The sequence below is a fragment of the Meriones unguiculatus genome, chromosome 14 (assembly GCF_030254825.1).
Source record: "Meriones unguiculatus strain TT.TT164.6M chromosome 14, Bangor_MerUng_6.1, whole genome shotgun sequence".
Taxonomy (NCBI): Eukaryota; Metazoa; Chordata; class Mammalia; order Rodentia; family Muridae; genus Meriones; species Meriones unguiculatus.
The window spans coordinates 36,816,589-36,888,677 of record NC_083361.1 but is presented as its reverse complement, the minus strand read 5'-3'; the positions used below and the strand labels follow the sequence as shown (position 1 = coordinate 36,888,677).

At 40.7% G+C, this 72,089-nt stretch overlaps 2 protein-coding genes, 1 non-coding gene and 1 pseudogene across 3 annotated transcripts in view; 2 read left to right on the top strand and 2 right to left on the bottom strand.

The window, feature by feature from the left end:
- LOC110543980 (actin-like protein 9) overlaps positions 1-1,019 on the bottom strand; it is a 1,236-nt gene extending 217 nt beyond the window's left edge. Inside the window, exon 1 of the mRNA XM_021630140.1 lies at positions 1-1,019. This exon is cut by the window's left edge and continues 217 nt beyond it. Coding sequence (XP_021485815.1) covers positions 1-1,019 — 1,019 coding nt within the window.
- A 23,531-nt stretch (positions 1,020-24,550) lies between these two features.
- On the top strand, positions 24,551-59,444 carry LOC110555995 (vomeronasal type-2 receptor 116-like). Its single transcript, XM_021649512.1, has 6 exons — positions 24,551-24,765; positions 46,515-46,806; positions 47,156-47,959; positions 48,602-48,829; positions 49,877-50,000; positions 58,519-59,444. The coding sequence occupies exons 1-6, from the start codon at positions 24,551-24,553 to the stop codon at positions 59,442-59,444; spliced, it is 2,589 nt and encodes an 862-aa protein (XP_021505187.1).
- Positions 41,049-41,918, top strand: LOC110555996 (membrane-associated progesterone receptor component 2-like; annotated as a pseudogene).
- A 2,451-nt stretch (positions 59,445-61,895) lies between the features above and the next one.
- Positions 61,896-62,027, bottom strand: LOC132647560 (small nucleolar RNA SNORA17). The gene has a single exon (XR_009585919.1). It is a non-coding gene; the product is annotated as a small nucleolar RNA SNORA17 (small nucleolar RNA).
- Positions 62,028-72,089: the final 10,062 nt, after the last annotated feature.

Here is a 72,089-nt window from a genome sequence, read left to right as displayed (position 1 = left end):
GAGGAGCCTCCGCACAGCAGCACATTTTGCTCCATGTCTGCCCGCAGCTCCTGGGGCACAGCGCAGAGGCTCTGTTCCACCATGCTGGGGAGGCCCAAGGATGGAGCTCCCAAGGTCTCTGGGGGATGGAATAGTAGCTCAGGGCACTGGAAGAGCTCCTTCCCCACTGTGATCATCTTTCCATCCGGCAGCTTCAGGCACCGCCGGAATTTGTCATCCGGGCGCCCTTGCTCCTTACTGAAATCTGAGACCACATAGCAGTAATGGTGCTTGATGCTCTCCATGGTGTCCATGTCTTCCTTCTTGAGTGGGAAGTTAGATCCAAAGATTTTCTCTGCCAAGAAGGTAGTCAAGTAGTGGCCAGCTAGGTCCAGGCGCTGGATGCCATTGGGTAGGTTGTAGCCTTGGAAGACTGGCACTGTGTAGCTGACCCCATGTCCAGTGTCTACCACCAGCCCATTAACGCACCCGTTGGCATAGACTGACAGCACGGACTGGGATGCCACATATATGGCAGGGGAGTGCAGAGACTCAAAAGCTACTTCCACCAGCTTCTCACGGTTGCTGGCAGGGTTGAAGGGTGGGTCGGTGAAAAGCAGAGGATGGTCCTGGGTGGCCACTCGGAGGTCATTCTCCAGGATGTGGCGCCAGAAGAGATCAGCTGCTTCCCAGTCCACCACAATACCATTACGAACTGGCTGCGTCAGGGTTAAGTCTGGGCAAGCATGGGCTGCCTCACCAACAAACGTTTCCACTTTGGATTGCCCCGTGGTGGTTTGTTTCTTGTGGTGGCAGCCTACGAGGCTGGTCACAATGTAGGTGGGTCGAGACTGTCCAGCAAAGCCCATCTTACACGTGCCAGTACCCATGTCGATAACCACGGCACACATCTTTGTTGGTACCCTGCTACCAACCATGTTACAGGGTTCTTGTAGCAGATTCTTGTTTACCAGGGTTGAGCGAGAGTTCAGATCAAGTGACTTGTGAGGCTCCCAGCGCTTGGGACCATTTATATCCATCTTCACAAGTGGTTTCAGTGAGGCTAACTGATAAAGATGACAACTTTCCTCAGGGGTGTAGGAAGAAGAGGCCCAGCCTGGAACAGGATGAACAGAATGTGAGAGAGGTACACCATGAGATCTATGAGATCACACTACCTGCCATGCCTTCACAATGCAAGAGCTGGGTGTGGCCACAAGAGGTGGTACTCCCTCAGGGCTCAAGTTGTCAAGTTGATAAATGTCACAAAGCCAAATATGAAGAGGTAGGTCTGGCCTTTCTCCTCCCCTTCCCCATGACTGATAGCTACCGCTCAGTATAGTTAGCCATGTGCCCACTAATAATAGGAATCAGAAGGTGACAAGCCAAATTGGGTTTCTGGTTTTTTTTTCTTTGCATATGCATGTGAGGACATAGTTGCATTCATATGTGTATGAAGGTTCACTTGTATATGAATGTATGTTTTTTGGGGGGTTGGGTCCATATGTACATGTCTACCAGTATGAGTACAAGTCCAACATCATTCTTTCTTATTGTTCATTCTTTCTTAGTTACTTTTTATTGCCATGACAAGACACCCTGACAAAGGCAAGTAGAAGAGAAAGTATTTAGTTTGGGGACCCAGGGTTCCAGAAGGTTAGTCATATCAGGGAGCATGGCAGTGGACAAGCAAGCATGGTGATGGAACTGTAGTCGGGAGCTTACATCTGACCTATGGGCTCAAGGCAGAGAGAGCTGACTGGGAATGGTGCGGGCTTTTCGAACCTCAAAGCCTGCCCCCTCTGAGGCACACCTTCTCCAGTTAGGCCACACCTCCTAAATCATCTAAGACAGTTTCCCTTACTGGGAACCAAACATTCAAATATAAGAGCCTATGGGGGACCGTTCTCACTTAAACCAGCACAGGGTCTCTAAATCAAACCAGAGCTTGCAGACACAGGCAATCTTGCAATTCAGTTTGTTCTGGGACCCTCTTTCTCTGAATTACAGGCAGGCTGCTATGCCTACATGGTTTGTTGTTGGATCCTATTCAAGATCTCCTTGAGGTTTATAACCATGGAGTCATCTCCTTGGCCCTGGCTTTCTGATTTTTGAAAGAAAGGTGAGGCCAGCCTGGAAGGAAGGGAGAGAGAGATGAGAATAAGTAGGTTTAACTGTTTAGAATACCTGGTCCTTTCTGTTACTACTCTTGCCACAATCTTTCTCTGCATTCTTCATTTTTTATTTACTAATTTTTTTATTTATTACAATTTACTTATTTTATATCCCAGCTGTAGCTCTCTCCCTCATCCCATCGCAGTCCCACTCTTCCTCCCTCTTCTCTTCCCATTCCCCTCCTCCCCTTCCATCTGACCCTAGCCTATCAGGTCTCATCAGGACTGGCTGCATTGTCTTCCTCTGTGGCCTGGTAAGGCTGTTACCCCATCAGGGGGAGATGATCAAAGAGCCAGCCACTGAGTTCATGTCAGAGAGCGCTCCTGTTCTCCTTACTAAGGAACTCACTTGGACACTGAGCTGCCATGGGCTACATCTGTGCAGAGGTTCTAGGATATCTTCACGCATGGTTTTTGGTTGGAGAATCAGTCTCAGCAAGACCCCTGGGCCCAGATTATTTTGGTTGTGTTGATCTCCTTGTAGAGCTCCTGTCCCCTCCAGGCCTTGCTATCTCTCCCTTCTTTCATAAGATTCCCTGAACTCTGCCCAAAGTTTGGCTATGAGTCTCAGCATCTGCTCTTATACCGTGCTGGGTAGAGTCTTTCAGAAGCCCCCTGTGGTAGGCTCCTGTCCTGTTCCCTGTTTTCTCCCTCTTCCAATGTCTATCCCATTTGCCTTTCTGAATGAAGCTTGAGCATCTTCCCCAGGTTCCTCCTTTTTGCTTAGCTTATTTAGGTGTACAGATTTTAAGATCAACAAAAAAATAAGTGGAAGTTCATGAAACTGAAAAGGTTCTGTGAAGCAAAGGACACTGTCATCAGAAAATGATAGCCTACAGACTGGGAAAGGATCTTCACCAACCCTATATCTGACAGAGATCTAATACCTAGACTATATAAAGAATTCAAGATGGAATACTACTCAACAATTAAAACCAAGGAAATCATGAAATTTGCAGGCAAATGGTGGGAACTAGAAAAGATCACTCTGAGTGAGGTATCCCAGAAGCAGAAAGACACACATGGTATATACTTGCTTATAAGGGAATGTAATATAGGGCAAACATACTAAAATCTGTACACCTAAAGAAGCTAAGCAAGAAGGAGGACCCTGCATCTATTTCATTGTCTTTGTGCATTTGTGAAGCTTTACTCATTATGAGAAGTAAAGGAAGATATTACTGAAACCCCAATCCTTGAACCTCATAATTCGGGATGTATAAACTATGGATTTCAGGCACCTGTCCTGTTAGTTGTTTTCTCCTACATCTAATGTTCTCTGAAAGATTCTACCTAGCAGTGTGTCAAAACAGATACTAAGACTCATAACCAAACTTTCAGCAGAGTGCAGGGAATCATATGAAAGAAGGAGGAGTTAATATGACCTGGAAAGGACAGGAGCTCCACAAGGGCCAAATATATCTGGGCACAGGGGTCTTTTATGAGACTGTTTCTCCAACCAAGGACCATGTATCAATATAACCTAGAACCTCTGCTTGGATGTAACCCATGGTAGCTCAGTATCCAAGTCAGTATCCTAATAAGGGGAACAGAGACTATTTCTGACATGAACTCAATAGCAGGCTCTTTGACCTTACGCCTCACCCCTCCCGAGGGAAGAGCAGCCCTGCTAGGCCACAGAGGAGGACTTTGCAGCCAGTCCTGAAGATACCTGATAAACCAGGGTCAGATGAAAGGGGAGGAGGTCCTCCCCTATCAGTGGACTTGGAAAGGGGCAGGAAGGAGATGAGAAGAGAGAGTGTGGGGTTGGGAGGGAATGAGGGAGCGGGATACAGCTGGGCTACAAAGTTAATAAACTGTAACTAATATTTAAAAAAATAAACAAAATTATGGATTTCAGATGATAAGGGCATTTTCTAGAATAACAGAAGCCCAGTAAATACATATATGAATCTCAGGTGATAGATATGGGTCTGTTTGCATTTTTCTACATGTGGACTTCCAGTTAGACCAGCACCATTTGTTGAAGATGCTAGCAGCTTTATTCATAATAGCCAGAATCTGGAAACAACCTAGATGTCCCTCAATGGAGAAATGGATACAGAAGTTGTTTGCAGGCAAATGGATGGAACTAGAAAAGATCATCCTGAGTGATGTAACCCAGAAACAGAAAGACACACATGGTATATACTCACTTATAAGCAGATATTAGGCATATAATATAAGATAAGCATACTAAAATCTACAGACCTAAAGAAGCTAAACACTAGGGAGGATGCTTAAATCTCATTCAGAATGTCAAAGGGGATAGACACCAGAAGCAGTGGAAGAGAGGAAACAGGATAGCAGCCTACTATAGAGGGTCCTCTGAAAGGCTCTGCCCAACAGGGGATCAAAGCAGATGCTGAGACTCACTGCCAATTTTTGGGCAAAGCCCAGCGAGTCTTATGGATGAAGAGGGGGGTAAAGATAGAGGGACGTGGAGGGGACAAGAGCCCCACAAGGAGACCAACAAAGCTAAAGGATCTGAGCCCAGAGGATTCCACAGAGACTGATGCACCATCTGAGAACCATGCATGTAGAGGACCTAGGCCCCAGGCTCAGATGTAGCCAATTGGCAGCTCAGTCTCTATGTGGATCTCTGAGTGAAGGAAGAAGGGCCTGCCTCTATCATGAACTCAGTTGCCTGCTCTTTGCTCACTGGTGCCTGGTGTTGCAGCCTTACAAGGCCTAGGAGGAAAAGGATCCAGGCAGTCCTGATGAGACTTAACAAACAATGGGCAGGTGACAATAGTGGAGAACTCCCACTCTCAGTGGACTAGGGGAAGAGGATAGAGGAAAGAGGGTTGGTGGGACTGGGGAGAGTTAAGGGAGGTGGCTTCAATCAGGATATATAATTGTTAAAAAAAATAAAATTAAAAAAAGAACTCAAGAAGTTAAATGCCAACAAATCAAGTAATCCAATTTAAAAATGAGGTACAGAGTTAAACAGAGCATTCTCAATAGAGTATTATGGAATGGCAGAGAAACACTTTAAAAAATGCTCAACTTCCTTAGTCAACAGAGAAATGCAAATCAAAATGACCCTGAGATTTCATCTTACACCCATCAGAATGGCTGTGACATTACTTAAAAACTCAAGTAACAACACACACTGGAGAGGACATGGAGAAAGAGGAACCTTCCTCCACTGCTTGTGGGAATGCAAACTTGTACAACCACTTTGGAAATCAATTTGGTGCTTTCTCAGGCGATTAGGAATAGTGCTTCCTCAAGATCCAGCTATAGCATTCCTAGGCATATATCCAAAATATGTTCAAGTACACAATAAGGACATTTGCTCAACCATGTTTGTAGCAGCCTTATTTGTAATAGCCAGAAGCTGGAAACAACCAGATGCCCCTCAGTTGAAGAATGGATGCAGAAATTGTGGTACATCTACACAATGTACATTTATACAATGGAATACTACTCAGCGATTAAAAACAAGGAAATCATAAAATTTGCAGGCAAATGGATGGAACTAGAAAAAATCATCCTGAGTGAGGTAACCCAGAAGCAGAAAGATAGACATGGTATATACTCACTTTTTTTTTTTTCAATATAAGGTTTCTCTATATAGCCTTGGCTATCACAGAACTCACTCTGTAGACCAGGCTGGCCTTGAACTCACAGAGATCGACCTGCCTCTGCCTTCCAGAGTACTGGGAGTAAAGGTATGCGGCACCAACAACTAACTCCATTCCTTTCTTTAAAAAAAAATTTGGGTGTTTTGTATATATATATGGGTGTTTTGTGTATATGTATATATGGGTGTTTTGTCTTTATATATGTTTGAGTACCACATGCATGTCTGGTGCACCTGCAGGGCAGAGAGGGCTTTGGATCCATGGAGCTGGAGTTACAGGAAAGTGTTTACCACTATGTGGGTGCTTGGAATCAAACCCACGTCCTTTAGAAAAGTGGCAAGTGCTCTTAACCACCTGGCTGTCTCTCCAGCTCCCAAACCCACCCCATTCCTTTACTGTAGAACAAAGAAATGCCTGTTCAAATGTCAGTTTCCTGACTTCCTCTGGAAGCTTTCTGAATTTCTAGTTTGTAGCTTCATTATGTGGGAATTATATGGAGGAGGATAGTCTGCCTTCTCTGTGTGTACTCTGCTTTCTCCTGATTCCAGTGAGACACTCTTGGGATACATAGGCCGATGCTTCCATCAGCAAACACTAAGAGACACGCAGAGTACATTTGGGAACAAAGACTTCAGTGATGGCTCAAAGGACTAGTGTGGTAGGTGGGTCATAAGGCAGTCGCCTAGCATGTGTGAGGCCTGAGGTTGACCCCAGCACTGTATAACAAACCATTAGTAACAATAAAAACAAAACTGATCAGCAGGAAGCAGCGTGTTGGGCCAGTCTTTAAAACCAAGGCTGCACTGTGCTGGTCTCAGGTGTCCTCTCAAATTCGATGAATGAAAGCACCTCTTTTTCTCTTAGTAGGTGCGATACAGGGTAGGCTAACACCAGCAGAGATGGTTCTAGTCAACTTTTTTAAAAACATATTCATTTTTATTTTGTGTATAGATGTTTTGTCTGCATGTCTGTCTGTGGTCCATCTGCACGCAGTGCTCACAGAAGCAAGAAAAAGGAAATATATTCCCTGGACTGGAGTTAAGGTGTTTACCACCAAATGGTGGGATCTGGAAAGGATCATCCTGAGTGAGTTGTCCCAGAAGCAAAAAGACACACATGGTATATACTCACTCATATAGACATACAACATAGGACAAACCCACTAAAACCTGTGCATCTAAACAAACTAAGCAAGAGAGAGGACCCTAACAAAAATGTCCAATCCCCATCTGAAAAGGCAAAGAGGATGGACATCAGAAGAAGAAGAAAACAGGAAACAACCTAGGAACCTACCACAGAGGGCCTCTGAAAGCCTCTGCCCTTCAGACTATCAAAGCAGATGCTGAGCCTGATGGGCAACTGTTGGGCAGAGTGAATGGAATTTTAGGTAAGAACTGGGAAATAGTAAGAGCTGGAGAGGACAGGATATCCACAAGGAGAGCAACAGAACAAGAAAATTTGAACACAGGGAACTTCCCAGAGACTCATGCTCCAACCAAGGACTATTCTTGGAGATAACCCAGAACCCCTGCACAGATGTAGCCCAGGGCAGTTCAGAGTCCAATTGGGTTACATAGTAATGTGAAGAGGGACTGCCTCTGACATAATCTGATTGGCCTGCTCTTTGATCACCTCCCCCTGGGGGGGAGCAGCCTTACCAGGCCATAGTAGAGGACAATGCAGCCACTTTTGATGTGAACTGATGGACTAAGATCAGAAAGGAGAGGAGAACCTCCCCTATCAGGGGACTTGGAGAGTGTCATACATGCAGAGGGAGGAGGGAGGGTGGGATTGGGAGGGGAGGAGGGAGGGGCTTATAGGGGGATGCAGAATGAATAAAGTGTAATTGAGGAAAAATTTTAAAAAAAGGGAAAAAATAATTTAAGAACCTTAAATGACTTTCAAAAGTGGAGGAAAACATGGAGTTAGTCAATTTACATGGAGCACATCTCGCCCCTGGGGGCAATGGTCTCCTGAACCTACTCAGACCTCGGACACAACCACTGCTAGTTCTAGAACTGATGCAGGATGTTCCAACGAGGGGGTTAAGGCTTCTCATAATATTTCCTATAAGCCCACACCTGTTTGTTTATATACCCCATTTTTATTCATTATTAGCCAGATAGAGCCAAGTAATTGTGGTGATGATACTTGCTTTTTTGCCCAATGCAGGAATGCTAGTGAATTTAGGTATGCCCTGGTTACTCGCATGCCTCGCTGGGTGCCTGTGCCCGTTGATGCCCCTCACGCTATGACTCTCTTCAGACAGAAAAGGGATCTTGGAACTACAGCCGCCATTGTTACTGCCATCTCATTGGCGGCTGTTGGAGCTACCACCGGGGCATTAGCCATGAGTCATACTGGGCAGACTGCTCAGACCCTGAATAATCATTTAGCCAATGTAGCTCATGCCTTAGTTGTACAAAAAGGAATTAATGCTCAACTAAAAGGAGGCTTGATGGTATTCAATCAGAGGATTGACCTCGTGCAGGAGCAAATTGATACCCTATGGCGAATCGCTCAACTTGGCTGTCAATGGAAGTATGCTGGACTTTGTGTCACTAGCATACAACATGAGAATTTTTCCTGTGCTGCAAATCTGTCTAAACAATTGTCTAGCTATATTTTAGGTAATTGGACTGGAGAATTCGATACTACGATGGAGCAGCTGAGAGTGGCCATTATCACAGTAAATTCTACCAGAGTGGACGCAGGACTAGCCACAGGATTATCACCATGGATTGCTGCAGCCATGAATCATCTGAAGGAATGGGCGGGCATGGGAGCGTTAGCAGGCCTTTTGGTGTTGGTCTCCTTAGTTTGCCTGTGGTGTATATGCAAGATTAGAGTCTCACAACAGCGTAATACAGCCATGATCATTCAGGCCTTTACAGCCATTGAAGCAGGACAGTCTCCCCAAGCATGGTTGGCTACCATAAAAAGCTAAAATGTTATGCTCAGGATGTGAAGCTAAGCACTGCACTCAGGGTCAGCCGCTTTGGACCCAGAGAAGAGCAAGTCTGATTGCATGCGGGTTGATGCCCCAGGTCCCGCCTCTGAGAAAAAGGTATCAGACGGGTCTGATGCTCTTTGGGTGGATGACACCTAAATGAACATCAGTACAAAGTCCCAATTTATTTCTAATATCAGAGATCAGACCTCTACTCTTGCCTGATGTGTCTAAAACAAAAAGGGGGAACTGTAGAGAGCTGTGTAATGCCGCGCCTTAAAGAAGGAGCTGGTTTCTGCCTTCCACCTTCCCGATGGTGAGTGCTCTCTGTCATGAACAATTCCACATTTGGCTAAGGCTGAGGATCTGGCTTGCTTCCATGTATGTGGATCTATCTGCATTGCCCATGTGGCACGCTGGGGTTGGCTACCCAGAGGCTATTTAAGCTGTGGGCTGGCTTTCCCCAGGGTCCGATGATTGTTCAAGGTTCCTGAATAAACTGCATTAAAAAAAAAAAAAAAGTAATAAAACTTGTGCTTCTTTTCATTAAAAAAAAAAAAAAGGTGTTTACCACCTACCATGTGGATGCTGGAAAAAGAGCCTGGGTCCTCTGAAAGAATGGCCAGGACTTTAACCACTGAGCCATCTCTCCAGTCCTTGGGCATTATATTTTTCTGAGACTGGGTCTAAGTAGCCTGAAGTGGTCTTGGGTTTGATATATAAACTAGGGTGATCTTGATGATCACCTCTCATTTATGTCACCTTGTGTATATTAGCTTAACTCCAGCAAGGGAGAGATTAACTAGTTAATGTCTAACAAGCTAAATATCATTCCTAAGACAATATTGGGGAAAAGCCATCCTTTGCCCTTGTAGCTTCTAAAGAGACTAAATAAGAGATCTGAGGCCAGGCCTAGTGGATGGTTCAGTGAGTAAGGAGACCTGCTACTTCAATCTCCAAAACCCACATGGTGGAAGGAGAGAACAACTCAGATTTGGCCTCTAATTTCTACCCTTTTTCCATGTGCCTAAACATATACATAAGCATACACTAATAAAGTAAATATATTTTTTCTTATATTTGATATATAAAATATAGTTTACATATTATATTTTTATATAGGAATCCTCATCCTTATTTAAAAAATAAAAAATTCCTGGTTAATTATTTTTACATTTGCTATAAAATTTGTTATAGACTGAAGATTATGACTCAGAGAGATCCATCTGCCTCTGAGTTCCTGAGTGCTGGGATTAAAGCCCTGTGCCACCATCTCCTAGCTAAATTTTTGTTATATTGTGATGCTTTCATTATAAATATACAATTTTTATGAAAGATGTGATATGTGCAAACGTATGTTCTATTTATATGTTTGCCAGATCTCTATGATAAAAGTGCCCTTTTAAATAAACATTACAGGGAATATTTTCCCTCCCAATAGTAACTTTGATAATTTACAGAGTATGTAATAAGGAGGCTTGTATCGGGGCTGGAGAGATGGCACAGAGCTAAAGAACACTCGATTGCTCTTACAAGGCACCCAGGTCTCAGCCACCAGAGGCTCACACCTATCTGTAAATCCAGCTCTGGGGAATTCAGTGCTCTGCTCTCTGAGGCACTCCGAGCATGCAGTGAGTTCACAAACACTCATACATATAAAATAAAAACACTTTAAAGCCTATTTTATTGCCTTATGAAAAACAGATAACTTGGTATTTTACATTCACAGAGTGATTCAATTATTAAGGTACATTATTTTAAATATTAAAAACAATCTCTAAACTGATTTTTGCTATGCAAACTTAACAGTTTAGGATAAGCCTGTTCGCAGAGAGTCTTTTTCATAATTACTAGATCTTAAACTTATTAAAATATACATTGTAAATGAAATAATGGACTAATTTTTTTTAATTGTGGCTTAAACTGGTCCCAGAAACTTTATTTCTGGCAGCAATATCTTCATTTCTTTTTAAAGAATGCTACTAATTTTTGAAATTACAACTAAATCATTTCTCTCTTTCCCTTCCTTCCTCCAAACCTTCCACAGACCCCTTTTAGCTCTCTTTCAAATTCATGATCTCCATTTTCAATAAATATTGTTATGTAAGTATATGTATATGCACCAGCGATCAGTTCCAAGTCACCAATAATGCAACAGTGTCAAGAAAAGAACTAAAATCACTTCCCCTTGGAGTTATTTAAGCAAGAGAGAGTCCAGATTTTATTCCATACTTCATGCTTCCTGTGTCTTCTGTCCTCTGTCTGTTGCATGAGCCTCAATCTGTGCCTGCCTGAAGGCTGTCTTGTGAATCTGTCCCTGTGTGTCTGTCTCTGTGTGTGTCTGGCTGTGTCTATTTGTCCCTGACAGGATACAGGGAACATCTGGACTTGCCTTTAGTTAAATGACTCCAAGCGGAAATGCTATTATTTCATTCATTGGCTCAATATGGATACATTATTAATGCCGCAGTTAACTATTAGTATGTTTAATTCATTCACATATGCAGAATCTATTAGCTGGTGGCATCATTTTTCTTTGTATACTCAGGAAAGCACAACCTTTATGACAATGTGAACAAGTAGCTCTGTGATGTGAAAGGTGCCCACGCACTCAGAACCACGTGCTTTAAAGACAGGTCTCCAGCTCTGGGTTTGTATTTCTGAGCTCTCACCTCATTGCAGAGCTGGGATGCCTTTTAACCTCTCAAGATAAGGACAGCCCAGTTTGACCTCAGAGAAACCTGGTCCTCCTTATAGCTATGAAAAATCTTGCTTAGCTAGGGTGTGAAGTCCCTCAGCCTGTGGAGATGGGCGTGGTGTACACAGAGACATGTAGGGAACAATAAGGGGACCATCTATGAGCAAATGGCAAAACAGTATATATATATATATATATATATAGTATATATATATATAGTATATATGCTAGTTCTATTTTCAGTTTTTAAGAAAAATCTAAACTATTTTTTAAAGTGGGTGCTCTAGCTTTCACTCTGACAAGCAGTGTTTTTTCCTCACATTCATGCCAAAATTTGTCATTTATCCTGATGATGGTCATTCTGAGTGGTGTGAGATGAAATCTTAGAGATTTAGTCTGCATCTCCCCAGTAGCTGCTTGTGTAGGACATTTTGTCAGCGTATCTCGAGAAGCACCCAGTCTAACTGCACAGCCGAATCAGCAGACACGAGTGTAAAGCACATCTCTCACCTACTGCCTTTAATGACCTCTAGGCAACTACATTGGAAATTCTAAAAGAAATGGCTGAATTCCCTATTCTTACCAGATACCAAAGTTACACCAACATGAAATAAATGAATACTTAGCAGCAGCCACAGTAAAGCAAGAATAAATGCACATTCATTCAAAGAAAAGCCAAGAAGCAAAATAATTTATCAGAGAATTCTGTCAAAACTTCACAGAATAACTGATACTGAAACTACTTAAAGTCTTCTTCTTTGATGTAAAACTGAACCAAGGCTTCCAGACTCTCAGTGAAGCCAGCATTAGCTGATTCCATCCCAGATAAAGCCACAAAAATAAGAGTCAAGACTGTTGTCATTTTTATTTTTATTATTACTTTCCCTTACATATGATAAACCTCCCTTAGTGCATACTCTCATCCCTGACTCCCTACAATCCTGAAACATTCTTCCAATTCTTTCTGTCTCTATCTCTCTCTGTCTCTCAGCCTCTGTCTTTCTGTGTCTCTGTCTCTGTCTCTCTGTCTCTCTGTCTCTCTCTCGCTCTCGCTCTCTCTCTTCTCTCTCTCTCTCATTCATTTCTATTCATTTTGTTCTGTCCACAAAGATTAACCATAGCCTTCTGGGCAACTGTGGGTTTGGAGCTATGTTGGAGCCCGATGGACTCAGCAGAGGAGACACAACTAAAGTCAATTATTCTCCTTCTCCTGAAATCTATCCATAGCCACAGTTGAGAGGTTCAGGGTGGGTCCCTGTGAGCCTGTCCCCTTCTCAGACTGACTGTGGCTAGGGCTGGTCCTGAGTGAAGCCAAAGCAGCTAAGGGCAGTTGTTCTGGGTTACTGACTGCAAGAGTTGTATGGAGTCTGGTGAATGACATGTCATGCCCATTTCACCTCTCTCCTTTTTCTTTCCTTTCTGCCTCCTCCTACTATCTTCAGAGCCATAGATGGGTGGTTTGACTGACTTGTTTAAGGGCTGTGCCACATACATTGATATTTTCTGTGTGGGAAACAATCATGAGTCTCTGCATTTGCCACTGATTATTTTTTTTAAGTTTTCTATGTTTTATCTAAAAGCACTTTTTAAATGATTTCTGGAAGTCAAAGTTCCTTGAGCTAGCAAAATGGCAATGCCAGTATCTATTGATAATATCAAGACCTTTCAGGATTTATTCAGCTCTAGGCTGTTAATGGGTTGATTGAATGAAAACAAAAGAAATTTAAAAAAAAGGAAAGGAAAGGACACGACTGCTCCTAATGGAGCAGAAAGTTTATTGTAGACAAAATGGAGAGCGTAGGTAGAGCAGGGACAAGAATAACTGAGAGTCTAGTGGGCATAACCAGGCTGAGGTGGGCCTTGTGAGAGGGGAGAAGAGAAAGGGACAGAGGAGAGAGGGGAACCAAGAGCAGCAGCCAGAAGGTCAAAGGTATAAAAGGGATGGGTAACCAAAATGTCTGGCTTACATAAAGAGCCTCTGGGGAAGGGCAGCCCAGCCCCTGGTGCCGGGGACCAAGAGCCCCAGGCATCTAGTTCTGGTAACTGGAAAATTACTGACACCTGGGTATATAATCAACTTCAACCACCTGGAGGGGACTTCCCGAGAAGTTGCTAACCCACCCCCGCCCTGACTGATTTTATCGATCCCAGGAAGAGCCACGGAATGTGCCACTTATGCAAGAGATAATTTGCCCCCTTTTCCCGCTTGGGAGGGTAGTTGCTTCCTTATTTCAAAAATATAAAAGTATAGCTCCAGCGAGCAATAAACAGACCTCAACAACTCATTGCCTGGTCTCGTTGGTTGTCTCACGCCCGTTTTTCTTTCAGGCTTGGTTCTTCTCGGACCCCATGAAATACTAGGTCCCTCGGGTCAGGGCATGTGGGCTGTGGAGAATTGAGAGTAGAAGGCAGGATGTGCAAGCCATACCCTGTAACAAGTAGGGACTGAGGGGTGCTGGACGAACCAGGAGGCCAGATTCGCTTTGATATGCTAGATACCTCAGCTTTTTGTCTTGGTCTGAAATGTAACACTGACCACTGACTTTCTGAGAAATCTATTTCCTTTTAAAATCCTGAGTTCTTAAAATGTCCTCCCTGGTGTCAATATTGTTAATACTATGTATAGTATAGCATACTATAGTATAAAGTATAGTATAGTAATTCTGGTTATTTAAATGGTAATAGTGGAGGTCTCTGAGGGAAGGATAAAATTGGCTTTTTGGTGTCATTTCATTTGAATAGTGAAGGAAATGAGTATCCAACTTCCCAGTAAAGCTCTCCAGAGTGAGTTACTGTGTCAAAAACTTAGAACATTTCATGTAAGTGTAGAATCTGTAGCTATAGTTTCACTTTTTTACTTTTTTTGAGCATTACAATTTATTCACTTTGTATCCCAGCTGTAGCCCCTCTCTCATCTCTTCCAATCCCACTTTCCCTCCCTCTTTTCCTCCTATGCTCCTCCCCAAGTCCACTAATAAAGGAGGTCCTCCTCCCCTTCCATCTAACCCTAGCCTATCAGGTCTCATCAGGCCTGGCTGCATTGTCTTCCTCTGTTGCCTGGTACAGCTGTACTCTCCCCAGGGGGAGGTAATCAAAGCGTCAGCCACTGAGTTCATGTCAGAGACAGTCCCTGCTCCCCTTACTAGGGAACCCACTTGGATGCTGAGCTGCCATAGCTACATCTGAGTAAGGGGTCGAGGTTATCTCCATACATGGTCCTTGGTTGGAGTATCAGTCTTTGCAAAGACCTCTGGGCCCAGATTTTTGGTTCTGTTGCTCTTAGAGCTACTGTCCCCTCCAGGTCTTTCTATCTCCCCCTACAGGTCTTTCTATCTCTCCTTCTTACATAAGATTCTCTGCACTCTGCCCAAAGTTTGGCTATGAGTCTCAGCATCTGCTTCTATACCCTGCTAGGTAGAGTCTTTCAGAGGCCTTCTGTGGTAGGCTCTTCTGTTCCCTGTTTTCTCCTTCTTCCGATGTCTATCTCATTTGCTTTCTGAGTGAGGATTGAGGAACTTCCCTAGGGTCCTCCTTGTTGTTCAGCATCTTTAGGAGTATGGATTTTAGTATATTATATGGCTAATATCCACTTATGAATGAGTATATACCATGTGTGTTTTTCTTCTTCTAGGTCACCTCACTCAGGATGATCTTTTCTAGATCCCACCATTTGCCTGCAAATTTTATGATTTCCTTGTTTTTAATTGCTGAGTAGTATTCCATTGTGTAAATGTACCACAGTTTCTGTGTCCATTCTTCTGGTGAGGGACATCTGGGTTGTTTCCAGATTCTGGTTATTGTTCTGTTCTGTTCAGGAAGTTGTCTCCTGTGCCAATGAGTTAAGGCTCTTTCCCACTTTTTCTTCTAACAGGTTGAGTGTGTCTGGTTTTATGTTGAGGTCTTTGATCCACTTTGACTTTAGTTTTGTGCAGGGTGATAAACATGGATTTTTTTGCATTTTTCTACATGTAGACATCTGGTTAGACCAGCACCATTGTTGAAGATGCTGTAGGCCTTCTTTGTCAAAAATCAAGTATCCATAGGTATGTGGGTTTTTTCTGGGTCTTCTATTCAAATTCATTGATCCACTATTCTGTTTCTCTGCCAGTACCATGCAGTTTTTATCACTGTTGCTCTGTAGTGAAGCTTGAGATCAGGGATGGAGATACCTCCAGAAGCTCTTTTATTGTACAGGATTGTTTTAGAAATTCTGGGGTTTTTGTTTTACCCTATGAAATTGAGAATTGTTCTTTCAGGTTCTGTAAATGATTGTGTTGGTATTTTGATGAGAATTGCATTGAGTCTGTAGATTGCTTTTGGCAGGATGGCCATTTTCACTATGTTAATCCTACCAATCCGTGAGTATGGGAGATCTTTCCATCTTCTGATATCTTCTTCGTTGATATCAAGTTGCAGTAATACTGCTAATCTATTTTCCTATTAAGACTAGAAGGGCAATGCAGGAAGAGGAAAGAGTCCCACATTCAGGCAACAGAGTCAGAGACAGCCCTGTTCCCACTGTTAGGAGTCCCACAAGAAGACCAACCTACACAACTGTAACATATATGCAGAGGACCTATGAAGGGAGACATGCAGGCTCCCTGGTTGGCAGTTCAGTCTCTGTGACCCCCCCCCCCCCATGAGTCCAGATTAGTTGATTCTGTGGGGTTTTGTGGTGCCCATTACCCCTCTGGCTCCTACAATCCTCCCTCCCCCTCTTCCTTAGGATTCCCAAAGCTAAGCCTAAAGTTTGGCTGTGGGTCTCTGTATCTGTTTCCATCAGTTGCTGGTTAAAGCGCTCTGATCTCCGATGACATTTGGGCTAGGCACCAACCTATATGTATAACAGAATGTCATTAGGAATCATTTCATTGACCTTTTTTTTTTCCGTTTGTATTTGGTTCTATTCTAAGTCTCTAGGCTAGCCAACCTCTCACTCCCAGCCATCCAGAAAGTGTCAGGGGTGGGCTCCCTCTCATGACATGAATCCCAAGCTGGACTGGGCATTGGTTGGCCACTCCTACAATTTCTGTACCACCTTTACTCCAGCACATCTTGGAAGCAGGACAAATAGTAGGTAGAAAGGTTTTGTCTGGCTTGGTGTCCCAATCCCTACACTGGAAGTCTTGTCTGATTACTGGAGATGGCTGGTTGAGGCTCCATCTCCCCCATTGCTAGGGGTACTAGCTAGGGTCACCCTCAGAGCTTCCTGGGAATTTGCAATACTCTAGGTCTCTAGCTCATCCCAGAGATGCTCCCCAACCCCATTCCAGGATACCACTTGTCTCTTCCAATACTCTTTTTTTCCATCCTTCCTACCTGATCCCTTCTGTTCCCATTGACACCCCAATCCAGAACCAACCCCCCTGCACCCACAATGTGTATTCTATTTCCCCTTCACAGTGATATTCATGTGTTTCTCTCTTGAGCCTTCCTTGTTAGTTAGCTTCTCTGGGTCTAAGATTATAGCATGGTTATCTATTACTTTTAAGCTAATTTCCACTTATGAGTACATACCATGTTTGTCTTTCTGGTTCTAGTTTACCCCATTCAGAATGATCTTTTCTAGTTCTAACCATAAGACCTTTATTTTAATTTATCATTTTCTTTGACTGTGCCCTCTACTTTGTCTTAAATCTGGGTGTCCAGTTGGCTACCTGATCTGCCTAGAGTTGTTGCATATATTTGTTTGTTTGTCTTTCTGTCTGTTTGTTTGTTTGTTTGTTTGTTTGTTTTGGTGTTGCAAAACATGGTTTCTCTGTGTAGCCTTGACTATCCTAACCTCACTTTGTAGACCAGGCTGGCCTTGAACTCATAAAGGTCCCCCTTCTTCTGCCTCCCAGAGTGCTGGGATTACAGGCACACACCACCACACTTGGCAAGTTACTGCATTTTTTTTAAGATGAAGATGGGTAGACTTTATTACAGAGCCCAGTGAAGCACTCTCCAGGGATGAGAGAGAGCAATGACAAAAAAGGACCATTGCAAAGCCAAATAATCCTATGGAGGAGGAAAAGACCTTGGCTATGAAGTTTATTGGGTGTTGGTTTTATACTACTTCCAGTGCTCTGAGGAGTATATTTCTGTACAGGTGACTGACTGATCTGTTTGAATTGTCTTATAAGGGTTAAGGCTCCTGAACCAGTTTCAGATAGGTATCAATTAATAATCTTCAAATTGGTTCAAAATATCATGTCTTTATAGTTTTTTTTATGTTTTCTTCATTATTTAATCACTTTACAACCTGACTATAGACCCTTCCCTTCTCTTCTCCCAATTCCACCCTCACATCCTACTCCCCCATTCTCCTTCTCCATTTCCTCAGAGAAGGTACCAACCCCTCCCAGCATATCAAGTCATATCAGGACTAAGCACATCCTCTCTCACTGAGGTCAGACTAGTCAACCGTGCTCTAGGAAAGGGATCTGAAGGTAGGCAACAGAGTCAGAGACACCCACTGCTCCAGTTGTTAAGGGACCCACAGGAAAGAAAGCTGCAATTCTGCTACATATGTGTTAGGGTACCTAACTAAAGAACATATCAGCCATGTATGTTCTTTAGTTGGTGGTTCAGTCCTTGTGAGCCCCCATGGATCTAGGTTAGGTTCCTCTAATGGGTCTTCTTGTCGTGTCCTCGACCCCACTGGCTCCCTCAATCTTTTCCTCTACTCTTCAACAAGACTTCCTGAGTTCCACCCAATGTTTGACTGTGGGCCCCTGCATTCATTTTCATTATCTCGTAGAATTCATAAATTTACTACTGATTACACATCAGGCTATTATAACCACCTCAACCTATGCTACAACCAACCTCTAGGCTTCTGCCAAGACCTGACTGAAGTGCATCCACACTCAGGTCCCTTGGTGCTTTGTCCTATTCCATACCCAGACTTCCCCCATCCTCCTGCAGGGTCTGGCCTGGTTAGAACCTATTACCTCAATATCCACAACTTTTTTGAAAACCCCCAGATTCAGCCTGGCCCCACAACCACTGCACTAGCCTCTCTAACCTTCTGTGTATTTACTGCAAAAAGAGCTCTAAGCACAAACCAGAATCTTTCCTACTTATTCCCCCAAACCACAGAACTCTCTCATGTCATACCCAGCCTTTCCAATCAGACCTATCTAGCCTCATTCTTCTTGCTTGAAAAAGGAAGAACAGTCTGTATAACAGGCTAGTTCCTTCTATCCACCTGACAACATTCTTACCAAGCCATTTCCAACCCCTCAACCTAACCATCTCCTACTCCTTTTCTTTTTTCCAAACATGCATTAATCATAACAAGCTCAGAGCAAACAATGGGAGTCTGAAATTCCAGATAGCATCATAAAAATAGTAACAATAACAAAGTTCAAGCCATTATTTTATCTCTAAAACCTACACATATTGTAAAATTGTTTACTGGAGAGAATTAACTAGATGAACTCCAAAACATCCAACTTAAAAGAAGTATCATAAACATCATCAAAGAGTTGAAGGAGCTTAAAGAAGACACAAAGAAACAGCTCAGTGAACTTAAGGAGAAAGAAGTTATGGGGAATAAACACTGTAGTGGCATCAAAAAATAAAAATAAACATACAAAAAGAAAACCTCACCAGCAGAGGTGATGCACGTCTTTACTTCTAGCACGCGGGAGACAAAGGTGGGCAAGTTTCTGAGCTTCAGGACAAGCCTGGTTTATATAGCAAGTGTCAAGAAAGCCAAGGTCAGAGAAACCCTGCCTGAAAAAAACAAAAACAAAAAATGAAACAAAAACCAAGGCTAGTGGAAATGACAAAGGCAATCCAAGACTTGAGAATGCAATTCAATCAAAAGATAGAAACATGTAAGAGGACTCAAGATGAAATGAAGATTTGGCTGAAAAGCCCAACCATCCAACTAGAGATAGAAAGACATGGAGGACACAGGAACTCCACAAGGAAATTAACAGAGCCAAAAAATCTGGGCCCAGTCTCCTGCAGAGACTGATGAATAAACCAAAATGAAATCAGAATATTGACATGCATCAGAAAGATAATACACCATGACCAACCTGACTATAACCCCAAAATGCAAAGATGGTTCAACATATGGAAGTCAATAAATGTAATAAATCCTATAAACAAACCTAAGGACAAAAAAATCACATGCTCATTCCAACAGATAAAGAAAAATTCTTTGACAAAATCTAACATGCCTCATGTTAAAAGTCCTAGAGAATGTAGGTCTAGAGAAAACACAACTCAACACAATATAGGTTAAATATGAGAAACCTTCACCCCAAAGTCAGGAACAAGATGCACACTATCCTTATTTCAATACCGTGCTTAAAGCACTAGCTAGCTGGAGCAATGTGACAAGAAAAGAAAATTAAAGGGATACAAACAGAGAAAGAAAAAGTCAAATTATCTTTATTTGTGGATGATATAATACAATGAGATAGATACAAATTAGAGATCCCAGAAATTTTACAGAAGACTTCTAGAAATGATAAACTAATTCAGCAATTTGGGCAGATGGCGAATCAACTTGGACAATTTTGTTTTCAGCAATAAATATACAGTGAAGAAATTCATAAACACACTCCCCTTCACAATAGTCTCAAAACTATCTAGTAATAAACCTAACTAAATAACTGAGAGAATGCTACAATGAAACCTTTAGACCTCTGATGAAAAGAGAGTAAAAAATAGAAAGACACTCCATGCTCATGGATTGGTAGGACTAACATTGTGAAAATCACCATTTTTCCCAAGAGCTACTTTGTCAGTGTAATCCCAATTAAATCCCCATCTCATTCTTCAAAGAAACACTAAAAAAAAAAATCCTAACATTCATATGGAATTACAAAATATCACAGACAGCCTGAATAATTGAGAGCAAAGAGAATAATACTTTTGTGATTGCCGTTTCTGATCTTAAGATAAATTACAGAGCCATAGCAGTAAAAATATTATGACACTGGCACATTTGACAAAGATGCCAAAGGCATATTTGACAGAGATGCCAAAAACATACGCTGGAGAAAAGAAAACATCTTCAAATAATGGTGCTGAGAAAACTGCAAGACCATACACAGAGGAAGGAAATTTATCTATCACCTTACACAAAAACTAATTCCAAATTGATTACAGACTGAAGCGTGAAACACTGAAACTCTTAGAAGGAAGCATGGGCAATACTGCACCTGATATCTGCGTAAGAAAGGTCTTTCTGAATGGGCCCAAATTTACCCATGACTTATAGCAAACTGACACATAGAATTTTATAAAGCTAAAGTTTCTGCATAGCTAGACAATCAACCAGATGAAACCAAATGAAAAGAACACCCACAGAATGCCAGAGAATCTTTGCAGCTGTACATCTGACAGAAGATTCAAAATCCAGAATATGCATCTTTCTGCTTCTGGGAGAGCTCACTCAGGATGATCTTTTCCAGATCCCACCATTTACCTGCAAATTTCATGATTTCGTTGTTTTTTATTGCTGAATAATATTCCATTGTGTAGATATACCACAATTTCTATATCTATTCCTCCACTGAGGGGCATCTGGGCTGTTTCCAGCTTCTGGCTATTACAAATAAGGCTGCTACAAACATGCTTGAGCAAATATCCTTATTGTACACTTGAGACTCTTTTGGGGATATGCCTAGGAGTGGTATGGCTGGATCTTGAGGAAGCGCTATTCCTAGTTCTCTGAGGAAGCACCAGATTGCTTTCCAGAGTGGTTGTACAAGTTTACCTTCCCACCAGCGGTGGAGGAGGGTTCTCCTTTCTCCACAACCTCTCCAGCATGTCTTGTCACTTGAGTTTTTTATCTTAGCCATTCTGGTGGGTGTAAGGTGAAATCTTAGGGTCATTTTGTTTGCATTTCTCTGATGGCTAATGAGGTTGAGCATTTCTTTAAGTGTTTCTCTGCCATTCGATTATATTCCTCTATTGAGAATTCTGTTTAGCTCTGTACTCCATTTTTTAATTGGATTACTTGATTTTTTGCTGTTTAATTTCTTGAGTTCTTTATATATACTGGATATTGGTCCTCTGTCAGATACTCACTCATATAGACATATAATATAGGATAAACCTACTAAAATCTGTACACCTAAAGAAACTAATCAAGAGGAAGGATTCTTGCTAAAATGCTCAATTCCTATCCAAAAAGGCAAAGAGGCTGGACACCAGAAGAAGGAGAAAACAGGAAACAAGTCAGGAGCCTGACACAGAGGACCTCTGAAAGGCTCTGCCTTGCAGACTATCAATGCAAATGCTGAGACTTATGGGCAACCTTCAGGCAGAGTGCAGGAAATCTTAAGAAAGAAGTGGAAAACAGTAAGATCTGGAGAGGACAGGAACTCCACAAGGAGAGCAACAGAACCAAAAAATCTGAGTACAGGGGTCTTTCCTGAGACTGATACTCCAACCAAGGACCATGCATTGAGATAACCTAAGACCCCTGTACAGATGTAGCCCATGGCAGTTCAGTATCCAAGTGGGTTCCATTGTAATAGGAACAGGGACTGTCTCTGACATAAACTGACTGGCCTGATCTTTAATTACCTCCCCCTGAGGGGGAAGCAGCATTACCAGTCCACAGAAGAAGACAATGCAGCCATTCCTGATGAGACCTAATTGACCAGGATCAGAAGGAAGGAAAAAAATACCTCCCCTATCAGTGGACTTGGAGAGGGGCATGCATGCAGAGGGTGGAGGAAGGGAGGGTTTGGGACGGAAAGAGGGAGGGAACCACAGCCCCCTGTGGATACAAAGTGAATAAAGTGTAATTAATAAAGAATTTTTTAAAAACTCCAGAATATGTAAAGAACTCAAGAAATAATGGGTCAAAATAACAAATGACCAATTCAAAAAAGTAAGCCTGGGACCCATACCTTATGAAACAAAAAAAGAACTAGCTAAGAAAACTCCCCCAAATTATCATCATACTTAACTATAGGGAAATTCAAATTAAAAAATTTTTGATAATTCATTTCACCTCAGTCAGAGTGGTAAAGAAAAAATGGACAACAAAGGGTAGTGTCATCCTATTCAATCCCCATGGAGTCCTTAGGGAGTGGGGATAGGGTGGGAGGAGGGCCTTCTCCAGGCAGACTGTTAGGTAAAGTAGGGCAGAAATAATAGTGAAACTCACCTGTGTCATATCCCACTATTGATTCCCCACTATCAAAGAGAAGCCATTATTACACAGTGACTCACACCCTATGCTGTGCACCGTTTCCACTGTGAGTATCGTGATTAACATGCATCACACAGCAGAGTCACAGACTTAACTCATCCTGTGCTTTGGGGAACAGAGACCTTCTTTACTGACAACTGTACTCAGTGATTGAGGAGATTAGAAACTAGATATATTTCTAAGGTATTATGTTTCTTTTTTGAGATTTTTTTAATTTATTTTTAAATTAATTACAATTTATTCACTTTATGTCCCAGCTGTAGCCCTCTCCCTCATCCCCTTCCTCATCCCCTCCCAACCCAGCCCTCCCTCCCTCTTCTTCTCCCATGCCTCTTCCCCAGTACACTGATAGTGAAGGACTTCCTCCCCTTCCATCTGACCCTAGCCTATCAGATTTCATCAGGACTCTCTTTCATAGTCTTCCTCTATGGCCTGGTAAGGCTGCTCTCCCCTCAGGGGGAGGTGATCAAAAACCCAGCCACAGAGTTCATTTCAGAGACAGCCCCTGTTCCCCTTACTAGATAGCCCATTTGGAGACTGACCTGCCACGGACTACCTCTGTAACAAGAGGTCTAGGTTATCTCCATGAATGGTTCATGGTGGACTATTAGTCTCAGAAAAGACCCCTTGGCCCAGATTTTTTGGTTCTGTTGCTCTCCTTGTGGAGCTCCTGTCTTCTTCCAGTCTTTCTATCTCCCCCTTCTTTCACAAGATTCCTTGCACTCTGCCCAAAGTTTGGCTATGAGTCTCAGCATCTGCTTTTATACCCTGCTGGGTAGAGTCTTTCAGAAGCCCTCTGTGGTAGGCTCCTGTCTTTTTCCCTGTTTTCTCCTTCTTCTGGTGTCTATCCCGTTTAACTTTCTGCATGAGGATTGAGCATCTTACTCAAGGTCCTCCTTCTTGCTTAGCTTCTTTAGGTATACAGATTTTAGTATGTTTATCCTATATTATATGTCTAATATTCACTTATAAGTGAGTATGTACATGTGTGTCTTTCTGCTTCTGGGATACCTCACTCGGGATGATCTTTTCTAGTTCCTACCATTTGCCTGAAAATTTCATGATTTCCTTGTTTTTAATTGCTGAGTAGTATTCCACTGTGTAAACGTACCACAATTTCTGTATCCATTGGTATTACATTTCTTAATGACATTATTTTCTCAGATATGAATAATCAGTGAGTGAGCCATTGTTCTAAGATTATATTATGATAATATGTTGATTCAGTGATTCGTGGTGGATAAAATACTATTACAGAAAGTCAAAGTTCAGATACAAACAAGAAATTTGATTTCTGCACTGACATGAAGGTGATCATTTGGAAATCAATTCAGCAAAACCATTAGTTTTATCAGAAAGACACACAACTGTTTAGAATGGGGCATAAACATAACATGCAGTCATACACACATCTGTAGAAAAAAGAAGGTTCTATGACTCATGGAGACCAGGAAATCAAAACTAGGATTGATAGTCTCCAGGTCTACAGAGCATGGTGTCTGCTACTGTAACTTGGTCAGGCCTGGCACGGTTTTTTTTTTTTTTCCTTTTCCTTTTCATCTACCATGGCATCATCTGGTGTAACATGTTTGTATCATCATAAATGGCTTTCCCATAAGTAGTTTCTTGGTTCACATTTGTGGCCCAATTCACTAAGGAGTTTGTGTCTTGGGACTGTATCTCGGTAGTCTTGGATGAAATCATATTGCCTGTTGCTGGAAAAAATCCTAAAAATATTTTTTAATATTTTTTGTTATGACTGAAATGGGCCTCAGATTCAAAGCCTGTGGGAAGAAAGAGTTGGAGAATGTCACAGGGGAGTAAGTAAAGAGTCTTGTCAGAAAGAACTGGGGATGATTCAAAGGAAAACTTTAGTCACCAATAAAGTTAAAAACAAACATGCACACACATGAGCCATGCATATATGTGCTGGATGCTGCACAGTTCGCTTTATCATGCTCACGGACGGGCAGATACTTTGTTAATATGCTATTCTCTTGGATGTTTATCCCTTTTTTTTTTCAGGTTCCAATTCTTATGTGCTCCTACAGCAGCAATGAATGCTTAGTCAGAATAAATTACAGTTTATATGGTAAAGGAAATATAGTGATTGCTGGATTTTTCCCTGCTTTTGCTGTCTACCCACTCGACAAAACAACTGATTGGAGGATGATTACATTTACCCAAGATATTATGGTCGAGTAAGTCCTTTATCCATTTGTTCCTGTTCAAAATTTGACATTTATATGCCCTTGCAGAAGTACAGATCTAAAGGTCCTTATTCAAACTCTTTACCCCATTAAGACATTTTCTCTCCTCTATTGCTATATCTTTCTGTAGTTTTGTCTTCTTAGTAACTCATCTGGTACTTTCAAAGAATAAGAAGAATGTAGGGCTTGCTTTGTTTTCTTTTCCACAGTAGACACTGGAAATCTGCCCCCCGTCTCCCCTCATATTCCCTACCATGCCTGTAACTGCTCAAGGTTTGGGTGTTTTCAACATTAGAAAGTTGATAGAGTACTTGAGGGAATTCTAGAAGTCTAGCTGTACTCCTGTAAAAAGGGATGATGCCACTGAGGTTACTGATCTGTGGTTTCCTGGTGTGAGGCTGGAGTGACAAATAATGTCTGTGTTTTCTGATAATGATTTGGGAACAGGAATGTCAGGGTTAGAAATTAGGATCTACTCTCTGCTTTAGAAATATTTTCATCCATCTCAGATTGTTTTATCTGACTTTTAATATTTGAATTCTCAGATAACTTACCATGCTCATCTGTTGGTTCATTGTTATAAATGTGTTTCTGGGCCTACATTGATTGCTATAGAACCTCTGAAAGATGTTTCCAGGCATTCTCAATGATGTAAGATTAAAACATATTGTCAGAAAAGTCAGCTTGAGTTTCTCAGGTCCTGCTAAAGAGAAGCAATCATGCATGTCAGTGTTTAAAGGCAGTCAGATGTATTTTTGCCAGACACACATGCCCGTAGTTGTAGGTAACCATACAAAAAGTACCTAAAAATGAGAAGAGCAGCTTACACAAAAGTCTGAACTAAAAAGGGGACACAGCAGTATGTATTCAGGAATTAGGCTGGAGACAATGTGTGGAAAATCACATAATAGAAACAGAGGGTGGGCACCTTTTATTTTCTTCTCTTACTTTGTAAGGTCCGGAATATATAGTCAGCCTTTAGGAAAGGGACTTGTTTAGAGATGGGAGAAAGAAAACACTTTGTTATGTTTATCATATCTTATAGGTCTATATAAGTGAGTATATCCCATGTTTGTCTTTCTCCTTCTGGGATATTTCACTCAGAATGATCTTTTCTAGATCCCACCATTTGCCTGCAAATTTCATGATTTCCTCCTTTTTGATTGCTGAGTAGTATTCCATTGTATAAAAATACCACAATTTCTGTACCCATTCCTCCGTTGATGGACATCTGGGTTGTTTCCAGGTTCTGGCCATTACAAATAGAGCTGCTATAAACAGAGAAATCTATACACCTAAAAAAAGATAATCAATTGAGCGGACATGGGGTAAGATGATCAATCCTCATTTAGAAAGACAGATGGGATGTGCATTGAACGTATGACAGGAGTCTACTGAGCGCATCTGAAAGACTCTAACTAGCAGTGTTTTCAAAGCAAAGACTCATGACCAAACCTTTGGCAGAGTACAGGGAATCATAAGAAAGAAGGGGAGTTAGTCTGATGGGGAAAGGATAGGAGCTCCACAAGGACCAAATATATCTGGGCACAGGGTCTTTTCTGAGACTGACATTCAACCAAGGACCATGTATGGATATAACCTAGAACCTCCACTCAGATGTAGCCTGTGGTAGCTCAGTAACCAATTGGTTTCCCAAAGTGAGGGGAACAGGGACTATTTCTAACAAGAACTCAATGACTGGCTCTTTGGTCTCCCCACCCCCGAAGGGAGGAGCAGTCCTGTTAGGCCACAGAGGAGGGCTTTGCAGCCAGTCCTGAAGATACCTGATAAAACAGGATCAGATGAATGGGGAGGAGGTCCCCCCTATCAGTGGACTTGGAAAGGGGCACGGTGGAGATGAGGGAGGGAGAGAGGGACTGGGAGGGAATGAGGGATCGGGACACGGCTGGGATACAGAGTTAATAAAATGTAACTGATAAAAAAATAAAAATAAAAAAAAAAGAAAAGACTTTGTTTCTGTTACACAATGACTGGCAAGTGAGCAATTCATGTATTTTGGCTGATTGTCCTTCTGATGTACAAAATATCCCCATGTCTAATGTGAAAACTCATCATTTTTTTTCATGAATCACCACTGAGTTTATGACAAATACATGTGCATTTTAATCATCACTATTTTCTTATGTATTTCATCCTTCAAATACATTTTTACCAGTTAGAAATAGTATTCCATTTGCAAAGAAAAATAAATAAATAAATAAATATAACAGTAAAATCCAGCAAACAGCTTTCTATTGGTTTAATTTAATAAAAATGTAAATGAAAAAGAAAGAAAGAAACAGAGGACTGAGAATGGATCACTATCAGTACGGAATTACTGTATCTGCTGAAATGTGACTATGGAAAAAGTAATCAATTCAGCAATGGTAGGGCAAAATGTTCAAGTTTAAATGTCGTTTGACATTAAAGATATTGTTATAAGTTTAATCTGAAATAGATACACAAAGAAAGCATAGTAAAGTTAAAAATTGATATTTAGACAAAACATTCTGTGGGAGAGTCTACTGGCCCCAGGGATCATTGCTTACTTCACGTAGTATTACAAAGGTGTATGGCCTACCAGCCGTTTGCAGCCTGCATGCTAAGACTGTTCTGCTTTACAGCGATGGTGTCCCTTTTCTCCTCTTTTCTGCTTTACAATCTCAACAGCTCAGGAACTGTGCATCAGCCTCAGTCCCTCTTCAGGTTGCATAGCAGCCATGCCATGCCTGCAAAGATCACACTTGTAATTATGTAAGCTCTCTGCGGCTGGCTTGTCTAATATGTAGGAGAATAGAGTGCTGTGTAGGTGTGACTTAACATCTTATGGAGTTAGAAATAAAGCTAAAATAAGCCTCCATTATAAAAGCTATAAGCAAGTGTATCAAAGCAGATGCTGAGACTCATAAACAAACCTTGGGCAGAGTGCAGGGAAATCATATGAAAGAAGAGGGAGTTAGTAAGACCTGGACAGGAAGGGAGCGCCACAAGGACCAAATATATCTGGGCACAGAGGTCTTTTCTGAAACTTACTCTTCAACCAAGGACCATGCATGGATATAACCTAGAACCCCTGCACAGATGTAGCCCATGGCAGCTCAGCATCCAAGAAGGTTTCCTTATTTAAGGGAACAAGGACTGTCTCTGACATGAACTCAGTGGCGGGCTCTTTGACCTCCCCCTCAACCCCTGCGAGGGAGGAGCAGCATTGCTAGGCCCCAGAGGAGGACATTGCAGCCAGTCCTGATGAGACCTGATAGGCTAGGGTCAGATGGAAGGGGAGGAGGACCTCCCCTACCAGAGGATTTAGAGAGGGGCAGGGAGGAGATAAGAGAGAGAGAGTGGAATTGGGAGGGAATGAGGAAGGGGACTACAGCTGGGATACAAAGTAAATAACCTGTGATTAATATTAAAAATAAAAATTATTAAATAAATAAATAAGACCCTTTCAAAAATAAATAAATAAAACCTATAAGCAATTAGCATGTTTGACTAAGACAATACATTTTCAAATTGTCCTTCATAGAGAGTAGGGCACATGCAAGCATATACTCTTCAAGGCTCGCAACTGCTTTCATACTTTTCGTTAAATTTTTCACAGACATGTGAGAGACTTTACATGTAATTTGAAAGAGGAATTGTTCTGTCTTTATTCAAGTAAATTGCCTCATGTTCTAATTGTAGCTGTAAAAGTATATTTATCTTAATTACCTTAACTACAAAAGATCATAGTTGTGCAGTAAGCATCATTTTCTATGACACTGATTTTGTGTGGTCTAATTTTCTAATTGAATTTTACTTTCTTGTAAAAATTATGAAGATGGTAAGTGAATATTTGATAGATTCAGAATATACAAAGTGTATCTACCATCTGATTAAAGTAGACTAATTCACAGGAGTACCTGTATGCAAACCATAGTATCTGTTATTCATGGTGCTTAATTTCCTTGAAAAGCAATAAAGGCAGACAGTTTTTCTCACTGTGTATGGGAGTGCTTTTCCTTCACACCAACTTAAAAATACAGCTGCCTTAGCATGCCTAAGTTGCATTTTACTAGTCCTGTGTGTATGTGTATATTAATAACTTGAAATGATTCATGTATTGGAAGAATACAAACAGTCAGATTTCAAGGTTCTTTTTCTCTTTTCGGGAGGATACTCACCAATATGAGCAGTCAATTGTGTAATTTGATCTTTATCATCCTGACAGGTGTAAGGTGGAATCTCAAAGTAGTTTTGATTTTCATTGTCCTGATGGCTAAGGATGTTAAACATTTCTCTTTTTTTTTTATTCATTTTACATCATTGCCATAGCACCCTCCCTCCTCTCCTCTCAGTCCTCCCTCCCTGTTTCCCCTATACATCGTCTCCTACTTTTCAGAGAAGGGGAGAACTCCCCTTACCCAACCACCCCAGCATATCAACTAGCATCTGGACTGAGCACAGCCTCTTCCCCTGTGGTCTGGTGAGGAAGCCTTGCCAGGGGAAAATGATTGAAAAACAGGCAATACTGTTCATGTCAGAGTTAGCGCCTCCCATTCCCCTTACTAGGGAACCTATATGAGGGCCTAGCTGCCCACTGGCTACATCTGTGTAGGGGGCCCAGGTCCAGTCCATGCATGGTCCTTGGTTGGTGCTTCAGTCTTCACCGGCCCCCATGTGCCCTGGCTAGTTGGCTTTGTGGTATTCTTGTGGAACCCTTGTCCCATCTGGGTCCTTCTACCCTTCTCCCCTCCCACTCTTCCACAAGACTTCCTGCACTCTGCCCAGTGTTTGGTTGTGGGTCTCTGCATCTGCTTAATCAGCTACTAGGTGGAGCCACTCAGAGGACAGCTATGTTGGACTCTCATCTGCAAGTACAGGAAAGTATGTTGAACATTTCTTTAAGCATTTCTTGGCAACTTGACTTTCCACTTTTGATCATTCTCTACTTAGCTCTGTACCCTGTTTTTTAATTGGATTATTTTATTTGATGAAGTATAGCTGATTGAGTTCTTTATATATTTTGGATATTAGCCCTCTAACAAATAAAGAGTTGATGAAAATTTTTTCCCGTTCTGGAAGCTGCTGTTTTGTCCTATTGACAGAGTCCATTCCCTTACAGAAGCTTTCCAATTTCATGAAGTCTCATTTATTAATTGTTAGTCTTAGTGCTGGTGCTAACAATCAGTGTTCTGTTCAAAAAGTTAACTCCTATGCCAAAGCATTCAAGGGTACTTTCTCTTCTGTTGGGTTTAGTGTACTAGTATTATGTTGAAGTCTTTGATCCATCTGGACTTAAGTTTTCTGTGGAGTGATAAATATGGATCTATTTGCATTTTTCTACATGTAGACATCCATTTTTCTACATGTAGACATTGTTAAAGATGCTTTTTTTTTCCATTTGGAAAAAAATTTGGCTTTGGCTTCTTTGTCAAAAATCAAGTGTCTGTTGGAGTATGGGTTAATTTCTGGGTTTTCAATTTCAGTTTGATTCCATTGATCTACTTGTGTGTTTTTATGCCAATATCGTGCAGTTTTTATTACTAGTATTTTGTAGTACTGTTTGAGATCAGGAATGGTGATAATTCCAGTTCTTTTATTGAACACGATTGTTTTAGCTATCTTGATGGGGTTTTTTTCTATATAAAATTGAGAATTGCTCTTTCCAGATCTGTAAAGAATTTTCTTGGAATTTTGATGGGAATAGCATTGAATCTATAGATTGCTTTTGCTAAAATGGCCATTTTTACTATGTTAATCCTACTGTTCCTTGAGCATTGGAGATTTTTTCATCTTCTGATATCTTCTTCAATTTCTTTCTACAACTACTTAAAGTTCTTGTCATACAGTACATTCACTTGATTTGTTAGAGTTACAACAAACTATTTTATATTAATTGCATCTATTGTGAAAGGTGTCATTTCCCTAATTTTTTCAGCCTGATTATCATTTGTATAAAGGAAGGCTACTGATTTTTTTTTTTTTTAGCAAATTTTGTATCCAGCCACTTTGCTAAAGGTGTTTATCAGCTGTAGGAATTCTCTGGTAGAATTTGAGGTCACTTATGTATACATTATATCATTTGTGAAGAACAATGTTTTGATTTCTTCCTTTCTAATTTGTATCTACTTGATCACCTTTAATTGTCTTATTGTTCTAGCTAGAACTTCAAATACTGTGTTGAATAGATATGGACAGACTTGTTTTGTCCCTGATTGTAGTGGAATTACTTTAAGTTTCTCTCCACTATGACATGTATATTGCCTTTATTGTGTTTAGGTATGTGCCCTGTATCCCTGATCTCTCCAAGACTATCAACATGAAGAAGTGTTGTGTTTTTGTCAAAGCTTTGTCAGCACCCAATGAAAGGGTAATGTGGCTTTTTTTCTTTCAGTTTGTTTATATGGTGTATTATGTTGATGGATTTTCACATGTTGAAGCATCCCTGTATCCACGGGATGAAACCTACTTGATTATGGTGAATGATAACTTTTTGTAGTCTTGGATTCAGTTTTCAAGTATTTTATTGAGTATTTTTGCATCAATTTCCATAAGGGAAATTGGTCTGAAGTTCTTCCTCTTTGTTGAGTCTTTCTGTGGTTTACACATTAGGGTGACTATGACCTCATAGAATGAGTTAGGCAATGTTTGTTCTGTTTCTAGTCTGTGGAATACTTTGAAGAAAAAAAGTCTGGTAGAATTTTGTGCTAAAACCAACTGGTCCCATTCTCTTTTGGTTAGGAGACTTTTAATGACTGCTTCTGTTTCCTAACTAGTTATGGGTCTATTTAAATTGTTTATCTGGTCTTGATTTAATGTTGGGAAGTGATATCTATCAAGAAAATCATACATTTTGTTTATATTTTCCAAGTTTGTGAAGTACTGATTCTTTGGATTTTCTCAGTCTCTGTTGTTATGTCCCCCATTTTCATTTCTGATTTTGTTAATTTGGATATTGTCTCTCTGCCTTTTAGTTAGTTTGGCTAAGAGTTTCTCTATCTTGGTGATATTCTCAAAGAATTAGCTCTTGGCTTCCTTGATACTTTATTGTTGTCTTTGTTTCTAATTTCTTAATTTCAGCCATGAGTTTATTTCTTGCCATCTACTTCTCTTGGGTGTGTTTTCTTCTTGTTCTAAGATTTCAGGTATGTTATTAAATTGCTAGTATGAAATCCTTCCAATTTCTTTTTCTTTTCTTTTTTTTTCTTTATGTTTTTTTCACTTAGCACTGCTTTTGTTGTGTCCCATAGATTTGGATATAATGTGCCCTCATTTTCATTGAATTCTAGAAAATCTTTAATTTCTTTCTCTATTGCTTCCCTGACCCAGTGATCATTGAGTGGAAAGTTGTTCAGTTTCTGTGAGTTTGTAGGCTTTCTATTGTTTCTGTTGTTTTTGAAATCCAGCTTTAATCAATGGTGGTCTGAGAAGATACAATAACTATTTCAATTTTCTTGTCACTGTTGAGGTTTGCTTGGAGACCAGCTCTATGGTCGACTTTGAAGAAGGTCCCATGAGGTGCTAAGAAGAAGGTATATTCTTATATGTTTGGGTGAAATGTTCTGTAGATATCCATTGGGTTTACTTGACTCATAACATCAGTTGGTTTCATTATTTCTCTGTTTAGTTTCTGTAGTCACCTGCAACCACCAATAGTAACCGCCTGCACAAGGGGCTGGGAATTAAAAGAGACAGAGAACATGAAGAAGTGACACCAAGACAGTGTCAATCAAGGCGCCACCTTTATTACAGAGTAAACCACTTATATAGGTACTTTCCAAGTAAACATATCCAAGCAAAACAAGAAACTTAATCAAGCAAAACAGGAGGCTTAACTAGGCAAAACAGGGGGCTTAACTAGGCAAAACAGGAGGCTTAACTAAGCAAAACAGGAGGTGTCTGCTGAAAACAACAAGAATAGCGAGCCAGCATGACTTGCACGCACGTGACCATCTCAGGTCCAATGGAATGGCTACCTGAAGTTTCTGTCTCAATGACCTGCCCATTGGTGACAGTGGGTTGTTGAAGTCTCCCACTATTAATGTGTGTGGTTTGATTTGAAATTTAAGCTTTATTAATGTTTCTTTTATATGGGTGATTTGAGGCATAGATGTTCAGAATGTCATCTTGGTGGGTTTCTTTGATGAGTATGAAGTGTCCTTCCATATCTCTTTTTATTAATATTGGTAGAAAATTATTTTGTTGGAGATGAGAATGGCTAATGTAGTTTCTTTCTTGGGTCTGTCTGCTTGAAAACTTTTTTTCAGCCCTTTACCCCGCAGTAATATCTATCTTTGTTGCGAAGGTGTGTTTCATGTATGTAGCAGAATGGTGGATCCTGTTTTCTCATGCATTTTGTTACCCTATGTCTTTTTATTGGAGAATTGAGTCCATTGATGCTGAGAGATATTAATGACCGGTGATTGCTAATTCCTGTTAATTTAATGTTAGTGGAGTTAGAGCATCCATTTGTCTGTGCTTCCCTTCTTTTATTTTTGCTGGTGTGGAAATTTCCTGTGTTTTCTTGAGTGTAGTTCACTTCCTTGGGTTGGATTTTCCCTTCTAGTATTTTCTGTAGGACTGTGAAGTGTAAGTTTCTGGTCTCTTTGAAGACTCGGTTGAGTCATGGTATGCTTTGCTAGAAGCTGTCTTGTGAAAGGGCATGTGATATTTTGCTGGAGGCTGGCTTGTGAGAGGGCACATAATGTTTCACTGTGAGCTATCTTATGTGAGGGGTGTGATTTTGGCCAGCTGCAAACATCTGTTGTAAACTCTGAGTAAAGGAGATATATAGAAGCTCATGGACAGTGAGACATTGCTTTTTGGATCAACATTGCTGTGCTGATCTTTGTGCTTTGACATTTGACTTTGCAGAGAGAAACATTCCAGAGAACTTTTTGATGTAATTCAACTGGCATTTGCTGACTTGTCCTGATCTTTTGAATCATACTGATTCATGTTGCTGCTTGGTGTTGGCCTTTGGACTGGACTGCTGGTATCTGGACAATGAAGAGTGAACTCATTCCAATAAAACTACTTGTAAAAAGGTTTACAACCCCCTTTAGCTAATAACCTTCTTTCTCCTGTATTTCTGGTCTGTGGGTGAAATGGAAATAGAAGCTTTGAAGAACCCTAAATAAAGTAGGTTTGGAGAAAAATCTAAGCCATCAGGTTTTGATGGGTTGGCAATGTTATTTAAGGAGGTAGGTAAAATAGTGGCTATTGCTGCTGGGTGATCTCCTGTCTTGCTCCAAGAGGGGGTTTCTGGTCTTGCTTTGTGGTCTTCATATATGCCATTTTGAAAAAGATTGGAGGAAAGCTGAAAACTCAGAATATTCATTCAGTTCTCTTGTGTTAAAAATGATTGCAGAGTTGGCTATGCACCTCAAGAGTTTGTGAATAGAGGTTGAGGTGCTTGGAAAGCAAAAGGAGCCAGTGGGAAGAGAACACCAGAGTTCAGGCTTGGTGTCTGACACAGGAAGTTTCCCACACAATAAAAGCACACTAGGCTGGAAGACAAGCTGCCACCCTACCCTGCTCCACATACTTTCGCTACCAGGTGCCCAGAGCACCCCCATGAGGCAAGTGGCTGGGAGGAGCAGAAGGCTGTACAGGGTAATTGGGTTACTGTTGAGCCAAGTGCACCACCAGAGGAGTTGCCTAGGACTATACAGGGAACATCAGCCTTCCCAGTATTTGTGCAGCTTATGCCTGCTAATGATGGTGATGAAGCTTATGAGGAGATGATGTGACTTCCAATAAACATGCTGGGTTTAAAACATTTGTAGAGTCTCTTTAAGCTCTGCCCTGCAGACTATCAAAGCAGATGCTGAGACTTATGGGCAAACTTTGGGCAGAGTGCAGGGAATCTTAGGAAAGAAGTGGGAAACAGTAAGATCTGGAGAGGACAGGAACTCCACAAGGAGAGCAACAGATCCAAAAATCTGAGCACCAGGGGTCTTTTTGTAAGACCTGGGGTCTCACAGCTCAGGATTTCAATGGCACCCTTCCCAGAAACTCCCCCAGACCAAGATTCATTGCAAAAGCAAGAGGTTTATTAACCATTGTACAATGGGGTCACCCCTGCTGGTCAGCAAAGAGTGGCACCGGGAGACAAAGGCCTTTAGGTTTTTAAAAGAAAAATTGCGGGAAATTTGAAGTTGCAGTTTTGGCAATTTAGGATTGGATGAGGAAGCTATAAAGTAAGATAATTGGTTAGTCTTAGGTGCTCAAGCTTGGCCAGTCCTGCCAAGTGTGGATGCAGCTGCAATTTAAGGTGGGGGTGGTTAGCTCATCCTTGAAGATTAGGGGCTACAGACTTTTGGCTGGAGGTCAAAAGCTACTCAGAAGAAGTCTAGGTTCGTTGCTAAGAAACGCTATCTCAAGGACAACGGTCTGGTCCTTCTTTTGCTGAGTGAAGGTCATTGCTTGCTTGCCCTTTTTTTATATCTGCCCTCACAGATAGGGTCACATTCCTTCACTCTCTGGAAAGATACTAAGAGGCTTTAGCTTAACCTGGACTTAAAACTCAAAACTATAGGCTTTAGAAGACATATAGGTTACAAAGTTAGTCTAACCTTTTCATTTCCCCCTTCTCCTTGTAACTGCTTCAATCATGAAGCAGCTGCAGAGTGAGAATTTTATCTTAAGAAAAAAAATTTTTTTTTCTTTTGACTCAACATTTCAGCCTGTAGAATGGGACAATGATCCGTCTTCTGGAATTTCTTCATGCTGATGATTGGATCGTTGATATCTCAGTTTGAAAGAGGCTGAAATGCTGGTCAAAAGTTGGGGAGAGTACATGGGTAAAGATTACTAGGAGCCAGTCAAAGGCTGATCAATGAGGCAGTCCTTAACAGTCTCTGGTTAGTTGATCCAATTGAAGAGACAGGGAGCAGTCATGTCAGCTTCCAACAAGTCCAGATTTCAGTTTGCAGCCCAGAGTCAACCAGGTGAAAATCTGCTGAGACAAATTCAGACTAGAGACAGAAGTTAAGATTTGTCTGTTAAATGGAAAAAGTGAGGAATCCCAACAGCAAGGAAAAACTCTTCTGGGATCCATTTGAGCTATGCCAGATCTAGGTCTCATGACCTTTTGATTTTTATAAACTCATATGAATTTTTGGTACACAAAAGGAAATATATATATATATATATATATATATATATATATACTCAGAAAAGTAACATATCAGCAAATATAATACAGCAACATTTTGAGAGTAACAGGTAAAAACTATATCCAACAGAATTGGTACCAGTCAGCTGTTTGTTTTATATCTTTTATAAACAACTTAAGTGTGTCCATGTGGCAGCCTTTTTGGAGTTAACAGCATCTGAGCAGCGGAACTCAGCCTCTTGGCTATTTTTTAAAGTCCAGTCTCTCACAGACTGACCTTGGTGGTCTTACAGCGGACTGCTCTGACCCTGAGAAACTCCGTGTAATCATAGTAACTAGACAGCAGGCTCTGTGCAACCTTGAGTAAGTCCTCCTATATTTTGGCTAAGTAAAATTGCCTGCGTGAGAAACTGCTTGTACTTTTTTTTTAACTTAAGTGTTAACCTGACGTCCATTAAATTGACACTTTGATCAGTATGTAGACCAACATTTTTTAGATTTTTATAACCTGAACTCCTATATCCTCAGACCCTATATAAACTTTATATTTTTTTATTTAACTATTATTATAAGACATTGGCAACTAATGTAAAGCCTGTGAGCAGGGCAAACCTGTTTTTTTTCTTTACACAAAAGATATAGTACCTAGTAGTTTTAACTAACTAATGAACTGTCCAATGAGCTGATAGTGAACCTAACTGTCTGCTCTTTAGCTGCCAAGTTACTGTTAACTAAGCCTAGCCTTTCAGCCTAGCTGTCAATGTGATCAGAGACCTGAGAAGGATAAATTATGAGCTAAGTAAATGTACCAATCAAAATGACAGAGATGACTAGTTAGTCCATCACCTAGGCAGTGTCCCTGGATCCTGTGGTCTCCTGGCTTTCTGAGCAGAGGCAGTCCAGCCATCAGGCATAGAGGATGAGAAACTGCTGCTGTGGAAAGAGGAACAGGAGAGATTGACCTCACCTTGCCTCTCACAATGTGAGACAATGGCTCCTCAGGTGTCCCCGGCATTGTCCGTAGTTTAGGCTGGGCCCTAGCAGTGGGCCAGTTAGGGCAGTATTGCCCAGTGGTTAGCATACCACAATCCAGAGTTGTAGTCATCTGTCGTTGTTCAAATCTTCTCGGAGACCTTAGGGAGCTACTGCCAGGATTTTGGGACTTTCTGCCACAATAAACTTACATATGTTAAAATGCCATATTCATCAGATCTCTGATAAGCTTGAGGGCCAGCATATCTGAGTTACTCTTTGTTTTTATCATCTGTTTTAAACTGTGTCCTATAAAACAATGCTATTTAATCTAGTTCCAGCATATTTTTGACATGTATGTTTTAGAACTATATATTTTAAGACAAATAGGCAAACTTTATAGTTACCCATCCTAGGCTTAACCTTAAAAAAAAAAAAAACTATACAAAGACACTAGGTAGAGCTCAACATCTTAACCAACTGCAGTCATTAGCGTACCTTTAAGTCTGCTCTTTCTGAACTAAAATTAAAGTAAACCTTTTAATCAGATACAGTTTATAGAGGGGCTAGTAAATCTTGCTGATCCTACCACTTTGTATTAAAATTGAACAGTAAAAAGCTTTGCACTTAACACTAATTAGAGGACTGAACATAACTGAGAGACCTAAACAAAATGGTGGTAAACTCATGGCTCCACCCTCTTTATCTCCGGACCAGCATGGCAGCTGGCCATGTGTAACTGGAAGCCCTAAACAAATATGGCAGCGAAACTACAGCTTCACATGCTCTCTATCCTTAACCATCATGGCGGCTAGCCATGTGTTAGCACAGGCTGCGACTGGCAATACCAAACATAGCCATACCAAACCTATCAGCCAGAATTCTTTCCCCTTAAAAGAGCATAAAAAAAACATTTTGCAATGAAGAATCACCAGCCTTTTAAATGAATTATAACATATTTAAATACAGTTTTTTTCTCAAATCATATTAACTCTCTGGCTTTTTATAATACATCTACTAACCTTTTGCAACATCCTATATACCTTCTGCAACATCCTATATACATTCAGGTTTTTAGCTTTCTTTTTCTGGCTTAACCGACATTTTTGCTTTAGACAAGCTATTTTTTTTTAATATCTCTTGCTCACTCTCTCTTTCTTTTCAGACAACAGGAAAACTCTCGTTAAATTTTTTTTTTAATTTTCCCAAGGGTTGGGAAACTGTTTTAAGTTCGTTGTTAGACTGCCCAAGAGTTATTGCTTAAAAAAAATCTGATAAACTGTAGATGTTTTATCCTCTTAAACATCTAAACAATTTTTAAAACTCGTCCCTGCAATATCAAAGCAAAGTATCTTCTTTAGGAGTGAATTTACAAAGCATAACCATAATTTTAAAAGTCGAAACCAGATTTTAAGACCAAAATTTATCAGTGAAAACAACCCAATCTTCAGAACCAATATTAACTTAGAATAAGACTTTCTTCTTATCCTAAAAGGAAATAAAATCATTTTGACTCAGAGATTTTGCAACCTTTGTTTTTTTCCTGAGCCACACCATGTGGCAATTTACATTGTTGTTATTTAAGCATATGCATTTATAGACCCTACAAACACATAGTCACATATACGTGTTTTAAACAAGAATTTGAATTTAACCTTAAAACATACCCAATTATTTTTTATCATATCAACCATTTAAGACCAGTTGAAAACAATCATATAATGGTCATATATTTAAACAGACAGACAAAACTTTTTTTTTATTTATTTATACTCAGCTGTAATTTTAAACATTACAGCAAGTGCAGTTTTTTTCCTAAATTACTGTTTGATCTGTAAGTTGCAAGCCCCCTAGGTGGGAGGAGGGAAGAGAGGAGCAAGAGGGCATGGTGAGCTCCTGCCGCTCACTTCCCTGCTGAGCTGGCATGAAGGCAAGGGGGAGGAGTTTTTTCTCACTCTCGGCAGCCAGAGCAGCTCCTATCATGGAGCAGCTATGGTGCCAATCCCCGCCTAGCCATGTCTAAAGACTTCCACCTAGCAAGCCCATGAGCCTTGCCTGCTCCCTTCGCTCCCTTGTGAGCTTTACTCTAGCTTACCTCCCCCGCAGATCTTGAACCTGCTTCCTGGCTGGGCCTCTCCCCTCCCCCGTGCTCTTTGGCTGTCCATCGCAACAAGGGGCCACATCAAGCCCATGCCCTGCTGGGTGTGCATTGTTACTCCACAGATGTTCAAGTGCCTGAGCACAGCCTGCCCAAGCTCCAGCCCCAGCTCCACATGTCTCCCCAGCCACCCGAAAGCATTTCCTCCTTGGCTCCCTCGGGAGGGAGAGCACACTGCTTGGTGTCCTGCCATGCAGCCATGTGCACTCCCGGGCCGAGAACTAGTTCTAATTTTAACTATCCTCTGTCCAAATTTTCATCAGTCCAAGTCTACAAAGAAACAGACACAGAAAAATACATACATACATGAGAAACACAGGATTTAAATTGCTGGGGGAGCAGAATCTCTCTGCTCCTCCCTGTTCACAGAAAGGGGCAAGCTGAGTGTCCTACAGGATGTCCCATGGACTTGGCATTAATGACATGTCTGTCTGCCTTAATGAAACCGTTCCAGGCGAGTGGCCTCGAACCACTCAGGGGACTCGAACCCCTTCTACAGATGCTCTCGAGCTAGACCATCTCCCTGTCAAAAGAGTCAGAGAGGCAACAACAACAGAAACACAAAGAATCAGGCAAGTAATCAAACAAGGACACCCTTGTGAGTGGTACCACAGTACTCTGATAGAACGGCTGCCTGGTAGCGGTCGTTCTCTACGAAAATCAGACGGGAGGAGAACCGTCTCAGATCCAACCTCCCAAACGGAAACTGGGGCGTCCCCCAGTTCCCAGTCAAGTGATATTCTGACACGTCTGTCAATTGCAATGACTGATCAGATGACCAAAAAGGTCCAGATAGGCGCCTAAACTGAAACAGATTGGTACCACAGAAATCTAATTGAGAGGCTGCCTCATGGCAGCCATCTCTGACAAGAAACAGATTGGTAAGACAGAAACAGACTAACCTGTTCCGAGCTCGACCTCCGAATTCAGTCTGATGAGGGTTGGGGAAGGGGCACGCCCTTTCCCGGCCAAACACACCAAAAATGCACCAAAAACCTGGGGTCTCACAGCTCAGGAGTTCAATGGCACCCTTCCCAGAAACTCCCCCAGACCAAGACTCGTTGCAAAAGCAAGAGGTTTATTAACCATTGTACAACGGGGTCACCCCTGCTGGTCAGCAAAGAGTGGCACCGGGAGACAAAGGCCTTTAGGTTTTTAAAAGAAAAATTGCGGGAAATTTGAAGTTGCAGTTTTAGCAATTTAGGATTGGATGAGGAAGCTATAAAGTAAGATAATTGGTTAGTCTTAGGTGCTCAAGCTTGGCCAGTCCTGCCAAGTGTGGATGCAGCTGCAATTTAAGGTGGGGGTGGTTAGCTCATCCTTGAAGATTAGGGGCTACAGACTTTTGGCTGGAGGTCAAAAGCTACTCAGAAGAAGTCTAGGTTCGTTGCTAAGAAACGCTATCTCAAGGACAAGGGTCTGGTCCTTCTTTTGCTGAGTGAAGGTCATTGCTTGCTTGCCCTTTTTTTATATCTGTCCTCACAGATAGAGTCACATTCCTTCACTCTCTGGAAACGTACTAAGAGGCTTTAGCTTAACCTGGACCTAAAACTCAAAACTATAGGCTTTAGAAGACATATAGGTTACAAAGTTAGTCTAACCCTTTCATTTTCTGAGACTGATACTCCAACCAAGGACGATGCATGGAGATAACCTAAGACCCCTGCACAGATGTAGCCTGTGGCGGTTCAGTATCCAGGTAGGTTCCATTGTAATAGGAACAGGGACTGCCTCTGACATGAACTGATTGGCCTGCTTTTTAATAACCTCCCCCTGAGGGGGGAGCAGCCTTACCAGGCCACAGAAGAAGACAATACAGCCATTCCTGATGAGACCTAATAGACTAGGATCAGAAGGAAGGAAAAGAAGACCTCCCCTACCAGTGGGCTTGGGGAGGGGCATGTGTGCAGAGGGGATAGGAAGGGAGGGATTGGGAGGGGGGAAGCGAGGGAACCACAGGCGGGATACAAAGTGAATAAAGTGTACTTAATAAAGAATTTTTAAAAAAGAGTCGGGGCCGGGAGGAGGGAGGCGCTGGCAGTGATGGAGGTGGGTGATGGAGACTTAAAGCTAGGCACCCTGGGGAGCGACGCGGAGCGTGGTGGCGACGGGAGTCCGGGTGGCGCGGGAGCGACGACGGCGGGCGGTGGGGGAGCAGTTGGGTGGCGGCACTGCTGACGACCGGGCTGGGAGATGCTGTTGAACGTGACACTGGTGCTGCTGGGGCCTACCGGCTGTGGGTGCCCTGGGGGCTCCGGGATCTGGGCTCAGGGCCGGGGCGGGTGAGGAGAGCCCGGCCTCCGCGCTGCCACGCATGAAGAAGCGGGACTTCAGCCTGGAGCAGCTGCGCCAGGACGCATCCTGGTCGGGGTCAATGGAAGAGTCTTCGACGTGACCGAAGGCAGCAAATTCTACGGCCCCGCGGGGCCATATGGGATCTTTGCTGGCAGGGACGGCTCCAGGGGGCTGGCAACGTTCTGCCTGGATAAGGATGCACTTAGAGTATGACGACCTCTCAGATTTGAACGCGGTGCAAATGGAGAGTGTTCGAGAATGGGAAATTTTAAAGAAAAATAATATGATTATGTAGGCAGACTCCTAAAGCCAGGGGAAGAACCCTCAGAGTACACAGATGAGGAGGACACCAAGGATCACAGTAAACAGGACTGAACTTTGTGAACAACCAAAGCCAGGGGCCTTCAAAACTGCAACTCTTACTCCTTCCAGAGAATGTCCAGTCCTTGGGTGTGATGCACCTGCTGTGAGAAACATTTCACCAGAGTGTACAAGATAATGTGCCTCACTCTGAAGACCTGAATACGAGGCGTTGTTTGTGCTGCCGGTTGAATTTGTTGCAGTTGTCTGTAATGTCTGGTGGGCTTCATCATCCTGAGGAGACAGGGCCTTCTTAACAGCAAGAAAATCACCAGGTTGATTTTACCCGCTTCCCTCCCTCTCTTCCTTCCTCCTTCCCTCTTCCCTCTCTCTGCCTTCCTGTTTCCCTCCCCTCCCTGTCTCTCTTTTAAAACAAAACAAGAAAGTATCAAGACAACCACATAGGTATTTGCTACTCAAGTGTGCTGCTCTCTGAAAGCAGCAAGGGATCCTGTTTTGCAGGCTGCTTCATTTGTATTAAGGGAAGAGCCTTGGGCAGAGGAGGGGGGTTGCACACTCATTTAAGAAGTTAAGGCTACTGAAACATGAAAACATGGATTCCCAAACTTTTCTTTCGGGGCTTGTCAGGCAAGAGGAAATCTGTCCTTCTGAGAAAGATTTGGAAGTTTGAGGGATTTCCAGTGGATTGAAGTCAGCAGTTCCCAGCTAAGATAATTTGAAACCAGTTTTCTTTTTTTCCTTCCTTCTGCTAGGTCAAATAAATATTAATTGCGCCTTATTTCACTTCCATAAACTTGAATTACTTTTAGGGAAAGCCCCTCTGTGAATTCAGAAGTCACTAAGAGCAGCATTGAGACTGAGGTTGTCATTCCGTGTAGAATGAAAGAGGAGTACTCAGTGTTAACTGCCATGTGTTACTACACAATAGCTAGCTAGCATTGTGATGGCCAAATGCATCCCTTGTGCTTTTTCTTTTCCAAGAAAATTGAAAATCAACAACTCTTCCCCAACAGCTGCCTAATTTTAGGAGTCTGACTTTCACATTTGTCAGTGGCGTGGGTGTGTGGGGCCGTGGTATGAATGTCTGTGTGGGTGAGTCTGGATGTGTGTGAGAGCACTTTGGGAAGGACTCTCTGCGATGCTGTAAATACAAGTACCGTTTAATAAAGCATCTGCAATAAACCAAATTAGCTCGAGTTGGACTCTAAATGCAGAGCCATGAGCCAGTGTGTCATATATTAATAACACTGCATTTGATTAAGGATGAGAAGGAAGAAAGAGAGAGAGAGAGAAGAAAGAGAAAGAAGAAACTCTTGGAAATGAAAGCCTGCCCCTGGTTAGCCAAGTTGTACCTCCCCCCATGCTCATCCAAGGCAGGTCCACTTTGGTAGATGGTTCAGGTAAGATGTGATGTATTCTGTGCTTAGCCTTTGCTGCCAGTGGGTATGCTAGGGGCACCAGCCTTCCAAGCAGGAGCTGACATAAAAACACAGTATTGTGCCGATCGCTAGTAAATCCCTTGCTTGTTATTTGAAAAAGTTATATTTCAGAGCCTGCTTAGACCAGATTTTGGCTTCATCATGATGGATTCTTGGTCAGAAGCAGGTTGCTCCCACATAGAAAAGCCCAGATTTTGGTGACATTAAAAGACTTGTACCTGATGGGTGTAATGCAAGCAGAAGCCATCAAAAGATGCAACAGGAAGCAGAGAAGGGTGCAAAATGCTACACTCTTAGCATATTGGAATATTCTCTAGGAAAGTGTGGTGATCACCAAATCCTGGCTGAAGAACTCTTGTGAAGACTAAGGCATGTTGGTAAATGCTTTCTTTTTTATGTAAAATATTTTCTAAAAACAAATTGTTAAAGTATATACCTTACTCTGTAGTAAACTGGTATATCTGGACACTGAGCCTGAAGGTTGATAATCTGCATTTGTGAGAAGCCCAGGTATTGATGCAGTAAAAACAATGCATTTTTTTTAAAAAAAAAAGGAAGTGTTTTGTGTTTTGTACTTTAAATAAATTGTATTCTATAGATTAAAAAAAGAAGAGTCTCTTTAAGGTATGGGATGCATTCACCATTCATTAAACAAGTATTAAATACCTGAGCTATACAAAACAGACTTATTCCCAAAGATTGGAAGAGTTTGGTGTCAGCTGTTGTAGAAACTGGTCAGCAATTGCAATGGTTATCGTGGTGGAGGGACAAAGCCATGAAAATGAAAAATAGGATTTAGGGGGATAAATATTGTTAAAGAGCAGCTGCTTGGTAAAGGACATTATGCTGATTTTACAAGAGCAAATCTGCTCTGATGTCATACTTAAACAATGTCATGCTGCAGCTTTAAGATCATGGGACATGGTTAAGGAGCCGGGTTAAAAAAAAAATTCCTTTACTAAAGCAATACAAGGCCCTGCAACTCAAGTTGCAGTATTAATATAAAGCAAAAAGCAACTGTGTACAACACAGCGAATACTCACAATTTGGTAAAGCCCAAACCAGGAAATAAATCATCAACAGAGAGAGCCTAACTTCAGAACGTGTTTGTCTACAGCCTATGTGTGTCCATGGAAACATCACAGTAAGGTGTCTAACATGCCCGAGGTTCAGAGCAGTGGAGTCCAGTGCATCTTAGCTGGCAGTTATAGCTCCAAGAGGAATTAAATCAGTTTCCATGTACCTGTGATGAAGCCTGCCCATGAGTTAAGGACAGGTCCTCAGATCTCCTAGTATTTAACTTTCAGTCTTACAACCACAAAAAAAACAAATGTTTCTTGATCAAGCCACTAAGACTTAATTCAAGAACAGCCAGATCATTCAAGCTGTCTGAACAACAGATGATATAGCTATAATAATTAATCTTTATGCATATGTTTGTTTGGTATATGTGTTTCTCTGTAATGTGGTGTGACATGTGTTTGTGCGTGTATATGCATGCACGCTTGTGTGTGAATGGATGCTATATTAAAAACTATTTCAGATGGGGGTCATCATCATCCACCATATTTAATGGGTCCTTTTGTAGCCCATGGGATGATGGAGATCTCCTGCCTCTAACCCCATTTCACCAAAAGAGTAACAGGTTTATGCATGTGCACTGCAATACCCATTTGTTCTTGCAATATGCAGATGTAAACTCGGTTTTCCCATTTGCACTGCAGGCATGTTACCTTCCGATCTAGTTATTCATTCATTTACTATTAGTCAGTAGGGAAGAAAATAACTTGTACTCTTTAACAACAAAATTTACACATACATGAAGGAAAAATATGATGTTCACAAAAGTTAGTTTCATTAGGGTAGTATTTTGCAAATAGTTCTTTGATTTGTGTGTCAAAGTTCATTCCCATGTTAACATACGTTTAGGGATTCATAAAAATGCAATGTTATTTTCTCCATGTTGGTAAGATCTGTGGAAAGGAGATGAATAACATTTTAAGCTCATGAGAAAACAAAACAGGCCTGGCATCTGTGTGTATGGAATGATCCAGAGAAGCTCAGGTTATTTAATAATCAAGGCTTTTCCTCAATGGAAAATAGCAATCTAAAACCATCAAAATCTAAGCACTAGGGTATTTAAAATATTAAGAAAAGTAGAATTTTGGAAAGGCAGTGATATTTGGAGGAAATACATAGAATAGGACAACTGAAATATAAATGTGAGACAATTAGGAAGATAAAATATTAAATGTTATCTCACTTTTCACCAAAAATATGAACTGGGCTTTGGAGAAAATTCACTAAGGAAAGTGCTTGCCATTACAGTATGAAGACCTAAGTTTGATCTTTGGTACAGATGTATCTTTCAGGGCACAGTGGTGAACACCTTTGGTTCTAGTTTGGGAGTCTGGAGAAAGGTGGATCTCTAAATCTTGTTGTCTTCACTGCTTAGCCATCTCAGTAAACTCCCTGACAATGAGAGACTATGACTTCAGGATGTGAGTCCTCCCTACAGCAGTAGCACACTCAGTCCTAAAGGGGATGTATCCATAAAATTCATTCAGGGCTCAGGGATGCTGCAGAAAAGGAGGCAAAAAATTCAGAGCCAGAAAAGATGGAGAACACAAAGACCTTCTAAACATAGCAGGGCTGATCACAAATGAATTCACAGAGACTGTGGAAGCATGAACAGGGCCTGTACCGATCTAAGACAGATGGTATACCAGTGCTGAGAGGGGAAATGGACACAAGCCCCCATCTTTAATTGAGATGCCATCTCCAATCTATCACAATCCGCCATTCCTAACCCAGTGGCAAATAAAGAAATTAGTTCTCTCCAAGGGAGTCTCCTTGGATATACAAACTATTCTTAAGGCCAGGCCCCATGCTCAGTAGTAGGTGGAAAACAAAATAAGCAGACTCAGTTGCATTAGGGAAGTAAAATTTTTTGACCTTACATGTTTTTTATGTACATCTCATGTTTGAGGGTTTTCGTTTGTTTTTATGTACCAGTGCATCTCTATGCGTCTCTGTGTTTCTGTTCTTTTTCTTTGAACCTTTTTCTTCTGTCTGTTTGTGTGCTTGTTTACTTGTTCTCTTACAGCTTGTTAGTTTTTATCCCGATTTATTAATATTTAGATGCCTTTTGTCTTTTAGTAACAGAAATTAAGAAAGTGTGGATTTCAGTGGGAGGGGATTTGGGCAAGACCTAAAAAAAGTTGGTGAATGGATTGCATGAAAACAAACAAAAAAAAACCCTATTTTTAATGAAAAAGAAATAATGCTTTTATTCTGATTCCAAAAAAAAATAATGGGAATATATTTTATTTTAAACATGGGTTATTGGAGACAGAAGCATTCAAACTGTAAGTCATTGCACTAAACTTGCACATACATTATGTAGTATGTGGAACAAGCTTTTCTTTTAAATATTGTTCTACCTTCTGTCCAGGTTTAAGTTGAAGAACTACCAATGTATTTTGGCCATGAAGTTTGCCATTGAGGAGATCAACAGTAACCCCTATCTTTTACCCAACACATCCCTCGGATTTGAAGTCCATAATGTCCCATATGGTCAAAAGAATACTCTGGCCAGTGTTTTTTGCTCACTTTCAGGGCTTAGTCATGGCATTCCTAACTACAGATATAAAACAGAGAGGAACTCAGCTGCTGTACTTACAGGTCCATCATGGGCAATATCTGAATACATAGGGACATTGCTGGATCTTTACAAATTTCCACAGGTGAGAGGGGGTAAGGAGATAGAACATGATGTCAGTACTACTTGATGACATTTGAGGTGGCTGTGAGGGAAAAGAGGGAAACTGAATCACTCTTCATGGATAGGAAAATGATGCAGACTGTTGATGATACATCTATATTTCTGTAGCTAAAAATAGAGAGAATGGGAAAAGTAGAGTAGACACAGCACACTGTTGAGCCTCTGAATATTTTCTGTGCTTTTCTGGAAAACACATGAGAAGACAGATTTGTCCTTCAAAACAGGATTGTCCTAAAGGCTTCAAAGCATTTATGTAGAATTGAGTTGACTCTTATGACTGTGTTCTTGTTTTTTATTATTTTTCTCTACAGTTTACTTTTGGACCTTTTGATACTATCCTGAGTGAACAAAGACAGTTTGCTTCTTTGTACCAGGTGGCTCCTAAGGATACTTCTCTGGCAGTTGGCATTGTATCTTTGATGCTTCATTTCCACTGGATTTGGGTGGGGCTGTTCATCATAGATGATCACAGAGGTGCCCAGACGCTGTCAGATTTGAGAAGCCAAATGGATAAAAACGGAGTCTGCATAGCATTTGTGGAGATGATCTTAGTCAGCAGGGGTTCATTTCTGGCCAAATCCTGGAAAAATAAAGTTCAGATCCTGGATTCATCAGCAAACGTGATTGTTATTTATGGGGACTCTGATTCTCTGTTAAGCTTAATAGTAAACATAAAGCAGAAGTTACTTACATGGAAAGTCTGGGTCCTGAACTCACACTGGGACAATTCAAAATTTGATGAATATTTCATGTTAGATTCATTGCATGGGGCCCTTATTTTTTCACACCACAATAAGGAGATTATTCATTTTACAGATTTTATCCAGACAGTCAATCCTTCCAAATACCCAGAAGACATTTACCTTCATCTGTTGTGGCACAAATTCTTCAATTGTTCATTTTTGAGGAAAGATTGTAAACTGATGGATAACTGTCTGCCTAATGCCTCCTTGGGATTCTTGCCCGGGAACATATTTGACATGGCCATGAGTGAGGAGAGTCACAATGTGTACAATGCTGTGTATGCTGTGGCCCACAGTCTGCATGAGATGACTCTCAATCAAGTACAATTTCAAACTCAAGAAGGAAAAGAGATGGTATTCTCCCCTTGGCAGGTAAGGTCACTTCAATTGAATTGTGATATCAGCAACATGACATTCTCAAAGTTTATAAGTACACTCAACCTAGGAAATACACAGTTTAGATTATTTTGTCAAAATTCTGCAAAAGCAAGAGAAAATGTGTAAGAAAAAAAATCTGTTTTAAGTCAATATATAGATGCACTACAAATGGTCATACAATATTTCAGGGTAAAATCATCATTATTTGTCCCAGTTATTTCACACAACAGAAAAAACAGAGACAAAGAATTATCACTATGAACCTGAACTCTTCTAAATGCTTATGTCATGTAAATGATCACTCATAAAATCATCCATTTTATAGAGTGAAATGCTAAATATTTTCAAATTTTAATTGGGCTTGATTATATTGTCGAAGGAAGGTGAGACTTTCTCCATGCACTTTTGTGATTTTGGAGTGCTTGGTTCTAAGTTTTCTAATGACCTCATTAGAATGTTTTAGAAAGATAATGATGCTCCCATTATCTTTGGGTATCATTTGTTCATTGCAATTAATACCTATATTAAAGTTGATTTTCACATCATGGGTTAGAATCAACAGAGAAGTTCCCTGATTCTGCCTCTGATGCACTTCTCTGGAAGTTATGTAACATAAGCATATTCATCTCTTTTTAGCTTCACCATTTTCTAAAGAACGCAGAACTCATCAATCCTGCTGGAGACCCTGTGGTCCTGGATTGGAAAAGGAAATCACATGCAGAATACGACATTCTCAATTTTTGGAATTTCCCTAAAGGTCTTGGGCTAAATGTGAAAGTGGGAACATTTTTTCCAAATGCTCCAGAGGGCCAGAAATTGTCCTTATCTAATCACATGATACAGTGGGCCACAGGATTGACAGAGGTGGGTTGCATCATACCTCAGTATGTAAATTTCAAATTTACAACCAGCATGTTGTGACCTGTCATTGCTCAAACAGTACCCTTTTATAGACACATAATGACCACCAGCATAAAGAATTGTCCTACTATCTGGTTTTGCTGGATGAACTATTTCTTTTATAATCTTATCATTCATTTAACATCATAATACAGTATCTTTTTCAGGATGATTTTTGTTATTATTAAAAATCATCTGACAGAAGGTCTATTTTGATCCCAGCTTGGAAGGCTCCAGTCAATGGTCTGTTGGCCTTTTGCTTCTAGGCCTCTGCCAAAACAGAAGAGCATGATGGGAATGTTTAGATGTGTTAGTTGTTTGATTTGCTGTTGCAAAAATGCTGCTTAACAGACAATATAGGAGAACTTTTCTTGGCTCAGAGATTGAGAGTATATTCTACCACGGCAGGAAACCATGTCTTTAAGTAGTGAAGGCAACCAGTCATCAATAGTCAGGGAGCAGAGACTGTTGAATGCTGCTGTTATCACCCTTTTCTGCTTTTCATTCATTCAGGGGCCATGGCCATGGCCAATAAATCACGGCCACCCACTTTTAGAGATTGTCTTTTGACCTCAAGTAACCTAATCTAAGAAAGAAAAAAAATCTTTCACAATTATTCTCAGAGATTGGTTTCCACTATGATTCTAAAACCTATCAAATCAACAAGATGAAACGTTACCATGGAAGTAAATTTTAGTTGCCTGTATATCCAGGGGTCAAGATGCAGTGGATTTGTAGTAACTCCAAGACATGAGACCAAGAACCTAAGTTCTTACTTCTATGCCTCACCTCATAATCTTTCAACAATTGTCCAATGAAGTCATGTTATCAAGGCCTACTGTTTAACACATGGGCCTGTGAATGACTCATCCTAGTAGTAAAAAAAAAACATTCTACTATCTTCACTTAGAGATATTAACATAAACAAATTAATGGTTCTATATTCAAAAAACACTCTACTGGAGATTTCATAAAAACCTGACCATTTGCTATTATTAATTTTATTCTCAGATTCCCCAGTCTCTATGCAGTGAAAGATGTCATCCTGGATTCAGAAAATCCCACCAGGAGGGCAAGGCTGCCTGTTGCTTTGACTGCACTCCTTGCCCAGAGAATGAGATTTCCAATGAGACAAGTAAATATCAGTAATGAAAACATCCCCCCCCCGTCCACACCTGCAATATCTAAGCTAATGGAAAACATCTGTAAGTGAACTGCAATCAGTTCACTTCAGTGGAGATAATCCTCTTCCTGCCAGCTGTTACAAAATCGGAGTTTACAGTTCTTTTTTCCCACTGAAATAATACACTCTTGACATTTTGTGTTCCTGAATCATTGTGGATGTGGCTGCCAACAGAAAACCACTCTAGATCACCTGAATAATATGCCTCATTTCACCATCCATTTTGTCTTAGTTTCCTTTCTCTTGCTATGACAAAGCACCATGACAAAGAATTTTATAAAAGAAAGCATTTAATATACTTACAGTTTCAGGTGGTTAGATTCCATGTGTAATAGTCTGTCTCTCTATCTCTGCCTGTCTCTGTCTCTCTGTCTCTACCTGTCTCTATCTATCTCTGTCTCTCTGTCTCTCTCTCTCTGTCTCTCTCTCTCTCTCTCTCTCTCTCTCTCTCCCTTGCTCATATATCTCCATCTAGAATTATAAGCCTGTAAGTTATATTCTTTCTTTTTTAAGTTACCTTGGTCATGATGTTTCTTCACAGCAATAGAAAATTAACTAAGACTGTGTGACAATGGGGAAAATTGATACACAAAAGTAGGAGACAGAAAAGACTCACTGTGAATAGCAAGATCCTTAAGAGCCCTTCCACAGAAATACACCACTCCCAAAGGAGCATACCTCCTAATCCATTATTCCCAAATAGTTCCACCAATGGGGGCAAGGCATACAGATAGGTGATAGAAGGGGGGAGACAGTCTCAGTAAAACTTTACATTTTATCCCCCTGATGCCCATATTCTTGTAAATATATCATAATTTTATTATTTTAGATTTATAATAATCTATATGTTATACAATTCATTCACGATGCCGTCTCCCCTCCATTCCCTCCTCCCAGTCACCACCCCTATATCCTTCTCACCCAAATTCACTGTTCTTCTGGTTCCCTTCAGAAAATGGCAGGCCTCCAAGTGAGATTAATCAAACATGGGCATCATAACAAGATGCACTAAGACTAGGAATAAATCCTCATATCAACCATGGCTGACCAAAGCAACCTATTAGGGGAAAAAACGGTCCCAGGAGCAGGAAAAGAGTCAAGAACCCCCACTTCTACTGTTAGGAATTCAATAAAAACTCCAAGTTTTAAAGGCTGCAGCATGTATGGAGAGGTCCTAACACAGACTAATGCAAACTCCATCATTGCTTCTTCAGTCTCTGTGAGCCCCTATGAGCTAATTTGATTCAGGGGTTCTTGACCTCCAGGTGACCTTGATGCTCTGGGTCCTACAATCCTTCCTCCTCATCTTCTGTGCAGGTCCCTAAGCTTCCCATAATGTTTGGCTGGGGGGTCTGTTCATCAACTGCTGGAAGAAGCCTCTCTGATGATGATTTGGCTAGGCTCCTATCTATGAGTATAGCAAAATATCATTTGTAATCATTTTGTTTACTTTTTTTAATCAATAGTGTTTGGTTCTACCCTAGGTCTCTGAGCCATTCACTTTTAGGTTTCTAGCCATCCACATAGTGTCTGGCATGGGCACACTCACTGTTGTATTCAGGAAGTTTTCTAGTTCCATCCATCTGCCTGCAAATTACAAGATCTCTTTGTTTGTAACAGCTGAGTAGTATTCTGTTGTGTAAATGTACCACAGTTTATCATTCTTCCATTGAGGGACATCTGCTCTGTTTCCAGTTTCTGGCTGTTTTGAATAAAACCACTTATGAACATAGTTGAGCAAGTATCCTTGTGATAGGGTGAAGCATCCTTTAGGTATATGCCCAAGAGTTGACTAGCTGGGTCTTGAGGTAGGTCAATTCCCAGTTTTCTAAGGATCTGCCATATTGATTTCCATACTGACTGTATAAGTTTGCATTCCCACCAGCAATGTAGGAGTCTTCCACTTGCTCCACACCCTCACCATCAGAAGCAGTCATTTGTTTTATTGATCTTAGTCATTCTGACAGGTGTAAGATGGAATCTCAAAGTAGTTTTGATTTACATTATTCTGAAGGCTAATGATGTTGAACATTTTTAAGTGTTTCTCAGACATTTGTGTTTCCTCTTATGAGAATTCTGTTAGCTCTGTTCATTGCCTTTTAATTGGATTATTTAGTTGGTTGATGTCTGGTTTTCTTGAGTTCTTTGTATATTTTGGATATTAGCCCTCTCTCAGATGAGGAGTTGGTGAAGTTCTTTCCCCATTCTGTAGGCTGCAGTTTTGTCTTATTGAAGGTGTCCTTTGCCTTGTAGAAGCCTTTCTGTTTAATGAGTTACTATTCAGTAATTGTTGATTTTAGTGCCACTGCTAGCTCCCACTGTTCTGTTCAAAAAGTCATCTGGGCTAATGGGTTCAAGGCTACTCCCCAGTTTCTCTTCTGTTGAGCTCAGCGTATCTGCTTTATGTTGAACTCTTTGAACCTCTTGGGCTTGAGTTTTTGTTCCAAATGATAAATGTGGATCTATTTTCATTCTTTTGCATGCAAACATCCAGTTATACCAACACCATTTGTTGAAGATTTTTTTCCATTGTATATCTCTGGCTTCTACATCAAAAATCAGATGTCAATAGATGTGTGGATTTATGTCTAGATCTTCATTGATCCCTTTGATCAATGTGTCTTTTCTTATACAAATACCATGAAGTTTTTATTACTTTACCTCTGTAGTACATCTGGAAATCAGGGATGGTGATACCTCCAGATGTTCTTTTATTGTTCAGGATTGTTTTAGCTATTTTGGGATTTTTGTTTTTCCATATGAAATTGAGTATTGTCTTTCAATGTCTGTTGTTATTTCTCCCTTTTTGTTTCTGCTTTTTGTTTTTTCATTTGGACGTTTGCCAGGATCCAGCCCCAGGTGAGGGCAGGGCTTGGGGTGGGTGGATGCAAGGATGGTAAGGGGAGAATCGGAAGTGGGACTCCATTTGGTTTTGTTTCAGGAATGATTGGACAGAGGAGAAGCACATCTCGGCACGGCTTGATCTGCCCTGACAAATTGTGTCTCTTACAGGCTTTATTTATATATGAAATCAGCTCCTCGAAAATTTTACTCATTGATTGCACAGCCTTTTAGAATACTTTTCTAAGCATATTGAAATAAAAGAAACAAAGTGAACAAACAAGCAAATTTGACAAGAACTAAAAACTAACATTATGATAAAATCAGTTGTTTTAACTCACTGTCTTTTTTCTCAAGATTGATGTCGTACAGCATTCTGGTCACAGAAATGCCAGGCGGAATGACTCTATTTGAGTTTGATTTTGTTTAAGTTTGACACAGAATTAACAGATCAGAAGTTATTTCCTGCTGCCTATTATCTTTCTGCAGAAACCCAGTCTCTCAGTCCCTTGTTTAATTCTTCCTGTTCCTTTTCTATTTTTCTGTTCTATTTGACGTAAGACCACCATCCTTTTCATTGATTCTTAAAATACTGTGTAGCCTTTCTAACAGCACACAAATATTGCTTCAGCAAAAGCAGTCTGTTCTTTGTTTTTCTACAATATCACAAAAGTCCTGATCTGACAAATCTGTTCATGCAGTCAGGCAGTTCACTGAGCCAAAATGTTCCTCTGTGTCTTTTTCATAAACCCTTTTTTAAATATGTCTCTGTCTTTATTACAACCCTGTAAAAGGTAGAAGAACAACAGGATTCCTAAAACTGCTTACTTTGCCTTCAGGAAGGTACCAAGGGTTGTCATTAATTATATAATCAAAATCATTTCCTGTCCATACTAGTTTCTGAAGCTGAACATGAAAACCTAATGATTCAGCTAGTTTTTCAGCTTCTAAAATTTCCTTAAATTTTTCTTCTTTTATGGTTTTCTTCAAATCTTCTGTCTCATGCTTACTAATATCACTTATTAATGCCCTAAATGTATGAGTCTAAATAACAGTTCCATGGAAGATTCAGTTTTCTGCATACCTATTTTACCCAGGGAACTGACATTAGTTGTCTGTTTATTAACACCAGCTTTTGTTACATTATCCCAGCTCTAGCTTTCAGTAGAGACCTTTAAGAGTAAGGAATATAAATACAAACAAAGGTTGTGTATCAAATTTCCACTAAGGGCAGTGAATGATCACTTTAGGTCATCCAAGCACTGTAACTTTGACAAACAGCGCCTTCAGGATGCTTGACATTGCCAGATATTCTCTGTCTGCCTGATAGTTTGGAAAAGGGTTTGTCTGTCTTGTTGATTTTCTCAAAGAATCAACTCTTACTTTCACTGATTTTTGTATTGTTTTCTTTGTTCCTATTTTACTGATCTCAGTTCTGAGTTTGATTATTTCCTGCCATTTGATTATTTCCTCCTCTTGGGTGTACTTATTTCCTCTGGTTTTAGAGCTTTCAGGTGTACTGTTAAGTTGCTAGTATGAGGTCTCTCCACTTCCACTATAAAGGCATAGTGCTATGAACTTTTACTCTTAGCATGAACTTACTCTTAGAATGTTACTCTTAGCAACAATTTCATTGTGTCCCATAAGCTTGGCTAAGTTGTGCATTCATTTTCATTCTTAAATTTCTTAATTTATTTCTGCTTTGCCCCCATATAGCTGTTTAGTTAGGGAATTGATCAGTGTTGATAATATTAATATTTATTTAAAATATTATATTATTTAAAATATTATATTTATTTATTTATTGTTGATTTATCTTTTAGTTAAACATGGGTTATTCCTATGTATACCCAAATCACCACACAGAGACTAGGATTTATTTAATTAACTTAGAGCACAATGCTGGGCAATAATTACTCCAAGCCCACATAGCTTCCTCCCATTCAGATATCCCACATTATAGTTATTTTTTAGTTGTATCTTAGATCTGGTTCATTTCTCTTGATGTTTCCCAGTCCTCTCCTCTCTGATCTCTCCTCCTATTCCGTCTTTCTCCTCCCACCCACCACCACCCCCCAGGCAAGGATGTTCCACCCTACGTCTCTCCATTGCTCAGCATTGGCTGGTTGTTTTTATTGGCAATTCAGAGAACAAATGGTTGCATGTTTACACAAACTTGAGACATTCTAAGCATTACAATGCAATGTCCGGATTGAAACAAGATAGTGGGTAGAGAAATCAGCATTTGAATGAACAAGGGTAAATTGTATACATTCCACAAGAACATTATACCAACAGTTTATAGACTTTTCCTTGTTTCTGTTATTATTGAAGTCCAGCTTCAATAATGGGGGTCTGATAGAATACAGGGAGTTAGTTAAATTTTCCTGTTAAGACTTGCTTTGTGACTGAGTATGTGGTTACTTTTTGAGAATGTGCCATAAGATGCTGAGATGGAGGTGTATTCTTTTATGATTGGGTAAAATGTTTTTGTCTGTTGGCTCTAGTATTTCTCTGATTAGTTTTTGTCTGGATAACGTGTACATTGGTGAGAGTGGGGTATTAAAGTCTCCCATTTTTAAGGTGGGTGAGGTTTGATATGTGATTTAAGCTTTAGTAGTATTTCTTTTACAAATGTGGGTACCCTTGGATTTGGTCAATAGATGTTCAGAATAGAAACATCATCTTGGTGAATTTTTCCTTAGATGTGTATAAAATGTCCTCCATCTCTTTGATTAAATTTGGTTTGAGGTCTATCTTGTTAAATTAGAATAGCTACACCAGCCTGTTTTTTGGGTCCATTTGCTTGGAAAATCTTTTTCCAACCTTTTACTCTAAGGTATTGTCTATCTTTGATGTTGGGGTGTGTTTCTAGAATGCAGTAGAAGTATGAATCCTGTTTTCATATACATTCTATTAGTCTGTGTCTTTTTTATTGAAAACTTCAGTCCATTGATACTGATAAATATTAATGATCCATGGTTCTAATTACTCTTGTTTTGGTGGTGGTGGTGGTGGTGGTGGTGGTGGTGGTGGTGGTGGTGGTGTGTGTTTCCCCTCTTTGAGTCTTGTTAGTGTGAAATTTTGTGTTTTCATGGGTAATCTCTTTGGGTTGGAGTTTTTCTTCTAGTATCATCTATAGAGCTAAATTTGTAGGTAGATGTTTAAATTGGTCTTTGTCATGAAATATTTTGTGTGATTGAAATATCTACAGTAATTGAACGTTTTGCTGGGTGTAATAGTCCAGTTTGGCATCTGTGATCTCTTAGAGTCTGTAAGACATCTGTCTGTCCAGGCCATTCTGGTTTTCAGAGTCTCTGTTGAGAAGCTGGGTATAATTCTAATATACCCAATACTTAATATAATTCTTCCTTTATATGTAACTTGATCTTTTTCCCTTGCTATTTTTAATTTTCTTTCTTTGTTCTGTCCATTTAGAATTTTTATTATTATGTGGCATGGGGACTTCATTTTCTGGTCCAATCTATTTGCTGGTCTGTAAATTTCTTCTATATTTATAGGTCTGTCCTTTTTATGTTAGGAAAATGTCTTCTGTGGTTTTGTTAAATATATTTTCTGGATTTTTTTATCTGGAATTCTTCTCCTTCTTTATTTCTATTATTCATAGGTTTGCCTTTCATAATGTCCAAGATAGCGTGGATTTTTCTATATTAAGAATTTTTAGATTTAACATTTTTCTTGACCCATCAATCTTCTGTCATCATATCTTCAACCCCTGAGAGTTTTTCTTCCATCTCTTGTGTTCTGTTGGTGATGATTACATCTGAAGTTCTTGTTTCCTTACCTAGATTTTTCATTTCCAGAATTCCCTCAGTTTGTGTTTTCATTGCTTCTATTTCCATTTTCAGGCCTTGAACAGTTTCATTCACCTGTTTTTTTGTTGCTGTTTGTTTGTTTGTTCTTCTTGAATTCTGCAGTTTCTTTAAGGGACTTGTTTATTTCCTCCATTTTGTTCTTTCTCTTTCCTTAATTTCTTTAAGAGAGTTTTTCATTTCTTCTTTAAGTACCAGTGTCATCTTTGTAATGTTTGTTTTACAGTCATTTCTTTGTGCTTCAGGTGCACTGCAATATTCCAGTCATGTTTCAGGATAGCTGAGCTCTGATGGTGCCATATTTCCCTGGCTGCTGGTGATTGTGTTTTTACATTAGAAATAAGGCATCTGGGTTTGGGGTGATTATAGGTCTGGGTGCTGATTTCTGAGTTTGTCTTTGTTGGATAGGTGTTTTGTTCCTTGGTTTTTTGTTCCTTCTTTGATATTCTGGTCTTTGTGGCCTAAATTTCTGACAGCAGGCTTGACCTCTGGATCCAGTAAGGAGTGTCAGATAAGGTTGAGGGCTGGGCTTCTAGTGACTAGCTTGGCCTTTCATGCAGCAGGGAGTCTCTGTCCCTGTGACTACTGTGGCCTGTACCTGTTCTTCTGGCCATTCTCTTGGTGTTATTGACCTTTTTCATTACTCTCTTTTCATTGCAGTTTTTCTTCTAGTATTTTCTGTAGGGTTAAGTTTGTAAACAAATATTGTTTAAATTTGATTTGTCATGAAATCTCTTGTTTTTTCCATCTGTGGTGATTGAAAGTTTCTCTGGGTCTAGACATCTGGGAATAAGAAGTTGTCTGGGTATAGTTAGGTTTACACCTTCATGTTCTTTATAGTTTGTGCATGCATGTGTATGAGAGAGTGATTTTTAGTTGTTTTGTTTGATTGTTGGGATGTAGCTTGTTTCTTTTTTTAGAGAGACAGAGAGAGAGAGAGAGAAAATTGTAGAACTCAGTGAGCATGGAGGTGGAAAGGATCTAGGAGAAGTTGGGGCAGGGAAAAAGTCATGGTCAGAATGTATTATATAGAGTATATGGGTGGTAATGTGATGATTTAAAGAGAATTAAATATATTACAATTAAAATATTGAAAATATGGCCAATCAATCCATAAGCATTCATCATAATCTAACAGTAAGTTGACAATCAATCAGGAACAGAGTGTTCAAGCATTGTTCCATAAAGACATGAGAATATATGAGCAGTTCTGTATCGAGAATTACATAGATAATATTGTACACTTATGACAACTGTGTCACTGGTGAAGGATCTCAAGGCTCCAAGAATTTCAGAATACTTATTCACTCAGGTTCCTTCAGAGAATGAGGAAATTTAGAGACCACCATGTGTTTTATGAATGAAGGCACATGTGGAATACATACAGGAAAAGATTATAAGATTAGGATTTCAAAGGACATTCTTTCCGTTACACCAAAGTCTCATGCCCTCTTAAGAGGAGTGATGTATTAATAAAGAGGCAATGTCACAGACAAATTAGTTCATGCAACATATGTCACTTCTCTAATGACTTCTAAAACAGATACAGAAATGTCACTAAAGGCAAGGAGACCATGGTAATAACAGAGGAAGAAGAGTTCGGGCTGTTAATTTGTATTAGCATGAAGTAGAAGAAAAAATGAGTTTAGAATTACTATCTAGAAAGTGCTTTATGTTTGTATCAGAAACAAAGTGAGATGGTTCAAGTAACATTGCAATGTGCTGAGGCTTAGAAGTGGCTTCAGATAGAAGGAGAAACCTGAGTATGCACTCATGATCACCTGAGTTTCTGGCAGGTATGGATCAGTGTGTGACGTGTCCGGAAACTCACTATGCAAACACAGAAAAGAGCCACTGCCTACAGAAAACTGTGACATTTCTGGCCTATGATGACCCCTTGGGAAAGCTACTCACCTTCATTTCCCTGAGCTTCTCCTCACTCACAACTGTTGTTCTTGGGGTGTTTCTGAAGCACAGAGACACTCCAATTGTCAAAGCCAATAACCGAGCTCTCAGTTACATCCTGCTCATCACTCTGACACTATGTTTTCTCTGTCCCTTCCTCTTCATTGGCCATCCTAGCACAACCACCTGTATCCTGCAGCAAAACATTTTTGGACTTCTCTTCAGTGTGGCCCTTTCTGCTGTGTTGGCCAAAACTATCACTGTAGTTATAGCCTTCAAAATCACTGCTCCAGGAAGAGCTAGGAGATGGATGCTTGTATCACGGGCCCCTAATTTCATTATCCCCATCAGCACCACCATTCAAGTTGTTCTTTCTGGAATTTGGCTGGCAACCTCTCCTCCCTTTGTTGATAAAGATGCTCACTCAGAACAGAAACACATCATCATCATTTGCAACAAAGGCTCAGCTATTGCCTTCCACTGCATCCTTGGATACCTGGGAACACTGGCCTTAGGAAGCTACCTTACGGCTTTCTTGTCCAGGAATCTGCCTGACACGTTCAATGAAGCCAAGGTCCTAGCTTTCAGCATGCTGGTGTTCTGCAGTGTTTGGATCACCTTCCTCCCCGTCTACCACAGCACCAAAGGGAAGGTTACAGTGGCAATGGAAATCTTCTCTATCTTGGCTTCCAGTACATCACTCTTGGGCATCATCTTTGCTCCCAAGTGCTACATCATATTATTAAGGCCAGAAAGGAACTCACTTTATCATATCAGAGACAGAACATATGCTAGGATGAAAAATCTTAAAACCTAGCTCCTATGTTTCTTAAATAACATTTTTGAAGGCTGATTTTTTTTCATCATCTGAACAGTCACATAAAAGTTAGAATTTAGCATCTGAAGCCATGGGCTATTATTTCTTTAGGTAATCATATTATTTCTTTAAGTGAATTGGATTCTACAACCATTTTCATGTTGAAATATATGCTGTGTTTTTATTTTTATTTTTATATTAATTACAGTTTATTCACTTTGTATCCCAGCTATAGCCCCCTCCCTCATTACCTCTCAACCCTACCCTCCCTCCCTCATCTCCTCCCATGCCCCTCTCCAAGTACACTGACAGGGGAAGTCCTCCTCCCCTTCCGTCTGACCCTAGCCTATCAGGTCTCATCAGGACTGGCTGCATTGTCTCCCTCTGTGGCCTGGTAAGGCTGTTCCCCACTCAGGGGGAGGTAATCAAAGAGTCAGCCACTAAGTTCATGTCAGAGACAGTCCCTGTTCCCGTTACTAGGGTACCCATTTGGAGATTGAACTGCCATGGGCTACATCTATGAAAGGGTTGTAGGTTATCTCCATGCATGGTTCTTGTTTGGAATATTGGTCTCAGAAAAGACCCTTGTGTGAGGATTTATTTTGTGTTCTGTTGCTCTCCTTGTGGAGCTCCTGTCCCCTCCAGATCTCCCCCTTCTTTCATAAGATTCCCTGAACTCTGACCAAAGTTTAGCTATGAGCCTCAGCATCTACTTTGATACACTGCTGGGTAGAGTCTTTCAGAGGCCCTCTGTGGTAGGCTCCTGTCCTGTTCCCTGTTTTCTCCCTCTTCTGATGTCTGTCCCATTTGCCTTTCTGACTGAGGATTGATCATATTACCCTGGGTCCTCTTTAGTTAGCTTCTTTAGTTGTACAGATTTTAGTATGTTTATTCTATAATATGTCTAATATCCACTTATAAGTGAGTATATACCATGTGTGTCTTTCTGCTTCACTCAGGATGATCTTTTCTAGATCCCACCATTTGCCTGCAAATTTCATGATTTTCTTGTTTTTAATTGTGGAGTAGTATTCCATTGTGTAAATGTACCACAATTTCTGCATCCATTCCTCAGTTGAGGGGCATTTGGGATGTTTCCAGGTGATCCCTGTAGTTTTTGAACTGTAGGACCAGCCCCTTCATGCACTGCAACAGTTCATTGATGGGGTGGGCCAATTCAAAGCCCTAGATCTGGGCCTGAGAGGTATCTGAGCTAGTCAGCCTGCCAGCTCTCCTGCTCTCACACCCTCAGGCCAGCTCACCAGAAATACCTGCAACCAGGGCCAGCTCTGCCCTGCTGCCCAGGTAAGGCAGGGTAAAGAGCCCCCTCACCCTAGTGTTGCAGCCAATGAGGGATATACCCAGTTCTCTCATTCTCATGACCCCAGGGCCAGATATCCCACCTGCCATAGATGGCAAGAAAAAAAAAGGGATGGAAGGAGGACATCTCTCCCTCATCACCTCCCAATAGATAAGAGGGAGATCTAGTTCTCCAGGGCCAGCTTTACTGTATTACCCAGAAGAGGTACAGAACCAACTCTCTCAAGTGCTGCAGCTGGTGAGAGGCAGGGGCAGCTCCTCTGTTCTCATGACCCCAGTGCCTGGGGCCCTGCCTACTTCAGGTCGTGAGAGGGGAGGAAAAGAGGAGGGTATCTCTCCCTAGTACACACTACTGCATGAGAGACAAGTGGAAGAGTCAGCTCTTCCATGCTAGTATTCTCAGTGCCTCCTCACCCACAAATCCAGCAATGTATGGGGCCCACTCTCCCAAGTACTTCAGCTGGCTAGGAGCATGGTCAGCTCTCTTGCTTTCATACCCCCACCATGCCCAGGTAAGGGGTGGGACCAGTTCTGCACAGCCCTCGAACATCAATATGTCCCAGACCAGAAACATCCACCTGGCCTTTGGTGGTAACAGACCCCTGCTGCTGCAGGGCCACAGACCCAGACATGACCCATGGTGGCAATAACTGGCTACTCATATCAGGCTGTTCTTCACTACCCTCGAGTCTCCAGTTCTGCCCCTCTTCATTGTGCCCACATTCTTCTGTTTCTCTTTTCTCCACCATTTAGTCGAGCCCAGGTTTCTTAATGTCTGCAGTCATCTCAGAAATGGTCTTAGGAGTGCTATGCCCCACTCATGTGTTACAGCACCAAGCAAGGGTTAATTCAGACATTGTCTGTACACACACCAGGTCTACAGAGCACTGGAATAGTAGTCACGTCAGACTAGCTCCCTGCTGGCCCCCATGCAAGGGTTGTCTATCTCAGGCTCACTCCCAACCAAGCCCACTGTCTCAATATGGATTCTTCTAGTCTCCAACCTTTTTCCCATCCTGGGAGCCTGTCCAAGCCTGTGTGATGCTGAACTGGTGGTCATCTCAGACTAACTACCTGCCTAGGTTCCCTAGCGCTGAACAGGTGGTTGTCTCAGGCTTACTTTTTTCAAGGAGTGTTGGGTTACTAGTCATTCAGAGGTTCACAGGTCAGAACACTGAGTGTAGACATAGCCTCTCTTCTCTTTGTCACCTACTGATGCACATGTGACATGGAAGCCACATCTACAAAACCTCTAGGGGCAAGTTATACATTTCTTAATGTTTAATAATTTCATACATGAATATCTGGTTCATTTTTCATTAAATTTACCCCCATTTCCTTCCTTTCCAATTTCTCCAGTATTTCCAGCACAACTTCCTCTTCTCAATTTTAAATGTCCTATATTTAAAATATAGTACTACCAGTTTCTGCAGAGGTGTAAAACTATCTGTTAATGCATGGGCATCCTCACAGGCCTATACCTGAGGAAAACTAGCTCACCTTACCCCCAGAAGCCATCAATTGCCAATAGCTATTCTACTAGGAGTGGCATTTCTTTAACATAATAGCCAGAAATCTGAAACACCATGACAATGAAAATGCATTCTTTTTACGGAAAAAAAAAAAAAAAAAGAACACACACAGAAAAAAACTTGGAGTTCATTTTGTGTTGGGCAGCTACTCTAGATCGTGTGCCCTGCACTCTAGTGTTGTTGATAAGCCCAGTGAAACTATATTGAAGCAAACTGATTTTTGTCTCTCATACCAGGCATCAATTGTAAAGAGCTTCTTTGGTAGCAGTAGGATTTTCACATTTTCTCTGCTGGAGTTTTGTCTTGTTTAAACTTGTTTAGGTCTTATACATGTTGCCCACTCTCTATGAGGTCATATATGTATAAGCTTTATTGTATCTAGATGATGTGATATCCTTGGAGACATCCACAACCTCTAGCTCTTACTGTCTTTCAGCCTCCTCTTGTACATTGATTCCCTGAGTCATTTGATAAATGTGCCTTATTTAGAGCTGATTGCTCCAAATTCACTACACATTGTCCAGCTGTGAATCTCTCTGCTAAATAATAGCCCCTGTGAAAAGACACTTTCATGGATGAAGGCTGTGGTGGTTTGAATAGGTTTGGCCCCCATATTCATGTGTTTGAATGTTTGGCCTGTAGGGAGTGGCACTATTTGGAGGTGTGGCTTGTTGGAGTAGGTGTGGCCTTTTTAGAGGAAGTGTGCCAGGGGGCGGGGTCATGTGCTTAAGCTCTGCCCAGTGTGGAAGACAGTCTCCTTCTGCTGCCTTCAGATCAAGATGTAGAACTCTCAGCTGCTCCAGGACCAAGTCTGCCTGCAAGATGCCATGCTTCCTGCCATGATGATAGTGGAATAAACCTCTGTCGCTCTAAGCCAGACCCAATTAATGTTTTCCCTTATAAGAGTTGTCATGGTCATGATGTCTCTTCACAGCAATAAAACCCTAAGATGAGGACTGAATGATACACTGTTCTGTGGATGTAGCAATAAATCATTAGGTGTCATTTCATTGTCATGTTCTTTTAGCAAAACAATAGTAGTAGGTGTTTATCCTAGGGTTCATGGCCTATATATTCCTGGCCATCTCGGCAATGTTGGGTATGGTTTTCATATCGTGAAGTGGGACTTAAATCTAATAAAATAGTGGTTAGTTACTACCGTAATATTTGTGCCACTACTGTACTAGTATGCCTTGAAGGTATGTTGCTATTTTAAGTCATCTCTGGATTTGTAGTTGATTAGTTTTCTCCTCTCGTAGCTTGATAAGTAACTTCCAGTCAAAAAGGTTGCAGCTTCTAATTGAGCATCAGCTCAACATCTCCATGTTCCCTGATATGAGTTAGTAGTGTCTTTAGCAATAGGTCCTCATGATCTTGTTCTGGAGGGTAATAAATACCATTGACAATAGCTTGTGATATCTGAGGGGTTGTAATCTATAGAAATCCTCTGGCCAATGATGCAACAAAATGTAACCCATTACTAGCATTAAATGTTGTGATGGTGTGAATGAAAATGGCCCCCCATAGGGCTATAGGGAGTTGTACTATTATCTCTGGCCTTTTTGAGGAAGTGTCACTGTGGGGGGGAGGGGGAGCGGTGCTTCCGGATTCCAGAATCTCAAGCCAGGCTCAGTGGCTCACTTGCTCTTCCTGCTCCCTGCCAATGCAAATGTAGAATCATGTCTGCCTATGTGCCACTATGCTTCCTGCCATGGTGATAACAGACTAAACCTCTAAACAGTAAGCCACCGCCAATTAAATGTTTTTTTTTTTTCCAATGAGGCAGTGGTGGCACATGCCTTTAGTCCCAGAACTTGGGAGGTAGAAGCAGGCAAATCTGAATGAATTTCAGGCCACCTGGTCTACAGGCCACCAGGTCAGCCAGGGCTACACAGAGAAACACTGTCTCAAAAACAATGTTTTCCTTCATAAGAGTTGCCATGGTCATTTCATCCCAGCAATAAAACCCTAACTAAGAGAGATGTCTGGTTGGGGCAGTCTCCCCATTGTATTCGACTCCACTAAAATGTTTTTCATATGGGAATGTATATTTAGGAAGGGTCTACAATAGTAGGTTTCTATATGTCTTTTCAAAGCCTTTAATATTAGTTTCCATGCTCATACTCCCTCCTTAGTCCTGCCATTCAGTCTCACCATCTAGTTTTGCTATTCTAGTTTCTCTTTGTCTTTTCATAACACTATATTCTTTTTCCCTAATCTGTCTTGGAATATCCTCTCTTTCCCCTCTGTTTCTTAATAGCTACCTAAGCTCTATGACTATTCTAATTGAAACGCCTATATCTGGCAAAGAAATAAAAATCTCAAATGATGAGGTATTGAATGAGAAGACCAGGGATGAGAGATAAAGAAAACAAAAGCAGTGGTTGGGACCAGAATCTATTGCATAAGCTGGTAGCTTATGCCATGTAAGTTTATTGAGAAGTATAGCATTATAGACAGGCATAGTGGTGCATGCCTTTAGTCCCAGCATTCTGGAAGGCAGAGGCAGATGGATTGTTGTAGATTTGAGGCCAGCCTGGTCTACAAAGTGAGCCCAGGACAGCCAAGGTTACACAGAGAAGCCCTGTCTCAAAAACAATCAATCAAACAAGCAAACAAAAGGAAGTATAGCATTGTATATATATTATTTGTGGGGATGGGAGAAGGCAAGGTCGGCAGAGAACTAAAGCAGACAATGTGAGCAAAGAGAACACAGGAGACCTACAACACAGCTGCCTATGGACTGATAAGTACTAGCCATGGGGAAGTGTTGGTTCCCCAGAAGCCAGAACCTTGACTCTCTCAAGGCACTGGCTCCAGCTCTAGACTGGCCTTGCCAAGTCTACTCCCCTAAACAGGGGCAGAGAACTAAAGTTTCCCTTAGCCTTTTCTCAGAACCTCTGAGAAAGTCTTGGGTCAATCTGGTTCCCTACACAAATCAAAAGTTTAAAGACCAGCATTATCACATAAAAGAAAACCTACAATATTTGTCTTTTGTGGTTTTGTTTATCTCACAGTGAGTTTTTCTGGCATCATTTATTTATTTGAATATTTTTATATTTCACTTTTCTTAACAGCAACATTGTATTCTGCTGTGCTAATGTACTTCATTTGCATTATTAATTCATCAACTGATGGGCAGTTAGCTCTTCACAATTTCTGCCTATTATGAATAGTGAAGTAGACAGGTGTAATAACACATACTATATAGTGGCATAGCACTTCTGAGGCAGAGGCAGATGGATCTCTGAGTAAAAGACCAGCATGATCTGCGAAGTGAAGTCCAGGACAGCCAGAGCTACACAGAAAGAGCCTCTCTCAAGAAACAAATAAAAAAAGCTGGCAATGAACAGTGCAGCAATGAACACAGATAAGGAAGCCATGATCAGGGTTTATAAAAGGTAAACCTATTGTCCTCACTCTGTTGGCTCTTGCTTTGCTTGAATGATGGTGACCTTTCTTGTTTTTTAAGACTTATTTATTTATTATTTATACAGTATTCTGTACTGCATATATGCCTATAGGCCATGGTTATGAGCCACCATGTGGTTGCTGGAAATTGAATTCAGGACCTTCAGAAGAACAGCTAGTGATCTTAACCTCTGAGCCATCTTTCGAACCCAATGGTGTCCTTTCTTATACATTGGTCTTAATGTCTGTGCTATAAATGCCTTTTCAGAAACACCTTTCCTATTCCAATTAGTTCAAGTTTTTCTCTACTTTCTCTTCTATCAGATTCGGAATATTTGGTTTTAGGTTGAGGAATTAAGATCCATTTAGAGTTGAGTTTTGTGTAGTGTTGCACATAGATGTATTTTCATTCATCTACATGCAGCTATTTGATTTAAACAGCACCATTTGGTGAAGATTTTGTCTTTTTGAAAGTTTAAATTTTTGTGGTGTCTTGAAAATCAAATATATATGGTGTGAGGAATACAGTCCAGGTCCTCATGTGTATTTCATTAATCAATGTGTCTGTTTTCAGACAATACCATGTTGTCTTTATTCTTATAGCTCTGTAATATTCATTTGAGTCTCATATGCTGTTATGTCAAACATATATTTTATTATTCAAGATTGTTTCAGATATTCTGGATTTTTTTGTATTTATACATGAACTTGAAGAGTTTCAGTTTTTGTTTAAAGTTTCTGAGAAGATTTGTGTTAGAATTTTGAGGAGAATAACATTTAATCTGTAGATTGCTTTTGGTAAGATGGACATTTTTACAATATTAAGCCTACCAACCCATGAGCATGGGAGAAATTTCTTCTTCAATTTCTTTTTTCAAATTTTTTAAAACATTTTAATGTACAAGACTCTCACTAATTTGGTTAGAATTAGCCTAATATATATATACTTTTTAGGCTATTTTGAGATGTACTGTTTTTCTGATTTCTTCCTCGCAATGTTTGTCATTTGTATATAAGAAAGCTACTAATTTTTGTGTGTTAAAATTTGCTATTTTGTGTGTTAAACCTTGCTACTTTGATGAAAGCGTTGATCAGCTGTAAAAGTATCTTTGTGGAATATATATATATATATATATATGGATACTTTAACTCCTTTATTAAGCTAGCCAGTAACCATCTAGAGAAACATAGTTCTCACAGAGCAGCCATGACGGTTTTCTGCTGAGAGCTTTTAGAGCAGTAGGGTTCTCAACCTGTAGGTGACAACCCCTTTGGGATCAAAAGACTCCTTCACAGGGTCACCTAAGGCCATCAGAAAACACAGATATCTAGATTATAATTCATAACAGTAACAAAATTACAGTTATAAAGTAGCAATGAAGATAATTTTATGGTTAGGGATCAACACAACATAAGGAACTGTATTAAAAGGTTACAGCATTAAGAAGTTGAGAGTCACTGATTTAGAAGCAAAACCACATCCTAGTTGGCATCTGCAGGGGAAAATAGAACAAAGAAGCAGTTTAGCAAAAGCAAAGAGCAGCAGTCAGCTGGAATATCTTGACATCAAATTCCTGTAACAGGGTTGGATACATTTCTAAGGGACTTTCCACAGAGGGAGATCTAAGAGACTTTCCAGACCAGTGTCTAAGGAAGGGTGTCAGCTCTGAGTTAAAACTAAGATGGCTGCAGACAGGACAAAATGTAGGAATGTTGATCACATCACATTTCCCACTGATCTTAAAAAATGAGCCCAATCTTGACTCATCTTAATCTAAACCTGTGTAATTGGCCCTAAGGATCATTAAAGTCACTGAATTTATTTTTTGTTTTACATAATTGGTCACACTGTTTAAGATGCAAGGGCCCACTGATAATCCAATAAGAATAAGATAAAGGGGCCCAGCCAGTGTTGATAGCAAAACAGTTAGCCAAGGGTATCGAGTGAACAGAAACTGGTACCAATTATCTGATTTATGTCTTTATCTTTTTCTCTTGTTGAAATTTTCCTTAACCATAGCAAAATTTTTTCTAATTGTTCCTGATCGGTTTGCATAGATCTACGGGCTTTTCCTAAGGCCATACAGTGCTCCCCCTGCTTCATAAGGAGTAAATCTAATTCGCTCCAATTCTGTAGGACCACTTCTGGTAGGGCATCTATCTGCTGTTTCAGTTCAGAAATGGAATTCTCTACTATCTCTAGGTCCTGAGCAACATGTTTACCTAGGTTTTTTGGTTTTTTGTTTTTTTTTAAGTTTTTACCTCACAGGCTGGGTGTGATGGTGCACACCTTTAGTACCAGCGCTTGGGAGGCAGAGGTAAGTCAGCCTGGTATATAGAGTCCAGGATAGCCAGAGCTACACAGAAAAAAACATGCCTTGAAAAACTGACTGACTGAATGAATGAATGAATGAATATCCCAGAATAAGGGCTTATGTACCTATGACCACTGAGCCAGCTCTGCTATCTTCATCCAGGAGTGGGATGAGAATAGGAACAACTTATTTTCCCATTGCAATCCAGGGTCCATATTAAATTGTATTCTCTCTTCTTCTCCATTATATAGATGTACCTGGACAGAATGTGTACTAATATGCATAAAAGGAGGTTTTCAATTTGTTGATACCCATGAAAGATCACCCCTTCTCTAAGAAGAAAGGGAGGAGGTCTGGGAAAGGAGAGGGCAGGTAAGAGGGAGGGACTAGGAGAAGGAGAGGGAGGGTAACTTCCTACTGAGATATAAAGTAAATTAATTAATTAATGAAAAATAAATAAACATGTTCTAGACTCTTTCAAGTCTTCTAATGTTAATTGGGGCTGTCTCCCGTCACTGTAAGTTTTATCACTCAATGAGCTAAAAGTCTGGTTAGTTCCTATCCTAGGTAGAAGGAGACTAGGAGTTTAAGCCTAACCAGCAATCCTGGCCAATCTTTGCCTGAGAATGATTAACTAAGTGATACACTTTGTCAAGGGTAGAGAATATAGGTGGGAGTTCTTCACCTTCCTAGACAGTGAAAGGCAGGATTCTGGCTCCAGGTGTTTTAAGTGAGGAAGATTCTCTAGAATAAAGTTGGGGCTTTGGAATGGGTAGAGAATCCTTGTTAGGTTTCAAACATCAGAGGGCTTAGGGGGAAGGTGGTTTCTGGATAGTAAATCTATCTCTAGGGTTGCTTCCTGTGACAGAGGTTTTCCCTGTTTTCTTGGGACAGATCCTTGTTAAGGAATTCTGTGACCTTTAATTTTATGGCTATTGTATTGAATTACATTTTCCTAGTATACATCCCTTGTGAGGAATATATGTACCCACAATGGGCTGGACCCTCCCCCATCAATCACTGATTAAGAAAATGCCCTACAGGCTTGCCTACAACCTGATTTTGTGAAGGGAATTTTTATTGAGGTTTCTTTCTCTCAGATGACCTTAGTTTGTGTCAACTTGACATAAAACTATACAGCACAATTGACCCCATGTCAGCTTGACAAAAGCATCACCACAAAGCTATTTTCCTTTTTAATTCATCCTTAACATCTCACATTAAAAACATAAACAACTCAAAAAGTCTTTCAGTCTTTACAAATTCAAACACATTAAAATTTCTTTTCCTAAGAGCAGGCTCCTTCGAAATGGCTCAGTGGTTCAGAGCACTGACTGCTCTTCCAGAGGACCTGGGTTCAATTCTCAGAACCCACACAGCAGCTTACTGTAACTCCAAGATCTGACACCCTCACACATACATACATTCAGGCAAAATAACAATACACATAGAAAATAAAAATAAATGAAACTAAGTCTTAAAAAAAAAAAGTAGACTCCTTCTATTCAGCTGCCTCATCTCCCTTGATCTGAGAGTTTGTGTCTAATCTTATGGAATCTTGATGTCCTGCTCTCTTCTGAAGAGCAGAGGTGGAGCGGACCTGATATAGAGGGAAAATAGGAGGGGGAGGTTGAAGGAGTGGAAACAGGAGATACTGTGTGTAGTCGCCCACGAAAACCAATAGTAACCGCCTGTACAAGGGGCTGGGAATTAAAAGACACAGAGAACACGAAAAAGTGACACCAAGACAGTGCTCTGATCAAGGCGCCATCTTTATTACAGAGTAAACCACTTATATAGGTTTCCAAGTAAACATATCCAAGCAAAACAGGAGGCTTAACTAGGGAAAACAGGAGGCTTAACTAGGGAAAACAGGAGGCTTAACCAAGCAAAACAGGAGGTGTCTGCTGAAAACACCAAGAATAGCGAGCCAGCAGGACTTGCACACACGTGACCATCTCAGGTCCAGTGGAATGGCTACCTCAACTGTGGGCAGGGATATATTGTATGAGAGAATAAAGAAAACATATATTTCATTCAACATAAATCTTCCTCAACCATATACAATGCATATATGAAAAATCAGTTCCTTTAACACATTCAGTCTCTTTAAACTTTTTTTCTTATATAATATACTGTGATTTTGGTTTCCCCTCTCTCCATTCTCCTTAGATCCTCTCTACCTCCCTTCCCATCTGGATCCAACACCTTTCTGTCTCTCATTATTAAAAAACAGGTTTCTATGGGATAATAATAAAATAAAATATATCAAGATAAAACAAAAAATGACACATCAAAATTGGACAAAACAAACAAACAGAAGAAAAGGAGCCCAAGAGAAGTAAGATGAATCAGAAATCCATTTGGTCACACCCTCAGGAATCCTATCAAAATACTAAACTGGAAGCCATAATATATATGCAAAGAACCTGTAGGGCAAAAAGAGAGAAGAAAATAATATAATAATAAGAAAAAACAAAATAAAGAACCCTGACACAATATTATGAGACAAGGAATGTCCCAAGATGCCACTGAGTTCATTCTCTCTTGGCCATCTACTGTTGGGACTTGCATTAAAAGTAATTTGTCTCCCCAGTGAGACTCCCTTGGAGGAAGCTAAATTTTCATTAGCAGCTGCTTATCAATTGGAGATTGCTTCTTCGTTGGGAATGGGACTTTAATAACCCTTTTCCTCCTACTGTGTTGCCTCACCCAGCCTTGATATCACAGTTTGTTCATATTCTTATCTTAGTTTGTTATGCCCTGATGGTGGATATCCCTGGGAGGCATGCTTTCCTTCTGAAAGGAAAAGGAGGAATGGATCTGGGAAAGGGGGAAGGGAAAATAAGAGTGCTGGAAGTGGGGAAACTGCAGTAGGGCTGTATTAGAAAAAATAAGCAAAACAAAGCAAACAAAAAGTCTTATGTTCTGGACAACATGGCTCCACTTGGTAGGGGAAAACTTGGGTGTGGTCACAGCCAGCTAGAATAAAGATTTTCAGCTGGCTAGAGGGGTCATCTCAGGTGTGCTCCCAGTAACAATACTTATGCCAAACAAGTTTTACAAGAAATTAGAGGCAGGGTGCCTGGAGATATGGCTCAGAGCTTAAAAGCACTGGCAGTTCTTCCAAAGGTCCTAAGTTCAATTCCCAGCAACTACATGGTGGCTCAGAGCCATCTATAATGAGATCCGGTTCCCTCTTCTGGTGTGCAGGTGTTGATGCAGGCAGAGCATTGTATTCATCATAAATAAATAAATCTTTAAAAAAGAAGAAGTCGGGAGAACAAGCCCATTCTCAATTGCCTCAAAATAAAATCAATGGGTCTCAGCCTCTGCTGTGATACACTGCTAGCTAGTCTTTCAGAGGCCTTCTGTGCTACTGACCTGTCACTTGTTTTCTCCTACTTCCCCTGTCCATCCCCTTTGTCTTTCTAGGTGAGGATTGATCATCTTACCCCTGGTCCTCCTTCTTGTTTATCTTCTTTAGGTGTACAGATTTAAGTATGTTTATCCTATCTTATGGGTCTAGTACCCACTTATAAGTGAGTATATACCATGTGTCCCTTTCTGCTCCTGGGATATCTCACTCAGGGTGATTTTTTCTAGATCCCACCATTTGCCTGCAAAATTCATGATTTCCTTGTTTTTAGTTGCTAAAGCAGATCCTGAGACCCATAACCAAGCCTTCGGCAGAGTGTAGGGAATCATATGAAGGAAGGAGGAATTAGTATAACCTAGAAGGGAGCCCCACAAGGTCCAAATATATCTCGGTACAAGGGTCTTCTCTGAGACTGTTTATCCAACCAAGGACCATGCCTGGATATAACGTACAGCCCCTGCTCAGACATAGCCCATGGTAGCTGAGTATCCAAGTGGGTTCCCTAGTAAGGGGGACAGGAATTGTTTCTGACATGAACTCAATGTCTGGCTCATTGAGCTTCCCCTCCCCCCCCCCAGGGAGGGGCACCCTTGCTAGGCCACAGATAAGGACATTGCAACCATCCTAAAGATACCTGATAAGCTAGGATGGAAGGAGAGGAGGACACCCCCTCTCAGTGGACACGGAA

Bases quoted from the DNA above. Each gene is read 5' to 3' on its own strand.
- LOC110555995 (XM_021649512.1), top strand. From the start codon at position 24,551: ATGCTATTCTCTTGGATGTTTATCCCTTTTTTTTTTCAGGTTCCAATT. The intron at 24,766-46,514 runs GTAAGTCCTTTA...CCTTCTGTCCAG, and splicing joins ACCCAAGATATTATGGTCGA to GTTTAAGTTGAAGAACTACC. The intron at 48,830-49,876 runs GTGGGTTGCATC...TTTTATTCTCAG, and splicing joins GGGCCACAGGATTGACAGAG to ATTCCCCAGTCTCTATGCAG.